General features: G+C 35.8%; 1 protein-coding gene across 1 annotated transcript; it reads left to right on the top strand.

The window, feature by feature from the left end:
- The first annotated feature begins 20619 nt into the window (after positions 1-20619).
- LOC150076838 (diacylglycerol lipase-beta-like) lies at positions 20620-65546 on the top strand. The gene is given in 11 exon segments (XM_090385698.1): positions 20620-20714; positions 34590-34755; positions 39620-39769; positions 44037-44233; positions 46530-46620; positions 53821-53853; positions 53855-53930; positions 55747-55927; positions 61371-62016; positions 64871-65035; positions 65538-65546. Coding segments are annotated over 11 exon segments (1809 nt in total).
- The last annotated feature ends 6543 nt before the right edge of the window (positions 65547-72089 follow it).

Here is a 72089-nt window from a genome sequence, read left to right as displayed (position 1 = left end):
TCTACTTTTTTTCTTCAAAATGTGCCATGATCTAGCTTCTCAAGAATTTTATTGCACATGATTAAAAAAAGTTAATCAACACATTGAAAAATGTTGTTTATAAATTTTTAAATTAAATACAATTCAGAATTCTTATTTTAAATTCATACGTATTTAAATTTTTAATTTATGTGAAGTTTGTGTCTTCATATCATCTGCCAAGCTTTCAAAATCGGGGATATACTGTGATAAGGCCAACCGTAAAGCATCTTCTGTATGCAAGTCCGTAAGAGTAGAGCAATTCTTCGTCTTTGTTTGTTTTAAATACAAAAAGGCCAATTCACATAGATATGTGGAACCAACCAGGAATTTAAAGGTTCACTGTATTTTTTTATATTTGGGTACTTTACTCGGCAAACATATTTCCAAAAGGCTTTTTTTTGATGATCTGGCTTTTGGGAAATATCGCTTTGCAATGCAATAATTTCATTTTCAAGTAATATTTTCTCCATGTGAAAAATCTCAGCAATTTTTTTCTGTAATATGTTTCGTATCTAAGTCAACATTAAATGTATAAGAAATATATTGAACAATGTCTTCAGTTGTTTTAAAATCACTGAATAATCTGGTTTCAAAATCATCCGCAACTTTCTCAATTTCAGAAACATATTTCTCACTATTAAATTCAAAAACAGGATATTTTTGCAAATGACCTTGCATATTTGCAAAATAATTGGATTTATTTTTCTTTGAAATCTGCAGCCATTGCCAAAAATTGATCTTTATATGCAGAAATACTACTAATCATGTTACCCACATTTTTATTTTTTCAATTCCTACTATTAGTTCACACTCTCCCTATATATATTTATATATCTTGTTCAAATTTTAAATCGTTAATAAAATACTTTTTATTCATCCACTCAAGTTCAAATAAATTTTTTTAAACTTGTAGTGGATGACACTTGATGTTAATACAGTTTTTTTCAAATATTAATTCATTAATTAAATTTAATTAATTAATTTTAATTTTATATGGGAGAAAAAAATTTCTCTTATATAAATTTAGGAATAAAATTGAAATCAACAGGCAGTAGCTCAATCGGTAAAATGCAAGGATTTCAGTATTTTTCACGTGAAGGTGAAGAATGCGAGTTCAATTCTTGCGAAAATCAATTTTTTGATAAATTTTTGTTATTCATCCACTCAAGTTCAAATACATTTTTTTAAACTTTTAGTGGATGACACTTGATGTTAATACAGTTTTTTCAAATATTAATTCATTAATTAAATTTAATTAATTAATTTTAGTTTTATATGGGAGAAAAAAATTTCTGTTATATAAGATATTTAGCAAGATATAAATTTAGGAATAAATACCGTCAGTGGCGAAGCGTGTAGATCGCTGGAAAAAAATTTCTTTTTCAGATTCTTTTTTCATTCTGGGTTCTAGTCTGAGTCAAGGAGGAAACAAAATGGAAAATGAAACATGTGAATAAAAATAATAGTCCAACACCATATATAGAAAGGAAAATGGAAAATTGCAAGGAAATTCACTTTCTATTTTGCCACTTAATATTGTGATTCTGTCATATGTATATACATATTTATATTAATTGTAATTATTTAATAAAAAGTAACTAAAATAAAATTTTTCTTTGTTCACCTAAGTAGGAATTGACTTTAAAAAATTTTTTTTTATATTACTTGTTCCTTGTAATACTCCAAATTCAGATCTCTTAATTTACTGGTAAAATCTGCCAAAAAAGCCAGATCACACAACCACTCTGTATCTTGTAACTACTGATAATCATCTCCCCTTTGATCAACAATTTTTTTAATTTCATTCAGCAAATTTCGAAATCTCTGTAGAAACTTACTCCGACTCAGCCACTTCACATCTGTGTGTAATATCAGATCTGGTTCATTTTCATCTAGTTGCGTTTTGAAAGCTATGTCCATAACACTTAGTATTTAATCTTTTGCTGGCTAACACTTGTTGGTGGATGTAGGAAATAATTTCAACATTGTTTATTTGGATTTTAGCAAACTATTTGACTTGATCTTTCATGAGGGATTACTGTATAAGCTAGAACATTTTAGAATGATGAGTAAGATTCTAAGATAGATTACAGGGTGTCAATGGGGTAGAAGGTACAGGGTTGTGATTAATGGTTACACATTAGAATAGTCTTTTTTTTTTTTTTTTTTTTTTTTTATGAGAACCCCAAACACGAGAGGTATGAGAACCTATAGTACTTAGTACCGTGCTTGGGTTGGAGGTTGAGAAGACGAAAGAAGATATTTGTTGATATTGGACTTGAACTTCTGTAGATTGTAATTTTCAGGAAATACGTATGAAGGAAGGTTGTTCCAGAAAACGGCAGTTGAATGAATAAATGAGGAAGATGAAAAGTTTGTTCTGTGGGTTTGAAGTTGGACAGTAAATGGATGTTGGCTGGTGGCGGCACGTGTTCGGACTGTTTTGAAAGAGAGAGCGGGAATTATAGAAGCCAATTCAGAAGAACAGTGCCCATGGAAGTATCTGTAGAAGAGGCATGCAGCAGAAACAGTGCGTCTATGAGAAAGCGAGTGGAGAGACTCTGTTAGAGATGAATCATTAATTAACATAACTGCCCTCTTCTGAATGGAATCAAGCCTGAGAGAGGTTTTGGGGGCACCACTCCAGATGTGGGAACAATATTCCATGGTAGGGTGGATTTGCGATTTATACAGAGTGAGCAGCTGTTTGGAAGAAAAGTAACGCCGAGAGCGAAAGAGAAAACCAAGTTTTTTTGATGCAGAGGAAGCAATATTTGTAATGTGCTTGTGCCAAGAGAGATTAGAAGTCAGGGTAATCCCCAAAAGAGATATATCATTTTGCCTAGAAATCGGAGTGTCACTAAAGATAAGCATAGGAGCAGAAGAATCCTTTTTGCGAGATATAAGACAAGATTGAGTTTTAGAAGGGTTGAAATCAACTAAGTTGTCTTTGCCCCACTGGAGAATTACGTGAAGATTGGCATTTAAGGAATTAGCAGCAGATTTTCGAGAACTTGAAGCTGATTGAGCTGGACAAGGTTTCTCAAAATGGAAAGTTGAATGCAATGTGCTATCATCGGCAAAACTATGGATAGGATTTCCAGTCAATGGAAGAAGGTCATTGATATACAAGAGAAAAAGAGTGGGGGAAAGAACTGAACCTTGGGGGACACCGGCATTAGTGGAGAAGTTAGACAGAGAGCCATCTACCATCACCCTCAGTGAGCGATCAGAGAGAAAACTGGATAACCAATTACTAAAAACAGTTGGCAAACCATAAGATGGAAGCTTGTTTAGAAGACCTTTATGCCAAACACGATCAAAAGCCTTTGAGATGTCAAGAGCAACTACTTCTGTTTCAACGAACCTTTCCATTGAATTAGTCCATAAATGGGTAACATAAGCCAGAATATCACCAGTGGATCGACACTGACGGAATCCATACTGGCGATCGTTTATCAGACGGAAGATTTCTAGGTAGTTTAAGAGTTGGCGGTTAATTGATTTCTCCATTACTTTAGAAAGAGTAGAAGTAATTGCAATGGGATGATAATTGGATGGGAGGGATTTGTCACCCTTTTTAGGAACTGGCTGGATATGAGCAAATTTCCAAGCAGAAGGAAAAACACCTTTGGAATAAGAAAGTGAAAAAAGGCGGCAAAGAATAGGAGTAAGTTCAGGAGCACAGGTTTTGAGAACAAGTGGAGAAATACCATCAGGACCTGGAGCGTTCTTAGCATCAAGATTCATCAAAATCCTTCTGATATCCTTTTGACGGAAGACCACAGGAGGCATTGAATGGAGCGTGTTAGGAATGGTGGGAGGTGTTTTACCAAGATCATTAATACATGAGCTCGAAGAAAAATGGGATGCTAGCAGGTCAGCTTTATCCTTGGCTGAAATGACAACAGAACCATCTGGTTTGGACAGAGGTGGGAGCAGAGATGGGCAAAAGTTGCGGCCAATAGCTTTGGCAAGAGACCAGAATGCTCGGCTACCATTAGGGCAAGAAGCAAGTTTTCTACTCTTAGCCTGTTCAAACTCTAGTTTGGACTGATTAATAACTGCTTTACAATTGTTGCGAGCTTTGGTGTAGGCAGAAAATGAAACTGAAGAATTAGAAACAAGCCAGTTACGATATGCAACATTCTTCTCTTGGACAGCCTTAGCACATTTATCACATTTATTGGAAAACCAAGGTTTAGATAAAGGACGAGATTTTAAAGTGGAGTGTGGGATAAAGGATTCCATTCCTGCAAGAATAATTTCACTGACACGATCTGAGCAAACGTTGACATCAGAAGTTTTGAAACAGTAATCAGACCAAGGAAAAGAGGAAAAGAAGTCTCGCAGGTCATCCCATTTTGCATTCTTGTAATGCCAAACAATACGAGTTTGGGAATAGCCATGAGATAAAGGTTCCATTGGAGAAGAGACAATCACCAAGTTGTGATCTGAAGTGCCTAAAGGACCTCTCACTTCAACCTTGTACTTAGAAGGGTTGTTTGTGAGAAAAAGATCAAGCATATTGGCTGTATGATTAGGATTCTCCGGTATTCTTGTAGGTAAATGAACAATCTGTGCTAGGTCATTAGTAATTGCAAAAGCCTCAGTATCTCGACCTGCTGGGTCGGTGTGACTAGAAAACGGAAGCCAGCTGGAGTTGTGAATGTTAAAATCACCAAGGAAAATTACCTCACTGTTAGGAAAGCTGGACTGGAGAAAGTCAAAGAGCTCCAAGTGATTAGTGGAGTTGGGAGAACGGTAGAGACAACAGATGAATTTTACACAATGAGGTAGAGAGATTTTAAGCCAGAGAAGATCATAGAGAGGAGATTCCAAATTGCCAAGTCTCTGACAGGGAATATCAGAATGGACATATGCACAAGTACCACCTTTGAGGCGAAAGGAATCATGCAGCAAATAATTTGTACATCTGAGATGAGCAGTAGTTGAATCAACTGATAACTGAGATTCAGTCAGAAAAAGTACATGGGGTTTGGAAGACTGCAAGTGGAAATGGACATTGTTGAGATTGGAATTGAGACCACGTATATTTGTGAAATGAATTAGGAAGTCCTTGGGAGGTTTAGATCTTTTCGCAGATAAGCTTGCTCTATTATTTTGACAATTCATGGTGTATTCAATAGTAAGAAAAAGTGGGTGGGACATGCTGTATGAAGTAATGAAATTTTTGGATATGGTGTACATGTGGTAAGAATATATCCAGATCCTTGACATAACGTGGCCTCGACAATGCTCCCTGCATACACACACTACTCGGACTCCCTCCAGTCACTATCTGGCAGAGTAGAGGTAGCAAGATTATACACTAGCTGATCCGGAAGCCTCCTAGAGAGTTACCAATGGGTTTGGTCCGGTGTACTATCTAGCGGCCGGCCTGCGAACACCGTTTTAGAGCTGTACCCTCGAAATGTAAGGAATATTGGATCTCGCCACGACATTCATCATAACCTCAAAAATCATCAATCATACTGCATGATGGAAGAGATAGGGAAGGGTTGGCCGGAACTTAGCTCTAGAGACTAAACATGGGTTCCACCACTTCAAGCCTCCAATAAGCAAAGTGGTGATATTTCACCGGTTGATGAGAGTCATCTACCACCTAGTGCTGCCTGGTAACATAGAGGGGTGGCGTTCCTCCGTGTGGTGTGGGCGCCACACCTCGACCCCTGCTTACGTTGGTTCACACCTGGGTGGTCACCCACCATGTACTTGTGCATGAAGGTTATACCCAGGATTACTAACAGTCCCACCGTCGTGAAGGTGCAAGCAGAGGATTTGCTGTCATAGACCGTCTAGACTTCGCCGAAATTGGGTCCACTTGACTTGAGTGTCACCCGAATATCAGTTCCATCAGCGTTTTAGACTCCCGGGTAGCAAGAACAGCTTGTCTGGCATATCTGAGAGAATGTCTGTGACAACCTCAAGGACCAAATTTTCTACGCATCAGAAATAGTGGCACCTACCCAAAATGTATCAAAAACAGGAGTGGGTCATTTTCTGATAGGTGACCAAACTTTCTTTTTAATTTCCGGAAAACATTTTGGGTTTTTGCATTCTGCTTGGAGAATACCAATATTTCTTTATCTTAATGGATTGCAATACTTATTTTATGTAACTTTTTTCTTAAAAAGTTGCATAACATTAGAAGTGGGATCCTCCCCCCAAGGATAGATTCTGGGACCACTGTTGTTTCTGATTTTCATAAATGACATCAACAAAGGGTTAGAGGATGTGATATCAAAATTTGTAGATGGTATAAAAATTAGGAGGTTAAGTAATGATCAGTTCTCCTTCAGAACACCTTTATAAGCTTCAAAGATAGAAAAGTGGCAATTATGTTTTAATCTAGCAAAATTCAAGATTTTATAGTCAGGAAATAGGAATTGCAAAATAATTTATAGGTAAGGTTTGGGTTAAATTAAAAATGTTAATGGAAGAAAGGGATTTAGAAGTTATGACATGGATAGATGTAAAGTACTGTTCTCTGTGCAGTGTAGACATATGGCAAGGAAGGTCCATGATGTCCTATCAATGATCTATTGAACATTTGCATGTGAAGATAGGGAGATTGTAATCCTGGTGTATAAAGCATTTGAAAGAACACACTTGGAATAATGTATCCAAGCGAGAAAACACCTAAATAAATACATTAAGCTTCTTGAAAGGACCCAAAGACCAGCAACCCACATGGTGAGATCTGCAAAAGGGTGCCCAAATGAGGAAAGACTTTGAATATGTAAGCTATAGTTCTGTGTAGGTCCATTGAATTAAACACACACACACACACACCCAACCTGACAGTAACTGAAACCACACCTGAACTCAACTTGCGTTGTTTGTACCTGCAACCTTACCTACAACCTCCAAAAAAGGAGGAGGGGAGGGGAAATGGAATGACATATTAAGAAAACTTGTATTAAATTTTCTACGCATCAGAAATAGTGGCACCTACCCAAAATGTATCAAAAACAGGAGTGGGTCATTTTCTGATAGGTGACCAAACTTTCTTTTTAATTTCTGGAAAACATTTTGGGTTTTTGCATTCTGCTTGGAGAATACCAATATTTCTTTATCTTAATGGATTGCAATACTTATTTTATGTAACTTTTTTCTTAAAAAGTTGCATAACATTAAGATTAAGTAATTGAATTATTACTTAATCTTATCAACTAATTAAATAAGATTAAGATTAAGTTAAAAAATAAAATTAATTATATAAAAAATGCTGTTTTTCATGACATTTATTTTCAAAAAAATTAAATCAATTCTGATAAAAAAAACTTTAAAAAACATTTCAGACATAAAATATAAACATGAATCAACTAAGGTAAAGAAAGCCAACACAAGAACCATGGGAAACTTTTAGCGGTCAAAAGCGTTTCCCAGTACCGCAGCTTCTCCCTGCATTCTCGGTAAACAGTTATATTTAGTGTGTGTTATCGGTAGTGGCAGTAGAAGTCAATAACGATGTATTGATTAGTGTTTTCTTATTATTAAAAGCAGATTATTGGAGTTCATGAGTAGGCTGAAATTTACTTATGGGTACACCCTCCAGACTGACTCAGTCTTAGGGTGTTTATCCAGAGCTGGAACTAGGCAGTCCTGGGGCAAAAGTGTTTGAGTATGCCCTCATTATATGCAGGTAGCCAATCTTTATGAATTTATAAAAATTACTATTTCAACGGTCTACGATTTGCATATATTTATTAATAAAATAATACAATGAATATAGCAAAACGAAAATATCAAATAAGGAAACTTACAAATATTCGTTTTTGTCTACAGAGAATATATTTCTATATAAACTATGAAGAAAGTGCATATAACTGCAAAAAAATTAAATACCAGATAGTTTATGTTTATATATCTAGTATAAAATCATAGAAACAAAATATTGCAAAATATAGTACTGTAAATATAGTATAGTACTGTACTTTTAACATTATAACATAAACTAAAAATATGCAAAGAAGTTGTATTATTTTAATTGAACTTTTCTTGCTCTGAAGGACTTTTCACAAGAAGTTACATGCAGGATAAGAAAAATTCATAACGCTATTTTTATTTTCAGATAAGATTCTATTAGACAATACTCACAAATGAATTGGAGAAGTTGTAAAGGGGGCACAGATTTTATATCCTGCAGAATTGATAAAACATGATTTTTCAAATATCTTTTGAAATATCTGACCGCATTTAAATTTTTGCTGTATTTTAATGCAAGGTCGGAAGCAGCCTTCTGCAAGTCATTTATTAATTAATGCAAGTGAAGTTCCAAATATAAAATCAAAATCTAAAGAAATAGTATTCAGTTTTTCAAATCTAGTGTTTAAGCTATTCATAAACAAAAACATTTAATTTCAGTACAAAATTGTTGTTTGGCAGATAAATTGAAATCGTCTGAAGATTTATAAAGTGTCTTTTTTTTTTTTTCTTTCTTCTTCTTTCATCTGGAAATGTAGCTGGTATATCCATTTTTTCTGCTGTGGTAGCAGCATATCTGAAAATATCTTTAAATTCACTTTTGTGTATTTCTTGGAGATTTTTGATCAATCTGCTTATTAATTGGGAAGAGTTGCTTTATTTACATAGCCAATATTATGAAGAATTTTATTCCATACAGCCAATCTTCATAAAAATGGATAGTCTATTTGTCAAAGCAGACTTTGAGCAATACTGATAGTTCTGCATTTGCAGATGTATCTTCAGTATTTATTAAGACTTCATGAAGTTTTATTATTTATAAGAACAAAGATTTTATAGCTCTTTCTTTAGATGATCATCTTGTGTCTGTATGTCTTTTAAATGAAATCTTCAAAGTATTCATTAAAATTTTTCAGTGATTGGTGGAACCAGAAAAAAAAGTAAATATTTTTTGAACAAACCCAAAAAAAATTATCATCCCAGATGTTATTGATGCTGCATGTACACCAGCTAAATTAAGACTGTGTGCTGAACATGTACAAACGCGGTAAATTCTTCTTTATTTTTTTAATTATTGCCTGTATACGCCCTTATATTTTCCCACCATATTGGCCTAATTATTGTAGCCCTGCCCCCTTACATTTTTAATGTGAAGCCCATCCTTTTCTAATTTGGTAAGAATTTCTGGCACCAATCTAATGGCAGCCTTTTCTTTACTTTCTATAAAATCAATGAAATTCTCTTCTGTTGATATTTTTCCTTCAATAATTTGCATATATCTAATTATTTGTGACATTTGTTCTGATATGATAAATCGGATGTGCAATAAATTAACAAGGAGAAGTACAGTACTTAGCTTTTTAAATTTTTGAAATAATACTGGCACTAATTTTATTTCCAATTAAGCATATTCGTCTTGAATTTTATGCAATAAATAATTAATTCACAGTTCCTTTTCAGTGATTTGAAATTTGTTCTGCTAGTTCTTTATTATAATGACTTATAAGTTCAATGATAATCCAGCTTTTGGATTCCCTACTATCTCATTTGAACAATACAAGACTGTTTTTTTTACAAAATAATTTTGCATCCAGAATAATTTTTAAAATTTGTCTCCATTTTGATTTCTCTGTTAAAATTACTTTTCGTGGAGCATCATCAATAAGTGCAGAATTTGTTTGACTCTTTTCCATTGTAGAAATTATTCACAATGTTTGAACAAATTTTCGTGATTTGGAATACATCGATATACGCCGATGAGCCAAAACATTATGACCACTTACCTAATATGATGTTGGTCCTCCATGTGCAGCCAAAACAGCTCGTACCTGGCAAGGCATGGATGCTACAAGATTTCTAAATGTGTCTTGTGGTATCTGGTACCAACACGTAACCAGCAGATTCTTTAACTCCTGTAAAGTCCGTGGTTGAGATGCCGCAGATTGGAGTTGCTGTTCCAACACAAACCATAGATGCTCAATGAGATTGATGTCTGGGGAATTTGGAGGCCAGGGCAATACCTGGAAGCCTTCCTCATGTTCCGCGAACTAGTCTCTAACAATCCGGGTGGTATGGCATGGCGCATTATCCTGCTGAAAGACGGCACTACCAGAGGGGAAGACCATTGCCACGAAAGAGTGTACCTGGTGAGCAATGATGTTTAGGTAGGTGGTTGACATCAGAGTGTCTGGCACATGGATGACTGGACCCAGGGTATCCCAGCAGAACATTAACCAAAGCAATACCGCTGCCACCGGCTTGTTTTCTTCCCACAGTACATCCAGGTGCCATCGCTTCCCCAGGTAAACGACGCACGCGTACCCGGCCATGATTCATTGCACCAGATGAACTTCTTCCAATCACTCAAGGTCCAGTTTCAATGCTTGCATTCCCATTGTAGGCACTGTCGCCAGTGAACTGTGGTTAGCATGGGCATTCGGAGCAGCCTGCAGCTACGCAGCCCCATTTTCAGCATGGTTCAATGTACTGTGTGTTGTGACACATTACTCCCATCACCAGAATTCCAATTACTGGAGAGTTGTGTCACAGTCGCCCTTCTGTTGTCACACATCATCCAGGAGATCCTTCACTCACTTTGAACAGCGATGAGCCATGGTCATCCAACACCTCGCCGGCGGTTTGTGGTTCCCCCCTCTTCGGACCACTTTCTGTAGGTACTAACCACGGCTGACCATGAGCATCCCACCAGCCATGCTGTTTCGGATATGCTCTGACCCAGTTGTCTGGCCATTACAATTTGGCCTTTGTCAAGCTCACTTAAGTGTACTGCCATTTCCCATCTGAAGAACAAGCGTAACACTGATTAATGGAGCTCAGTATCAGGTGTTTTTCATACCGTGTCCCGACCTGTACACGCACCTAGTTCACCTGCAATTGCTTCAATTTGCATAATGACTCACTGGTCATAATGTTTTGGCTCATTGGTGTAAGTGTGCCTATAAGAGGAAAAGCCCTTCTTTGAATTGACTCGTGAAGGCACATTGCCAATATTTTTATTAATTTCAAATAAAATGCATGGAAAGCAAAACAAAGATTTAGTGTTTTTGGCTTAAATCAGCCAATTTCTGTCTAAAATTCAGCATTAGCAAGTTTTTTTTTTTCTTTTCAAACCACTCAGTAGAAAATCGACACCCACTCTCGGATAAAGAATAACGAAAATCCTCATTTTTTCCTTGACTCGTTCCATTTTCTGTTAAAAAAGCATCTTGTTTTGTCAGAAATATTCGATGGCCAAGATGTGAGATTATTTAAGTTCAGCATGTTATGATTATTATTATTTTTATTTTTTACAACCTGAGGGGACTCATACTCTGACTCAGTTTTCTGGTCGTTTTTAGAATTATTATTATGTTGTTACCTCTGTTTCGCTACAATTTTCTTCAGCTTCAAGAATGACTGCATTGCAGCTAACAAGGTTTTCTTTATTGTGGTCAGTGATCTCCACTGGCGCAAACCAATTTTGAAAATTATTTCACAATTTCTTTGCTTCTTCCTCCCTCAGCTTCTTTGGAAATTTTGCTCCACTTGGTTGTCTTGACATCTTATTCTTTACAATAAACGTTGTTTATTGTAAAAAACAGCATAAAAAATGCTTTTTTAAAAAAATTGTTTCATTCTAGTTCCACATTAACAGCATTTTTAACAATTTTTAAAGAACAGCATTTTAAAAAATTGTTTCATTTAGGCATATGTACAAATTGAAATAAAAAAAAAAAAGAGAAACTCGATAATACATTATTTTAAATAGGAGTTTGCTTACAATCTGCATTTTTGTAGTATAAAATTTTAACAAGGAGAGCTATCCCCTCCCAATTTGATTACTGTGTCTGAAACTCATTTTGAAAATGAGACAAAAATCTAATTCTAAAACATATATTTTAAATAACTAATAATTACATATAATGTAATTAAATAATTAAATTAATTAATTAAATATATAGGTAATTAAATAATTAATTACCTACAAATAAATAATTACCTATAAAAATAAAATATATGGTTACAGTTGAACTAAAGGGAACTAAAATACATAAAAGAAAGGTTTGTTTATAACAATTTATTAAAACTTACTTTTTTAATGTGGAGACGAAACAACCGAATAACAAAATTTGAATTACACTTTTGTTTCTTTTAACCTCCAACTACTCACACTTGAGCACTTGTGCGATTCAAGCAAAATAGAGCTGCCAACTGGCTAGCACTGGAGGACAAACCAAAAGGCTCAGCGGTGTGACATCACAAAACGGGCCATACTTTATAGAAATTTGTAATTGGAGTTTCTTTGTTATTTTTGAAATTTGTAAAACACTTCCTCCCTGATATTTTTTTTCCATAAGAATTATAAATCCTGAATTTATAATTTTTTTTCACTCTCACAAAATCACAAAAATTTCCGGAATCATAAGTAGCACATACAAAGATAATGCAGTATTTCTTTTAATAAAATTTTTATTTTAAACAAAGAACACAAGTTGACCAAAAGCTATTATCTGTGTTGGGAATACGCCTTAATCTTTTGACTGGCTACAGAAAGCAGTTGACAAGCGTAACTTCTCGGGATGTGGGATAGGTGGCTGCATAGGTTTTATGTTTCACTTACATTGTGGAACGGTAATCCCTTTAACCCTTAATTTGCACTTTCTAATTACTTAAATTGCCTAAAGGCCAGAGGTGGGAACAAAGCATACAAAGGTCTCTCGTAATTCGTTCATTATATGGAAATTTTCTCTGTTCTACAGAACCTATTTTAAATGTAATTACCAAAAGGAATTCAAAAAATTCGCTATAACTAAGTTCGTTAAACACAGGTCTGACTGTAATTAAATCAAAAATGAAGCAATTTTAAAATATATAACTGGTAAAATGTGTCGTTAAAATGTTGCACCTGGGGCTGATGCCCCCCTTGCCACACCCTAGTTCCGGCTATGTATTTATCCCCCCCTTCCCACTGTTTTAACCTGATACGGAAATGACTTCTATAGATGGTGTGTGTTATTGGTAGTTGCAGTAAATGTCATTTTCCTATTGGGTTAAAAGAGCGGGAAGGGGAAAAAAACACCCTAAGACTGAGGCAGTCTGTAGGGTGTACCCATTAGTAAATTTCATCCATGAAGGCATTACGCTCATGAACTCCAATAATCTGCTTTTAATAATGAGAAAAAACTAATCAATACATCATTATCTACTTTTACTGCAATTACCAATAACATGCACCATCTGTTTACCAAGAATGCAGGGCGAAGCTTTGGTACCGTGAAACGTGTTTGACCTCTAAAAGTTTCCTGAAGTGTCCCGTGGTTCTCGTATTGGCTTTCTTTACCTTCGCCCATGAATCTAGCCGACCGGGCTAGCCGAGTGGGTAAAGTACCTGCCCGGCAACCAAAAGGTCGCGGGTTCGATTCCCGCCTCGGGCTTGGATCAAAGTACTGCAAAAACCTTGGGAGGTGCAATATGGCCACAGAAGCCGATGCGCCAACAACTACCAAATCAAAAACCCATGAATCTATAAACTCTTCTATTTTCCACTTTAAACGACTGTTAAGCTCTTAAAATTTTAAACATACATATGTGTACATATTTCTACTTATTGTGTGCACAAATACTTTTTTTAGATTAAATTTTATATATATTAGATACTATTATTCACTCTCATTTTAAATTTTTTTCAAAATTTATTTCAAATTTGGTGCACTTTATAGTATTAAAAATTTGAAACAATGTATTTTGCTTCCCCTCAGTGTAGTAACTATCTGGAGAGAATATCAGGTTTCATGATTTTTGTACATAATTTACACAAATCACTCTAAGAAATTTCAGTCATTATTCACAACAGCATTGAAACTGGGTGGGGGGACTGCATCCACCTGAATTCCCCATCCCACATCTTCAATTCCGGTCCTGATTTCATGATTAAAGAGGCCTGTGTGTTCTGGATTCATTATTATTGTGGATTATTATTTTTTTTCCCCCAATTTTTCTAATTTTTTTTTTTTTCCCAATAAATGGCGAGCGCATTCTTTATTGTACCTGTTGTCCAAATTTCTCTTCAGTACGAGCCTTATAACTTGCTCCAGAGCCCTCTACATAGGGATACTTTAATTTTAACAACCCTGTAGAATACACACCTAATAATTTAGCAAATAATGTTACTTATTTAAAAAAAAAAAAAAGTTAATTTATAAGTTAAATTTAATATTATAGTAGAGCGTCAAAAATCCGAATGTCAGTAATTCGAAACATCAGTAATCCGAACGAGCCAACGTTTATTTTTTTTTATGCTGGTGCCATAAAATAATTATAGTTAGTGCTGGTTATTGTGATCACATTTGAGAATTGAATTTTTATTCTATTAGACGGCATTTCTAATAAGCGAAAATCGGAGGAATATTATCCACAAGCTATAAAAATGAAGATATAAAGCGCTAATCTACACTTTTTTTATCCTTAATCCAATTAACAAAATTAAATGATACATAGAAATCGAAAGAATATTAGCCACAGGTTAGCAAAAAAAAAATTAAATTTATGCTTATGTACATAGCTTAATTAATATACAAACAGTACTAACTAAACTCCCTCTACATGAATTGTTCAAGAGGCTTTCATCCTACAGTGGATTGATAATGGCTGCAGTTTACCTTTTTTTACAAACTAAAAATAACACTTTGTAATCTGATATTTCTGTTCACTGCCATTTTTTTTGGGGGGGTTGTAAAATCTAAAACAGTAAAAATAAAATTTGTCAATCAATAACAAAGAACACAGCATGCAGGAATTGCAACTAACACGATACACACAAGTGAGATATGGAGTAAAAAGATTCTGAACAGAGTTTTTACAGAATTTTATTTTACTGTACTGTAGTTTTCTTCGTCTTTTAAAAGGAAGCAGAAATTTTTAACAGTTGAATCCAAGATTGAGATTTTAAACAGACTTTCAAAGGGAGAAAACGGTTCTTCTTTAGCAAAATTTTATGAGGTTGGAAAGTCAACCAATACAGACATTAAAAACAACAAGGAAAACATTTTAAATTTTGCATTGAAACTAAGTTCAGACGGAACAAAAAAAAAAAAAAACTATGAGAACAGCTAATAATCCATCCCTCAAAGAAGGCATTTATTTGTGGTTCACACAGGGACAAAGTTTAGATGAAACCATATCTGGATCTTTGTGAAAAGATGCTGAATTTTAACAAAAAAATTAGGCGGTCTCTCAGATTTTAATGCCACTGTTTTTATTTCTAAATTGACTAAACATTTTTTGTCTCCAGAACAGTATTTTTGATAAGTTTGAAAATCCGAACTACCTCCGTTCCCAATTAGTTCGGATTATTGACGCTCTACTGTATTATATTAAATTATTTATATTCAAAGTAATTCTTAATTGGGTGCCCAACTGAATGCAGAACTCTAATATGAGCTATAGGGCCTTGCCAACTAGCCAACTTACAGGGGACCAGATTAAGGTCTGTGAGACTCTGGGGGGGGGATAGTAAAATGAGTGAATGTAAAATTTTCACTGATATAAATGATTCCAGAATTGTTATCAACCATGAATTCAAATTACAGGGAAAGTGGTTTAGACTGGATTGTAGAAAGTTTCTTTTGGTCACTGAGTTTTCAATTACTGGAATGGGTTACTGCTATTGATTTCTGAGGCTCTCAGCTTGGAAAAATTCAAAGATTAGCTGGATATTACCTACATGAGGAGAAAAACACATACACACAATATTTTCTTTTATATTTTTATATATTTTTTTTTGACTGATGCAGAAGAAGCTTGTGGCTTCCTTTGCACTATATGGGTAATACCAATACAAATTGAGTCATCGTTCGTGCATCTTTCAGTTTATCTGCAAAAATTTAACCCATTCATCACCACTTCAGATTTCACATGTTAAAGTTTCCTTTTAACATTTGTTCTTTTATCACATCTTTACTCTGTCACTTTCTGGATTTTTTTTATCCTGGAAATAACATATCCTAAGAAATTATATGGGATGTTACAGTCATGGAAAAGGGAGACCCTCATGTATTTACTTAGTGATGGTATGGGTGTATTTAATAAGTTTTATCAACTTGAGGAACTAATTAAGTTAATAAATTATAACCAATTCAGTCTTTATAACAATTTTGAATGCCTTCTGTTTTTTTATGTATATATTTGATTTATGCAGAAACAGATTTCCTAAATGAGAATTTAATGTTATAGCACTGAACTTCTTTCAGAATGATTTCACAGTCACTTTGTAAAAGAAGTAAAATCATTTAAGAAGAAAAATTAAGTGAAAATAAAAGCATTAAGGCATTTTTACTGATAGATAATGCAGTCTTGATGAAATTTTTCATGCAAAATGACTTGTCAAATGGCTTTTCTTACCACAGTCCCACAGCCTTCATAGAACATATGGATCTAGGAGTCATATTCATTTATAAACACATGTATCAAAGGAAACAGTTGAAGTTTTTTTTGTTGTTGTTTTTTTTTATATAACTCCAGTAAAACAGACACAAGGAGAGAAAAGACAGTGGCCAGTATTTAAAATCGTAACTTTTTGTAGAAGAATAAGAAATTTACCTCAATATGATACATAGAACACTTCCTTGTGCTACTCTCCAGAAATTGAAATGAATATAATGTTAATGCAAAATGATTACAGTAAAAAATAAATTGAAAGCAAATTTTTGAAAACAATTGTTTGAGGAAATCGAAAACGAGTTTCTAATTGTTTTCAATTTATTTTTTACTGTGATCATTTTGCATTAATGTTATATTCGTTTTAATTTCTGGAGATAGGCTTATAACATACAGAAGTGTTCTACGTATCATATTGAGGTAAATTTCTCTTATTGTTCTACAAATATTGAAATCAACATAGAACGTATTGAGCATCACAGCTCTGGTTTATACAATTAAAATCATAACATAAAAAGTGCTATTTGCAGTGTGACTGGCAGTTAGAATGAAGCTGAGCAGAGTGTAGTGTGCTCTGCTCAGATTTACAGCATAAAAGGAAAGGAAATGAAGTTGGAAGATTTTAACACATAGCTAAAAGAAGGTGAAGATCAGACTGGATATCATATGGTGATGAAAGATGAAATAACCACAGCATTTCAATGCAAAAAATCTGTAGGTAAAGAAGAAGAAGAAGATAAAGAAGAAGCTGTCTTGATACTCATTAAATTTTCTAATTCTGACTAGGAATTTGAAACATTTTTACACCCAAATAGAAATGAAACTGCAATATGAAAGAAGACCTTGGCCCAACAAAATATTTCCAGCTTCATTTAAAAAAAAGACAGTATGGTTTCAGGGACCATGCACATCTGATTAAATTTATAGTTATTAATGTTTGACACATTAATTAAAGTTTTTTATTCAAAAAATTGTATTATTTGTGTATAATATATGATTTGAACTCAAATTTTTGTTTTGAACATAAATATTTCCATGAAATTTTCTTTTCATCATATTTTTGTCCTAATACCATCTAAATATAACATGTTTGCCTAAATATAACATGTTTGTGGATTATAAATAAATTTCACTTGTTTTTATGAACCACAATATGAAGATATTTATATATACAATAGAACCCAGATAAGAAATTCTTGCATAAGAAGTTTTTCCCTATACTAGGTTTGGTTTCTTAATTCCCAATTTCAATTCTATATATGTATTATTTATTATGTATTATGTAATAATACATAATAAATAATACATAATATGTATAAAGAAGTTTCCTGGGTAAAAAACTTTCTCTACATAAAAAGTATGTGATAAAGAATACACAGTGTATTATTATAAAAATGTTTTTCCACTTAATACACTTTATATATATATATTTTTTATTTATTTTTTATTTTTTTTGGCTGATGCTGTATAAGCTTGCTTTCTTACATAATCTGCTATTATTAATACTAATATTAATTATATACAAGAAAGACAGACAGACGTAAAGTTAATGATGTAGAGCAGCTATCATCATTTAAGGACACAAAAGGTGATGTTGTTAAGCATGATGGTACAAATAATATTAATGGTAGGGGGATCTAAAGATTTACTTAACAAGTACAAGGCAATGTTGAGAAAAAGTCATGAGTTAAATTGAATTTGCAAGTGTCTGTAATGCTACCTAGATGAGAAAGGATGGAATATATGATGAGAGCTTGCCAATTAGTTTAACTGGGAGATACTGTGCAAAGCTCAGTCTCTCCAGGGTCTTGCATATAGAATTTTTCTCAGCATGCCATGTGCTTTTGAACAGGAGAGACTGTTTTTACTAGGATGGGATACACTCAAATAGAAGGGTGTGCAAGAATATTGAGGCAGTGTTGACATTAGAACTGGAAAAATAAGAAAGGGGTGTGTTTTAGGCTAATGACTGTGATGAGTATAATGAACAACTATACAGACTGTCTTATAATAGAGGATTTTAACTTTCCAGATATTGACTGAAAGTTGTGGGTTGGTAACTCATTCAGTAGCAAGACTTTTCTGGATTTAGTGGGTGACTGTTTTTAACACGAGTATGTTAGAGAGACAATGAGAGAATGCAGAACTACTGATTTGATTATCAACAGTGAGACTGCATGCATTACAAATCTGATGATGGAAGAACCAATAGGCAACAGGGATTAACTTAAAGATGCAGCTTCTATCAAGGGTAAAGGGAAGCTTTCATAAAGTGACTACAGTGGTCTCAGACAGTTTTTAAATTTTATACTGTGGGACCAACTAATGATGATACTAACAGCAAATTCTAAATGGGAAGCATTCAGGGAAGTAATTGTAGAAGCTGCTGTTCAAGGCTTAGACCTAACTGTATGTCAGATAAACTGATAAGACTTGCATCAGAGAAAAAATATGCATGGGAGGGAGTATACAGGGTGTCTCAAAAATATTGGTACAAACGTTTAGGGGAGGTAGGTAACATCTAAAGGAATGTGAATCGCATAGCAACCCATAACCGGAAACATCACGGGAAAGTAGTAGCAGAGGCACAAGAAGCAGAAATGACACAAGACAGTAATTAGTGGTAAATATTTATTTGACATAATATTAACAATGGAGTACGAGATGGATGCATTTCATGATGTTACAACAGATGCTCGAAGGTTCCACCATGAGACGCTATGCATGCGTGACACCGACACAGCATGGATTGGCAGACACGGTGTCGAACATACCTGGAGTTTCTTTGACAGTAGCAGCAGCGCAGATGAGTCTCGCCACGAGATCCATTTCCATCTCCACAGGCAATTCATACACGATAGATTTGAGGGTCCCTTCACAGAAAGAAATCAAGGCTCGATAAATCAGGTGAGCATGGGGGCCAGGCAACGGGTCCACCACAGCCAATCCATCGACACCCAAAACGCCTGTTAAAATGGTCACGAACACACCTTCCATAATGGGCAGGTGCCCCGTCATGTTGAAACCAAATGTTGCGTCTCACATTTGCTGGAACATCGTCAAGTAACCCTGGTAGAACTTGTTCAAGAAAGATCCGATATTTAGCGGAGTTCATGCGGGATGGTAACAGGTATGGGCTGACTAAGCAGTCACTGACCATACCTGCCCACACATTTATTGCGAAGCGATGTTGTGCCGCATGGGGGGCGCACACCATGTGGGTTGTCGTGAGCCCACACATGAGCATTGTGCTGATTGAATAAGCCTTCCCAAGTGAAATAAGCCTCATCTGTGAACAAAACATAGGCTGGAAAATTCAATCTTGAACTTTCTTGGAGAAACCACTGCGCAAAAGCCACACGTTCAGGATGATCTTGGGGGAGCAGTAACTGAATCCTTTGGAGATGAAAGGGGTGTAAGGAATCGTCGTGCCAGACACGCTGTACACTGCAACGAGACACTCCTAAGGCAGAGGCAACGGCATCTGTGCTGGTAGTAGGATTATTCTGGACGGCATTCAACACACTTTCTTCCATGGTGGGAGTTCGCATCGAACGTGGTCTGCCCGCACTACTGTTACCTCTAAATGACCCATAATCGCACAAATTTTGATGCACATGCGCAAACAAACGTTGATCCGGTAAATGTCTGTCTGGGAAGCGTTCTCCATAAATTCGTTGAGTGGCTCATCCATTGCCCTCTGCTAATCCATACACTAGGTGCATGTCTGCCAGCTCACAGTTCGTATATCGATGCATGCTCTTCGTGCGGCGACTACCGCGCCATCTACTGACTTACAGTGACGTTTCCGGTTATGGGTTCCTATGTGATTCACATTCCTTTAGATGTTACCTACCTCCCCCTAAATGTTTGTACCAATATTTTTGAGACACCCTGTATATTTACAACTGTTGTAACAGGCCTGTTTTTTAATTTGTCCCTATACAACCTATGTATTTGACCCTAACTTTCACTGCACTCTTCTACACTATTATGGAAGTACTGCTGATACAAATTAAATTAGTAAGATTTTTATTGTTATTATTAAGTATAAATTAAATAATAGTGACATTTCTATAAGTTTGGCCATGATGCTTTATTAGAATGAAACTAAAGTTGCTTATAAACATAGTTTAGAGCAACTATAGTTTAATAAATTATACATCTTTTAATACTGCCTTCCTCTTAATAGGTTTTTAAATTTCTGGAATTATGCCTGGACTAGTAGCGTTTAATCGTAGGTGGAGAGTCGGAAGTGATGATTTGGTATTTCCTGCCTTGCTTGAATTAGGAATCCATTTTATTTGGTTAGTTCTCTTTTGAACATTTTCCTTGAGTAAGTTTTTTGTAAGAAAATGTTATCTTACAGTATTACTTAAGAGAAAGTAATACTGTGTGATAATATTTGTAATAATTAATGAATAATGAGTTTCTTAGGAAACATTTAAATGTGTCAACATTTCATGTTCAGCCCTGAATTAGAGCGAAGATACTTCTTTGGACTGGTTTGGAAGAAACAGATGGAATTGTAGATGCTAATCCAAAAGAATATGGAAAAGGAATGTAGCAAAAATTGAATAACCATAGAGTAATTTTGTTGGTGAAGAATCATTAATTTTGAAATTCTTCACTTACAAGATAATTTTGTAAGTGAAGAATCATTAATTAACCTGACAATGCTATTTTCCCTTAGGTATTTCTACCCTCTTTTAGCTACTCTAGAAGTTTGAGAGGTTTTCAGAGCAACACCCTGATATATGGGAATAATATTCAATGACGGGCAGATTTTTACTGAATCATTACCTGTTTCAAAGTAAAGTGACACGCATACAGAGAGAGAACCTAGTTGTTGTTTTTTTTGTTTATTTTTTGTGCAGAGGCAGCAATATTTATGATATTCTTATTTAACCTAAGAAACATTAGAATTATTCAGTTAGAACTATTTCTGAGTAGACAAGAGTAACGAGTAATTGTGTATCACAAACTTCTTTTACATAACTAAAGCATTATTGCACAAATAGGATACATGATAGAAACCTGAAACCACTTCCAGGTGATAGAGGATATCTTCAAGTTTTTATTCACCAGTAGGAAAATGTGCATGCTGCAGTAAATTGCAGCATGCACATTTGGAAATATTGTAGCTAAGTGATGAGCAATGAAGTGTGTTTAGGTCTCATGGCACCAGAGGTTCCCCCCATCTCCACATAATTTTCATTGTGAGTGTGAGACAGTACTCAGTCAAGGCCAGAGGTTTAAAAGTCTGAGGGCTGTGTATATGTGTAGTGTTGTTCTTCTGGCCATTTATCCGTTGGACCACTATTGAGACCCACCGTTTTCACACTTTGCCTCGTGGAGGCAGGTCAGGTACCCAGTAGCTTTATGGCCCTGCCACCTAGTTTTCTGAGATTTCAGTGGCTAGGGCTACTGAAATCTCAGGAAACTGAAAAAGTTACATTGAAAGCTCAATGTAATTCTGCACTTACAATGTAGAAGTATTAGTAGTAGTAGTGGCAAATGATGCAAAAAAGCAAGCTTATACAGCATCAGCAAAAAAAAAAACCACTTCACACCTATCCATATCCTCCAAGAATTTGTCTAGTTCTTCCTTGAATTTATTCAAATCATCCACTTCCACAAGAACAGATGGAAGCCTGTTCCAACCTGCTAGCTGAAGGCAGATTTCTGCATATCTATCCTGCAACCATCCTTCCTAAACTTAAATTTATGCCCCCTCATCTGTGTAATCTCAGCAAGAGGAAGAATGCGATCAAATTTCAGCTTACCGAATCCATTCAATATCTTAAACACCTCAATCAGATCACCTCACAGGTGCCTAGTCTCGAGATCTGTAATTTGCAGAACTAAAGCCTTTCTAGGTAAGACCACCCTTTTATTCCCTTCATACCCTTCCTAAACTGAGGCCTCCAGACCTGTATACAATACTCTAGATGTGGCCTAACCATGGCTTATACAAAGGGATAATCTCCTCCGTATCCCTATTAGCAAAGTTTCTATGTATCATTGACAAAGCTCTGTGAGCTGTCCTGGCAGTGTGTCTGCACTTCTCAGAAAATTTCATGTGACTGTACAATTGCTCCCAGTCTTTTTCATTTTCTGCTACCCTGAGTGTAGTTCCACAGTTGATAAATTGCTCTGAGATTACTGCTATCCGTACGCAGTACTTTGCATTTGTCAATGTTAAATTTCATCTGCCATTTCTCAGCCCATCAACTTAATTTTTTTGAATCTTGTTGCAGTAGCATACTGTCATTATATCATTAATAAATATTGAAAACAACAATGGGCCCAGCACTGAACCTGGAAAACTCAGCTTGTAATATTAGTCCACAAAGAGTAGTGCCCACTGATAACCACTCTCTGTTTTCCTCCACTTAACCGTCCCTTTATCCATAGCGGTAACTTGTCTTTAATGCCACATTGCCTTAGTTTATACAACTGTCTTTAATATGCAGCAGTATCAAAAGCCTTCCTGAAATCCAAGTATATGATATCAAAATTATTTTTGCCATCCAGTTCTTTTGTCACTGCACCATAGTAAACTACCAGATTGGTTAGGTAGGACCACCCCTTAACAAATCCATGCTGTGACTGCAGTATAATGCATTCCTGTTCAGCTGGTCCTGCATTACTTCTTTAACCAGTGACTACATTATTTTCCCTGGAACAGATGTTAAGCTGACATGTCTGTAATTACTCATATCACCTTTTGATCCCCCTTTATGAATTGGGGATATATTCACAAATCTCCAGTCCATAGGAACCTCCACTGAATCCAAGGATGCTTTCATCATTATGGGGTATATTTGCTCATCTCCTTTGCTGCCCCCCCTTAATATAATTGAATAGATCCCATCTACCCCAGGTTCCTTTTTCATGTTCATCTTCAACAATTTTTCGTCCATTTTCCTTTCAGTTATCACAAAGTCATTTACCTCCCTGCTGGAGTTTGATAAACTTCTAACTCTCCCTCCCATAGAGAAATTCTCAAGTGTGAATGTAGATGTGAAATATCTATTCAATTTTTTAGAAAATTGAGCAATGTTATCAACAGTTAACTGATTGACATTGTGGCCCAATATGATTCAATCCCTTCCTTCTACTGTAAATATACGCAAAGACGTCTTTGCTGCTGTTCTTTGCATTTTTTGCCAGTGATTTCTCATAATCTGCCTTAGCTTGTCTAATCTCCTTTGTGACCTAATTACAAACTAATTTATATACAGGGTGTCTCAAAAATATTGGTACAAACATTTAGGGGAGGTAGGTAACATCTAAAGGAATGTGAATCGCATAGGAACCCATAACCAGAAACATCACCATAAGACTGTACACGGTGCTGTTCATCAGTTCGCGAGAGGGGAAATTTCTGGTTTACTCATTCAAGCAGTAGTCACCGCACGAAGAGCATGCATCGATATACGAACTGTGAGCTGGCATACATGCACCTAGTGTATGGATTAGCAGAGGGCCCACATGGTGTGCGCCCCCATGTGGCACAACATCGCTTCGCAATAAATGTGTGGGCAGGTATGGTCAGTGACTGCTTAGTTGGCCCATACCTGTTACCATCCCGCATGAACTCCGCTAAATATTGGATCTTTCTTGAACAAGTTCTACCAGGGTTACTTGACGATGTTCCAGCAATTGTGAGACGCAACATTTGGTTTCAACATGACGGGGCACCTGCCCATTATGGAAGGTGTGTTCGTGACCATTTGAACAGGCGTTTTGGGCGTCGATGGATTGGCCATGGTGGACCCGTTGCCTGGCCCTCACGCTCACCTGATTTATCGAGCCTTGATTTCTTTCTGTGGGGGGGGTCCTCAAATCTATCGTGTATGAAATCACCTGTGGAGATGGAAATGGATCTCGTGGCGAGACTCGTCTGCGCTGCTGCTACTGTCAAAGAAAATCCGGGTGTGTTCGATGTCCTCCAATCCATGCTGCGTCGGTGTCACGCATGCATCGCATCTCATGGTGGAACCTTCGAGCATCTGTTGTAACATCATGAAATGCATCCATCTCGTACTCCATTGTTAATATTATGTCAAATAAATGTTTGCCACTAATTACTGTCTTGTGTCATTTCTGCTTCTTGTGTCTCTGCTACTACTTTCTCTTGACGTTTCCGGTTATGGGTTCCTATACGATTCACATTCCTTTAGATGTTACCTACCTCCTTTAAACGTTTGTACCAATATTTTTGAGACACCCTGTATACCATAGGCCTCTCTATATTTTCTTCATTGGTATGAAAAGCCTAGTAGCATCTTTGATTACTTCCTTGAATGCTTCCCATTTAGAATTTGCTGTTGGTAACATCATCAGTTGATCCCACTGCATCGAATTTAAAATTTGTCTGTGACAACTGTAGTCACCCTTATGAAAGCAAAAGCCTTTCCATTTACTCTTGATGGTAGTTATGTCTTTAATTAAATTCCACATTAGTACAGTGTGATTGCTGCGACTCAGTGAGGCCGTTTCCTGCAGATATTTGTAATGCGTGTAGAATCACTGCTGATAACCAAATCAGGAGTATGCTTCCTCTTGTTGCCTCTCTGATATGCTGCTGTAGAAAACAGTCATCCAAAAAATTTACAAAAGTTTACATGCTAATGGGTGAGTGACCAACCCAGTAATTCCAGTCAACAACTGGAAATTTAAAATCCTCCATTATGAGACATTCTGATTTACTGGGCCATTCTATATCTCCATATAGCTGTTTGGTGTACATGTTTTCCCAGTGCTTATATCACACCAGACTGACTCAATGTTGTGCTGGTCACTTGTGTTGATTGGATGCACTGCCTTAGATTTAATATGCTGCTTAACTTAAAACCAGATGGTTCTGTTGTCACTTCAGTCAAGGATAAAGCTGACCTGCTAGCATCCCATTTTTCTTCCAACTCATGTATTAATGATCTTGGTAAAACATCTCCCACCATTCCCAACATGCTCCATTCAGTGCCTCCTGTGGTCTTCCATCAACAGGATGTCAGAGGATTTTGACAAATCTTGATGCTAAGAAAGCTCCAGGTCCTGATGGTATTTCTCCACTTGTTCTCAAACCTGTGCTCCTGAACTTACTCCTGTTCTTTGTTGCCTTTTTTCACTTTCTTATTCCAAAGGTGTTTTTCCTTCTGCTTGGAAATTTGCTCATATCCAGCCAGTTTCAAAAAAAGGCGACAAATTCCTCCCATCTAATTATCATTCCATTGCAATTACCGTATTTCCCCATGTATAAGATGCACTCTTTTTCGAAAAATTTGGGGTCTAAAAACTGGGTGCGTCTTATACAGTGGTTGTAGATTTTTTTACTTGCATTTCGTGCTTGGTGTCTTTGCGCTCATTGTTTCGCACTTGTTACCGGTATATTAGGTTACGTTTTTCCACGTTCTGCCCAGAAATAGCTCAGAAAAGATTTTCATACAGTGCTGAATTCAAGTTAAAAGTGATCCAGTTTGCAAAAGTGAATGGAAATCGTGTTGCTGAACGTAAGTTTGGTCCTCTTCCAACTGAGAAAACAATCCGAGACTGGCTACAGGAAGAAGAAACCCTACTGAAAATGCCACGGCAGAAGAAGGCCATGAGAGGCAAGTCAGCAAAATGGCCTGATTTAGAGAGGGAATTGAAGATATGGATTTAAGAGCAAAGGGCAATTGGAATTCCTGTGTTCAGCATGAGGCAAGAAGAATTGCTGATGAAAAAGACGTTACTAATATCAAAGGAGGACACAATTGGTGCTTCAGGTTCATGAAACGGAATGGATTAAGCATGCATACACGCACCAGACTCCCAAAAAATGCCTGAAAGCTATGAGCAGAAGATCCTTGAATTTCATCGTTTTGTCATTCAATGTCAGAAGACACATCAGTTTGAGTTGGGACAGATTGCAAATATGGAAGAAGTCCCCCTTCAATTTGCTGTCCCAAGTAACAGAACTATTGTTAAGAAGGGGTGAAAACTGTAACTGTGAAGACAAGTGGACATGAAAAGAGCCATTATACAGTTGTTCTAGCTTGTTGTGCCAACTGAACCAAGCTGCCTCCTATGCTGATTTTCAAACGCAAAAAAATGCCAAAAGAAGACATTCCTCGAGGAGTGATTGTCCACGTTTATGACAAGGGTCGGATGGATCAGGATGGGATGAAGATCTGGTTTGAGAAATTTCGGAGCTGGAGACCAGGTGGGCTCTTACGCAAACCTGCCCTATTGGTGCTTGATCAGTTCAGGGCACACGTAACAAAAAAACACAAAGAAGATTGCTGTAGAGCAAAAAACAAAACTTGCCATCATACTTGGAGGCTTGACATCCCAGCTCCAACCACTTGATGTCATCATTAACAAACCCTTCAAAGCTGTCATGAGAGACGAATGGAACCAATGAATGAAGTCTTCTGGGGACAATTTGACACCAGCAGGAAGAGTGAAGAAACCAACTATAGGAGAAGTTTGTACCTGGGTGAAAAGATCCCGGGATAATATCAAGATTGAGATCATTGTCAAGTCATTTAAGAAGTGTGGCATTTGAAATGCCATAGATGGAACTGAGGATGAGGCGATATATGAAGACAGTGATTCGTCATCAGACACAGATGAGGACAAGCTAATGGATGGGAGTTTTGACAGTGATAAGGAGTTGTATGAATTTTATGATGAATAAAACTTGAGTTCAATAACTTTATGTAATACATTTTTTTTAAAATTTCGGCCCCAAAATTAAGGTGCGTCTTATACATGGGGAAATACGGTACTTCTGCTCTTTCTAAAGTAATGGAGAAATCAATTAACCACCAACTCAAACTACCTAGAAACCTTCCATCTGGTCAATAATCCCCAGAATGGATTCCATCAATGTCGATCCACTGGTGATATTCTGGCTTATGTTACAAATTTATGGACAAATTCAATGGAAAAGTTCGGTGAAACATAAGCAGTTGCTATTGACATCTCAAAGAATTTCGATCATGTTTGGCATAAAGGTCTTCTAAGCAAGCTTTCATCTTATGGTTTGCCAACTGTTTTTGGTTATCCAGTTTTCTCTCTGATCGCTTACTGAGGGTGATGGCTCTGTCTTCTAACTTCCCCACTAATGCTGGTGTCCCCCCCAAGGTTCAGTTCTTTCTCCCACTCTTTTCCTCTAGTATATTAATGACCTTCTTCCATTGACTGGAAATCCTATCCATAGTTTTGCCGATGATAGCACATTGCATTCCACTTTCCATTTTGAGAAACCTTGTCCTGCTCAATCAGCTTCAAATTCTCGAAAATCTGCCACCAATTCCTTAAATGCTGATCTCCAGGTAATTCTGCAGTGGGACAAAGACAACTTAGTTGATTTCAATCCTTCTAAAACTCAGTCTTGTCTTATATCTCGCAAAAGAGATTTTTCTGCTCCTGTGCTTATCTTTGGTAACACTCCAATTTCTAGGCAAAATGGTATACCTCTTTTGGGGATTACCCCGACTTCTAATCTCTCTTGGCACAAGCACATTACAAATATTGCTTCCTCTGCATCTAAAAAACTTGGTTTTCTCTTTCGCTCTTGGCATTACTTTTCTTCCAAACAGCTGTTCACTCTTTACAAATCGCAAATCTGCCCTACCATGGAATCTTGTTCCCAATCTGGGGGCGGTGCCCCCAAAACCTCTCTCAGGCTTCTAGATTCTATTCAGAAGAGGGCAGTTAGGTTAATTAATGACTCTTCTCTAACAGAGTCTCTCCGCTCGCTGTCTCTAGACATTGTTCCTGCTGCATGCCTTTTCTACAGATACTTCCACGGGTACTGTTCTTCTGAATTGGCTTCTATAATTCCCACTCTCTCTTTCAAAACAGTTTGAACGCGTGCCGCCACCAGCCAACATCCATTTACTGTTCAACTTCAAACTCACAGAACCAACTTTTCACCTTCCTCGTTTATTCATACAACTGCCGTTTTCTGGAACAACCTTCCTTCATACGTATATTCCTGAAAATTACAGTCTACAGGTTAATTTTTATAATTGATTTTGTTTGCACTGCATCACTTGTTTTGCTTTTCATGGTATGTAATACCATAATATGATAATTTCAACATTGGCATTTTTGCCATAATGAATTTGTTTTCCTCAATTGGGAAACAATTTGAATTCACAATTGGTGGAAGGAGCCTCTCACCCTCCTTCCTCATCCAAAAGCTGAAAATTTTCATCTAATATGCAGAATTTGGTCCTTGAAGTTGTCACAGACTCTCTCAGATATGTCAGACAAGCTGTACTTGCTACCTCGGAGTCTAAAACGCTGATGGAACTGATATTCGGATGACACTCAAGTCAAGTGGACCCAATTTCGGCGAAGTCCGGACAGTCTGTAACAGCCAAATCCTCTGCTTGCACCTTCACGATGGTGGCACTGTTAGTAATCCTGGGTATAATCTCTATGCACAAGCACACGGTGGGTGATACCCAGGTGTGAACCAACATAAGCAGGTGTTGAGATGTGGCACCCACACCACATGGAGGAATGCCGCCCCTCTGTGTTACCAGGCAGTACTAGGTGATAGATGACTCTCATAAACTGGTGAAATACCACCACTTTGCATATTGGAGGTTTGAAGAGTTGGAACCCATGTTTAGTCTCCAGAGCTAACTTCCAGTTGACCCTTCCCCATCCCTTCCATCATGCATTATGATTGATGACTTTTGAGGTTATGATGAACATTGTGGCGAGATCCAATCTTCCTTACATTTCGAGGGTACAGCTCTAAAACGGTGTTCGCAGGCTGGCAGCTAGTTAGTACACCAGACCAAACCTATTGGTAACTCTCTAGGAGGCTTTCGGATCAGCTAGTGTATAATCTTGCTACCTCTACTCTGCCAGATAGTGACTGGAGGGAGTCCGAGTAGTGTATATGCGGGGGGGGGGGGCATTGTCGAGGCTACATTATGTCAAGAATCTGGGTATATTCTTACCATGTGTATGCCAAATCCAAAAATTTCATTACTTCATACAGCATGTCCTTTTTCTTACTATTGAATACACCATGATATGTCAAACAAATAGAGTAAGCTTATCTGCAAAAAGATCTAAACCTCAAAAAAAACACTTCCTAATCCATTTCACAAATATACGTGTTCTCAATTTTAATCTCAATGATGTCCATTTCCACTTGCAGTCTGCCAAACCCCACGTACTTTTTCTGACAGAATCTCAGTTATCTGTTGAACTACTGCTCATCTCAGTTGCCCAAATTATTCACTGTATGATTCCTTTCACCTCAAAGGTTGTACTTGTTCATATGTCCGCTCCAATATTCCCTGTCAGAGACTTGGTAATTTGGAATCTCCATTTTTCAATATTCTTTGGCTTAAAATCTCTCTACCTCATTGTGTCAAATTCATCTGTTGTCTCTACCATTGTTCCAACTCCACTAATCATTTGGAGCTCTTTGACTTCCTCTCTTTGAAACTTGACTTTCTCCAGTCCAACTTTCCTAACAGTGAGGTAATTTTTGTGGGTGATTTTAATGTTCACAACTCCAGCTGATTTCATTTTCTAGTCACACCGACCCAGCTGGTCGAGATGCTGAGGCTTTTGTAATTGGTAATGGCCTTGCAGAAATTGTTCATTTACCTACAAGAATACCAGACAATCCTAACCATACAGCCAACACGCTTGATCTTTTTCTCACAAACAACCCTTCTAAGTACACGGTCGAAGTGAGTAGTCCTTTAGGCACCTCAGATCACAACTTAGTGATTGTCTCTTCTCCGATGGAACCTTTATCTCATGGCTATTCCCAACCTCGTGTTGTTTGGCATTACAAGAATGCAAAATGGGATGATTTGCGAGATTTCTTTTCCTTGGTCGGATTACTGTTTCAAAACTTCTGATGTCACTGTTTGCTCAGATCGTGTCAGTGAAATTATTCTTGTGGGAATGGAATCCTTTATCCCACACTCCACTTTAAAATCTTGTCCTTAATCTAAATCTTGGTTTTCCAATAAATGTGCTAAGGCTGTTCAAGAGAAGAACATTGCATATTGTAATTGGCTTGTTTCTAATTCTTCAGTTTCATTTTCTGCCTACACCAAAGTTCGCAACAATTGAAAAGTAGTTATTAGTAGTTAAACTTGGACATTAAACTTGATATCCCATCATCAATATCATTCATAAACACCGAAAACAACAACGGACCCAACACTGAAAACACTGAACCCTGAGGAACTCCACTAATAACATTAGTCCACGTTGAGCAGTGTCCATTGATTACCACTCTCTGTCTTCTGCCACTCAACCATCCCCTTATCCATAGCAGCAATTTGCCTCCAATGCCAGAGCAGTGTGACATTGGAGGCAAATTGCTGCTATGGATAAGGGGATGGTTGAGTGGCAGAAGAATCAATGGACACTGCTCAACGTGGACTAATGTTATTAGTGGAGTTCCTCAGGGTTCAGTGTTGGATCCGTTGTTGTTTTCGGTGTTTATGAATGATATTGATGATGGGATATCAAGTTTAATGTCCAAGTTTGCAGATGATACAAAAGTTGGCAGGGTTGTTAAGGACATTACTGATGCTATGCTGCTGCAACAGGATCTGGAAAGGTTGAACAGATGGGCTGAGAGGTGGCAAATGAAGTTTAACATTGACAAATGTAAAGTACTACATATGGGAAACAGTAACCCCAGAGCAAATATCAACTCTGCGGTACTACACTGACAGTGGTGGAGAATGATAAGGACCTGGGGGTAATTGTGCAGACAGATATGAAGTTCTCTGAGCAGTGCAGACGAGCTGCAAGAGTAGCTCATGGTGTCTTGTCAATGATATACAGGAATTTTTATAGCAGGGATAAGGAGGTGATTATTCCCTTGTATAAGGCAATGGTTAGGCCACATCTTGAGTACTGTATACAGGTCTGGAGGCCTCATTTCAAGAAGGATGTAGAGCTGCTGGAACGGGTACAGAGAAGGGCAACAAGATTAGTGAATGGAACAAAGGGTTGCTCTTACAAAGAAAGAGCTTAAGTTTTGCAAATTACAGTGTCTAGAGACTAGGCACCTGCGAGGTGATCTGATAGAGGTGTATAAGGCTTTGAATGGTTTGAGCATGCTCAATGCCAATGGGATTCTTCATCTTGCTCAAAATAATCACCTCAGAGGGCATAAATTCAAATTGAGGAAGGACGGATGTCGGATAGATGTGCGGAAATTTGCCTTTGGCCAGCGGGTGGTTGGTTGGTGGAACCGACTTCCGTCACTTGTTGTTGAAGTTGATAGCCTAAACAAATTTAAGGCTCAACTGGACAGGTATTTCGAACGAACGGAGGGGTGAAATGGGAGTGGTGTGTTTTATTTTTTTTTTTTTTTTTTTGGCCGATGCTGAATAAGCTTGCTTTCTTGCATTATATGCCTCTACTAATGCTAATGCTAATTAATCAGTCCAAACTAGAGTTTGAACAGGCTAAGAGTAGAAAACTTGCTTCTTGCCCTAATCCTAGCCGAGTCTTCTGGTCTCTTGCCAAAGCTATTGGCCACAACTTTTGCCCCTCTCTGCTCCCACCTCTGTCCAAACCAGATGGTTCTGTTGTCACTTCAGCTAAGGATAAAGCTGACCTGCTAGTATTCCATTTTTCTTCCAACTCATATTAATGATCTTGGTAAAACACCTCCAACCCTTCCCAACACGCTCCATTCAATGCCTCCTGTGGTCTTCCGTCAAAAGAAGGATTATGGCGAATCTTGATGCTAAGAAAGCTCCTGGTCCTGATGGTATTTCTCCACTTGTTCTCAAAACCTGTGCTCCTGAACTTATTCCTGTTCTTTGCTGCCTTTTTTCACTTTCTTATTACAAAGGTGTTTTTCCTTCTGCTTGAAAATTTGCTCATATCCAGCCAGTTTCAAAAAAGGGTGACAAGTCCTTCCCATCCAATTATCATCCCATTGCGATTACTTCTACTCTTTCCAAAGTAATAGAAAAATCAATTAACTGCCCACTCTTAAACTACCTAGAAACCTTCCGTCTGATCAACGATCGCCAGTATGGATTCCATCAGTGTCGATCCACTGGTGATATTCTGGCTTATGTTACCCATTTATGGATTAATTCAATGGAAAAGTTCAGTGAAACACAGGCTGTTGCTCTTCGCATCTCAAAGGCTTTCAATCGTGTTTGGCATAAAGGGTCTTCTAAACAAGCTTCCATCTTATGGTTTGCCAACTGTTTTTAGTAATTAGTTATCCAGTTTTCTCTCTGATCGCTCACTGAAGGTGATGACTCTGTCTTCTAACTTTTCCACTAATGCCGGTGTCCCCCAAGGTTCAGTTCTTTCTCCCACTCTTTTCCTCTTGTATATTAATGACCTTCTTCCATTGACTGGAAATCCCATCCATAGTTTTGCCGATGATAGCACATTGCATTCCACTTTCCATTTTCTGAAACCTTGTCCTGCTCAATCAGCTTCAACTTCTCGAAAATCTGCTACCAATTCCTTAAATGCCGATCTCCAGGTAATTCTCCAGTGGTGGAAAGACAACTTAGCTGATTTCAATCCTTCTAAAACTCAGTCTTGCCTTATATCTCGCAAAAAGGATTCTTCTGCTCCTATGCTTATCTTTGGTGACACTCCGATTTCTAGGAAAAATGATATATCTCTTTTGGGAATTACCCTGACTTCTAATCTCTCTTGCACAAGCACATTACAAATATTGCTTCCTCTGCATCTAAAAAACTTGGTTTTCTCTTTCACTTTCAGTGTTACTTTTCTTCCAAACAGCTGTTCACTCTTTACAAATCGCAAATCCGCCCTACCATGGAATATTGTTCCCACATCTGGGGTGGTGCCCCCAAAACCTCTCTCAGGCTTCTTGATTCCGTTCAGAAGAGGGCAGTTAGATTAATTAATGATTCATCTCTAACAGAGTCTCTCCACTCGCTTTCTCATAGACGTACTGTTTCTGCTGCATACCTCTTCTACAGATATTTCCATGGGCACTGTTCTTCTGAATTGGCTTCTATAATTCCTGCTCTCTCTTTCAAAACAGTCCGAACATGTGCCGCCACCAGCTAACAACCATTTACTGTCCAACTTCAAACTCACAGAACCAACTTTTTGTCTTCCTCATTTATTCTTTCAACTGTCGTTTTCTGGAACAAGCTTCCTTCGTACTTATTTCTTGAAAATTACAGTCTACAGAAGTTCAAGTTCATTGTCAACAAATATCTGTTTTCGTCTTCTCAACTTCCAACCCAAGCATGGTACTAAGTACTGTAGTACTTCTCGTGTTTGGAGTTTATAAAAAAAAGAAAAAAATGAAAAGAAATCTCTTGATCTGCACATAAGAAAGCTCTTAAACATAACCCATCCCCCCATTGTTCTCTAATAAAAATTAAATGAGAATTAAATTTTAAACTGTGAAGTTTATCCATAATCACGATGTTATTGAGTGCAAAAAATGCGGCACCTCCGTAGCCAGGTGGGCAGGAACAGCAGTGCGTAGCACACGCTTCTTGATTAGACCGGGGTTCGAGCCCATGACCACCAAATACGGAGGATGCGGAAAGTCGGGGAATGACCACCGCTTATCCCCGGAGCAATATGGCCTTAGTTGCTAATGCTCCTAAAAACCAAATAACAACAAAAAATGCAAAAAAAAAAAAATTGCCAAAAAAGGAGAAATGAATCAATACATGGAATCAAGGATGTTAATGAGTATTGAACTGTCACTGGTAAAATATCAGGATGCCATGGAACATTTTTTAAAGACTAACAGCAAATAATTAATATGATTGATACCATTATTCAGTCTGAGAACTTCTTTATTATCAGAATGCAATGACTATTTAATAGATTATGGTAGGTTTCTTGCATGGCCTTAAAATCAACCCAATTATTCAATTTATCATTACAGATCTCTGATAATCTAAAAAAATGCTAATAGAGTTAATTAACATTTCTGATAAAGTGTGTTACTTGGCTGAACAGCATTTTTTCAGTATTGCTAGTGAAATGATCATCATTACTTGTCCTTTTAAATTCTGTAACTACTTTAACCATCAACCATACAGACACCATTCCAGAAATATGTAATCATTCCTGTAGGCAATTATGTCCTTGACATGATTTTTTATTTATATTTAAACTTTTAATTTACATTTGATTTTTTTCCTTCCTTCTAGGTCAGTTGTTGTTTTAGTTCTCTTTTTAAAAAATAGAAGTAATCTTGGCTGCCCTGGTGAGAATCTGCTTCATACCTATTTGATAGGATTACAGATAGCACAAGCAGTTTTTATGGTCTTGGACTGCCTGGTAGTCTGGATTAGTACAAGAGGAACAATTACTCAGGTATGTAGTTGATTAGGTCATTTAATTATCTGGCCTTCTGTATAGTAGCATACAGTTCTATTATACTGTGTTGTTTTTCACATTTCATTTGATATATACAATAAAAATTTTGAAAGCAGTTTTAGTATTTTCTCAAATTAAATACTATGTATGAATAATGATCAGAAATAAAATATTCTTTTGTTTATTTTTCCCCCTTCATTAATGAATTGAGATGCGATATGATTTTGTAGTTACATGAACCTTGGCCATTACTGTATGCATATTCAGTACATACAAAAACTCAATAAAATATTCTAGTTAAGTGTGTTTTAGTTTTTTAATTAGATACGCAGATATATTTAGGGATTTTATATATTTACTCCAAAATATCAAGTTTGTTTAACCTGCATTTAAATTGAATATAACTGTAAGAAGAATGAATGAAGAATGCTCAAAATTCCATGGATAGATAAGGTCACCACTGAGTGGGTCCTTAAGAGGGCAAAGACCACAAGAACACTACTAACTACAATTGCAAGGAGGAAGACTGCCTACCTCTGGCATATTATAAGAGACCCTCAATATGACCTGCAGGTACTAATCTTGTAATGCATGATTAATAAGGGCCAAAAGAGCAAAAGGAAGACAAAAGAAAAAAGTGGCTTGATAACATCAAAGAATGGACAGGAGCCTTTCAACACAAGAACTATTTCACAAAGCAAGAGAGAGAGTTGGCTGGAAAATGTTGGTCTCCAACTTTCAAATTGAACACAGAACCTGAAGAAGAAGATAACTGTAAGCTGTTTTTGATTGATGATATATTGGAGCATATCCTTAGAAATTTTATATATCATTTTATTCATTTGGTGCTTGAGGTTGTCACAGACATTCTCTCAGTCCGGACAGTCTGTGACAGCCAAATCCTATGCTTACACCTTCACTATGGTGGTACTGATAGTAATCCTGGGTAATTTCAAATTGAACACAGAACCTGAGAAGAAGAAGATAACTGTAAGCTTTCTTGAGTGATGATATATTGTACATATTGGAGAATATCCTTAGAAATTTTATATATAATTTTATTCACTTGGTCCTTGAGGTTGTCACAGACATTCTCTCAGATAGGCCAGACAAGCTGTACTTGTTACCTGAGAGTCTAAAATGCTGATGGAACTGATATTCGGATGACACTCAATTCAAGTCAACCCAATTTCAGCAAAGGTCCGGACAATCTATGACAGGCAAATCCTCTGCTTGCGCCTTCACGATGGTGGGACTGTTAGTAACCCTGGGTATAACCTCCATGCACATGCACACTGTTGGTGACCACCCAGGTGTGAACCAACGTAAGCAGGGGTTGAGGTGTGGTGCCCACACCACATGGAGGAATGCCATCCCTCTGTGTTACCCGGCAATGATAAGTGGTAGATGACTCTCATAAACTGGTGAAATACAACCACTTTGCATATTGGAGGCTTGAAGTGGTGGAACCCATGTTTAGTCTCCAGAGCTAATTTCTGGTCAACCCTTCCCCATCTCTTCCATCGTGCAGTATGACTGATGACTTTTGAAGTTATGATGAACATCGTGGTGACATCCAATCTTCCTTACATTTCAAGGGTACAGCTCTAAAACGGTATTTTCAGGCCAGCCGCTAGTTAGTACACTGGACCGAACATATTGGTAACTCTTTAGGAGGCTTCCGGATCTACTCTGCCAGATAGTGACTGGAGGAAGTCCAAGTAGTGTGTATGCGGGGGGCATTGTGGAGGCCACTTTATGTCAAGAATCTGGGTATATTCTTACCATGTGTACGCCATATCCAAAAATTTCATTACTTCATACAGCATGTCCCGCCCACTTTTTCTTACTATTGAATACACCATGAATTGTCAAACTAATAGAGTAAGCTTATCGGCAAAAGGATCTAAACCTTCCAAACACTTCCTAGTTCATTTCACAAATATACGTGGTCTCAATTCTAATCTTAACAATGTCCATTTCCACTTGCAGTCTGCTAAACCCCACATACTTTTTCTGACAGAATATCAGTTATCTGTTGATTCAACTACTGCTCATCTCAGTTGCCCAAATTATTCGCTGTATGATTCCTTTCGCCTCAAAGGTGGTACTTGTGCATATGTCCATTCCGATATTACATGTCAGAGACTTGGTAATTTGGAATCTCCTCTTTTCAATCTTCTCTGGCTTAAAATCTCTCTCCCTCATTCTGTCAAATTCATCTGTTGTCTCTACCGTTCTCCCAACTCCACTAATCACTTGGAGCTCTTTGACTTTCTCCAGTCCAACTTTCCTAACAGTGAGGTAATTTTCCTTAGTGATTTTAATGTTCACAACTCCAGCTGGCTTCCGTTTTCTAGTCAGACCGACCCGGCTGGTCGAGATGCTGAGGCTTTTGCAATTACTAATGACCTTGCAGAGATTATTCATTTACCTACAAGAATACCAGACAATCCTAACTATGCAGCCGACACATTTGATCTTTTTCTCACAAACAACCCTTCTAAGTACACGGTCGAAGTGAGAGGTCGTTTAGGTACTTCAGATCACAACTTGGCAATTGTTTCTTCTCCAATGGAGCCTTTATCTCATGGCTATTCCCAACCTCGTGTTGTTTGGCATTACAAGAATGCAAAATGGGATGACCTGCGAGATTTCTTTTCTTCTTTTCCTTGGTCGGACTACTGTTTCAAAACTTCTAATGTCAACGTTTGCTCAGATCGTGTCAGTGGAATTATTCTTGTAGGAATGGAATCCTTTATTCCACACTGCAATTTAAAATCTCATCGTTTATCTAAACCTTGGTTTTAGAATAAATGTGCTAAGGCCATTCAGGAAAAGAATGTTGCATATTATAATTGGCTTGTTTCCAATTGTTCAGTTTCATTTTCTGCCTACAACAAAGTTCACAACAATTGTAAAACAATTATTAATCAGTCCAAACTAGATTTTGAACAGGCTACAAGTAGAAAACTTGCTTCTTGCCCTAATCGTAGCCAAGCATTCTGGGCTCTTGCCAAAGCTATTGGCTGCAACTTTTGTTCATCTCTGCTCCCACCCCTGTCAAAACCAGATGGTTCTGTTGTCACTTCAGCCAAGGATAAAGCTGATCTGCTAGCATCCCATTTTTCTTCCAACTCATGTATTAATCATCTTGGTAAAACACCTCCCACCATTCCCAACATGCTCCATTCAATGCCTCCTGTGGTCTTCCGTCAAGAGGATGTCAGAGGATTTTGACAAATCTTGATGCTAAGAAAGCTCCAGGTCCTGATGGTATTTCTCCACTTGTTCTCAAACCTGTGCTCTTGAACTTACTCCTGTTCTTTGTTGCCTTTTTTCACTTTCTTATTCCAAAGGTGTTTTTCCTTCTGCTTGGAAATTTGCTCATATCCAGCCAGTCCCAAAAAAAGGTGACAAATCCCTCTCATCCAATTATCATCCCATTGCAATTACTTCTACTCTTTCTAAAGTAATGGTGAAATCATTTAACCGCCAACTCTTAAACTACCTAGAAATCTTCCATCTGGTCAATGATCGCCAGTATGGATTCCATCAGTGTCGATCCACTGGTGATATTCTGGCTTATGTTACCCATTTATGGACAAATTGAATGGAAAAGTTTGGTGAAACATAAGCAGTTGCTCTGGACATCTCAAAGGCTTTCGATCATGTTTGGCATAAAGGTCTTCTAAGCAAGCTTCTATCTTATGGTTTGCCAACTGTTTTTGGTTATCCAGTTTTCTCTGATCGCTCACTGAGGGTTAAGGTTCTCTGCCTTCTAACTTCTCCACTAATGCTGGTATCCCCCAAGGTTCAGTTCTTTCCTCCACTCTTTTCCTCTTGTATATTAATGACCTTCTTCCATTGACTGGAAAACCTATCCATAGTTTTGCCAATGATAGCACATTGCATTCCACTTTCCATTTTGAGAAACCTTGCCCTGCTCAATCACCTTCAACTTCTCGAATATCTGCTACCAATTCCTTAAATGCTGATCTTCAGGTAATTCTCCAGTGGGGCATTCTTTTGCTCTTATGCTTATCTTTGGTGACACCCTAATTTCTAGGCAAGTTGATATATCTCTTTTGGGGATTACTTCTAATCTCTCTTGGCACAAGCTCATTACTAATATTGCTTCCTCTTTAACGAAAAAAGTGAGTTTTCTTTTTTGCTTTCAGCATTACTTTTCTTCTAAACAACAGTTCAGTGTTCAAATGGCAAAACCGCCCTACCATGGAATATTGTTTCCTACATCTGGGGCGGTGCCCCCAAAACCTCTCTCAGGCTTCTAGATTCCATTCTTAAAAGGGGCAGTTAGGTTAATTAATGACTCATCTCGAACTGAGTCTCTCCACTCACTGTCTCATAGATGTACTGTTTCTGCTGCATGCCTTTTCTACAGATATTTCCATGGGCACTGTTCTTCTGAATTGGCTTCTATAATTCCCGCTCTGTCTTTCAAAACAGTCCGAACACATGCCGCTACCAGCCAACATCCATTTACTGTCCAACTTAAAACTCACAGAACCAACTTTTCATCTTCCTCGTTTATTCATTCAACTGCTGTTTTCTGGAACAACCTTCCTTCCTATGTCTTTCCTGAAAATTACAGTCTACAGAAGTTCAGGTCTAATGTCAACAAATATCTTCTCTCGTCTTCTCAACCTCCAACCCAAGCAAGGTACTAAATACTATAAGTTCTAATACCTCTCGTGTTTGGAGTTTTCATAAAAAAAATAATAAAAAACAAACCCTTACATTTTTGTAATATTTTTATCCATAATCTCTAAAATATAAAATAAAAAAATGTAAAGTAATCAATTATGTATATAAACTGGAATGTGATTTTCTGTTTCAGACCCAACCTAGAAGACATTTGGCTAAACTGTTATATATTAGATTACTGCTAATAATTCCAGAAATTGCATGGAATGGTCTAGGTACCAAGTGGGCTTTTACTCCGGGGGACCATAGTTGTGAACCTTTTGAAGTTTTCTTTATAGTTCAGGTAAGAAATTTGGAATCCACTATAGTTGTGAAACTTTAGAATTTGTCTTTATAATTCAAATAATAAGAATGGAATGTATTATGCTCCTTTTTGTAGAAATTCAGATATATCATGGAGAAAATGACAAAGAAATTATCTTTAAACTGCAGATATTTTCTTTATGCAGATATATCTTATGTGATGAATTGAGTAGCACAAATACTAAGAGGGGACATTGAGAGTGAGGATAATGGATTGTTCTCAGTATAATTCATTGTGTTACATTTCTGTATTTGTATAATACAGAAATTTATTCTTTCTATAAAATGTAATACAGTGTAATGCATTGTAATACCATTATAAATAGCCACTGAAAGGTTAAGAGTATATATTAAAAGAATAGCATTAGTTTATCCAGGATAGCAGTTGAAAGATTATAACAAACACATTAACTAACCCAACCATATGGTAAGGAACCTAGTGTGATTTTGAGTATACATCCCTATGCATTGTACCAAAACAGGCCCTAAGTGACAGCTGACTTGTTCATATATTTTATTCATATTCTACACTGCATTTAATGAGGTTTTGTACATTTTAAAACAAAGTTATGTGATAGAATGTTGTTTGAAGCTCAGAAAAAGCAGTCACCAGACATTAGAGATGTTATAGAAAGCATATTGCACAGAAGCAATGAACAGAACAAACAGTATTTAGGAGGTGGAAGCATTTTGAAAGCAGGTAAAATAATGTGGTTTATGACGATTGAGGTGGGGGACCAGGCATCATTACAGGTGTGACTGTTGATTGATTGTCAGAGGGGAAGAAGATTATCGTTACAGAATTTGTTTGCTAGTTTACAGAATTTGTTTGCTAGTTTCTGTCATTAGAAAGTATTCAATTCATTGTGGCAAAATTAATTCAAATTATTATTTTAATGGCACCAGAGCTTGTCATTCTTATCCATATATTTTTATTTTGTCTGTGGAAGTGTATGTTCATTGCTGTCTCTGATTTGCATGTTGTGTGGACTGAAACACCTGGAATAACCCTATGCCCTCAACTTAAGATTGACTTACTGCAACCTTGATTGAGTATTAGGCCAAATGATAAAAGGAAGCAAACCCAGCCAAAAGTAAATAAAACTAATAATAATAATTATTATAAAAATTCAAATAAAACATAATGTTCATATTACAAGAGGCATTCAAAAAGTTTGTAGTCAAAATATGAAGGGTTTATTTGAGGAGTCTGGTAAAATGTTTCTTTTCAACATAGTCCCCTTTGGAGTCAATATGCTTTTGCTACTGATGCTGCAATGCATTGATTACAGTTGTGAAGGAAGTTTTCTTTTGGATCACCAGGAATGCATCCACTGCAGTAGTGATGTTACTGTTTGTGGGAAAATGAATACCAGCGCCAGGTATTTTTTCAATTTTGGAAATCAAGGTGAAAGTCCGATGGAGCTAGATCTGACGAATATTGAGGGATTGTTCAAGGTTTCAAAACTGCACTCAGCAGTGCAGCCATGGTAGTGACAGACTTGTGAGCAGGTATGTTGTCCTGGTGGAACAAAACTCCTTTGCTGAGTTTTTCTTGGCATTTTACTCTGTACACAAACACCTCAAGGTCTACATAATATGGCCCTGTGACTGTCTGGACTTTCTGAAGGTAATCCACTAGCAACACTCATCAGCATCTCAGAAAACTGATACCATCACCTTGCCAGCAAAAGGAATTGACTTGGCTTTCTTTGGAGTTGAGAAGAACTGTGTTTCCACTGTTTGGACTGCTTCTTTTTCTTTAGCTGAAAGTTATATACCCACATGTCATTCATACCCAATTTCATAACTACATCGAATTTCAATGTAGTTAGGAAATTATGCAATAAATTTTAAAAAATATTTACATGCCAATGACCTCAATTAATTTTTGACTTGATAATTTGGCAACATGCATAGAATTTATACTGATCACTTCCTTAGGTCTCATTCTGCACCAGATCGACCACATGTAACCAACCTCTCTTCGTTCAATTTGACTCAAAACCAAATTTCACATTTATCCAAGGGATTAAATTACAGTTTACCACCATGTATTTTGCCCAAGAAACAGTTAATCGTAGATTTCAAATTCAGTCTTGCAACATACCACAAAAAGACAATCATTCAGCAGATAAACCAGGTTATAAATAACACCAAAATTCCTAAGCCTAGCAAGAACAAACTTTCAGTGTTATATGATCTCAAAAGAAATAATGATATCATTATACAGCGTGCTGACAAAGGAGACACTGCTGTAATATTAAATAAAAAAAAGACTACATAAAGAAATTAAAATAACACTTACACTTAAATAACACTCTGACACTTACCAAGAAATTAATGCAGACTTATTTTCAAACCTGATAAATCAATATAACAAATCTTTGATTTTATACTGAAAGAATGATTAGATCTCCACTCAACTAAAGGATTTAAAAGCTAGGACATATAATATTCCCATACTCTTTGGTCAAATTAAACTTCATAAGGAAGGCAACCCCATCCAACCAATTGTGTTATATAAACACTCAGCCTTCTTATGCTTAGCCACCCATCTATAAAGTAAAACCCTTTAGACTATTAAGTACACATTAGATATCATATGGGAAATGTTGAGTAATAAGTCCTTCCCAATAAACCATACAAAACTTCCTGTTACAATAAATTTTGACTTGATCAAACAGATATTTGGATTGCCCATGGGTCTGAATCTAAGTGGCCTCATGTTGGAAATCTGTTTGTCCAAAATTGAACAGTTATATTTATCACCTTTTCTTCGTAGGATCAGATATTATGGTAGATATCTAGATGATGTCTCTGTATCACAGACTCAACCACCATACAGGAAATTTTATATACCTTTAATGATATTCACTGTAGACTATGGTTTACCTTAGAAACTGAGAATGTGGACAAGAGATTGTTAAATTTTTTAAATTTTGCTCTTGTCCATAATAATAATGACATTTTTTTTTTTTAAATATATAGAAAACCCACCAAAACTGGCATGTTTTTACATGATAACAGCTAACATCCCTTCATGTACAAAAGATCGATAATTTTAAAGCAATTCCTTAACAGCTACCATCCCTTTGTGTACAAAAGATCGACCATTTTAAATCAATTCCTTAATGCATTTAAATATTTTTCATCTGAATCTGCTTTAAATACAAAAATAAAAATATTGACAGATGTCGAAACAAAGATTATCCACTATCAGTAATAACCATATCAAGGAACAAGTGGATACTTGCCTGAAACAAACTTCTCTGAATAACAGTTGTGATAGGGAAAAAAATATATTTTATTTCTTTACCCATACACTGAGCAATGGCATAAACAGCTTAACCAACTTTTCAGAGACACGGACTGTGCTAAATAATCACTGTATTTAATCTTCATTCACGTTTCAAACAAATGATTTGGGTTATATTCTAAGCAAAAAATGCAACTCATCCTATCAGGATCTACATGTGTACTTTGGACACGAGAGTGAAACAGCACAAGGCTTCAGTCCTTGCTTTATGTCCTTCAGCCTCTGAATTAGTTTTCCACGCTATCTGTGAAGGCCATACATTCTTGTTTAATGACACCAAAATTATTAATATCCAACACAGTTATACGAAATTATTAATAGCTGAAACACTCGAAATTAAATTACATTGAAATTCGATTAATGTGCAGTGCCCCTATCCAATTTCAGATTTCTGGTTTTTTACACGCATGCTCCAGGCTAACGATTGATCTCTCATCTATAAATTCTGCCGTTCATTTCATGTTTTTACTATCCTGATCATGACCAAGTCAAAAAGTCCTGTCCACTTCAGGAAAGTAAAAAAATTTTAGAATATATTTGTATTCATTTTAATTATAGACACAATGTCTTCTTTTGCTCATTGACACTTGTTGGTGGTCCGAAGTATTTTTGTGTTGGGTTGAGAGCTCTTGAACCACAGATTCCGGGTATGTTTGATTGCTAATGTTTTCTCTCTGAGTGTAGAGAATTCATTTAGTTATTTTAAATTCTTTTATTTAAGGAGATTATTAGGAAAGAAGCATTCTGTGTGCTATATCAAGGTAATTCCTCTCATTAGTTTATAAAAAAAAAAAATAAATAATGTTAAAACCTCATTTGTATAGGATATTAATGAAGGAGAACCTCCTTCATTAATCTCCTAATATTGAACAATTGGTGAAAGATTTATATGGCAGTAATAATTTTAATTTTACAATTTTTGTTTCAGGTTGTAGCAATATGTGAATGGCTGCTTATTGGGTCCATCATGTTTGGAATTTTTCTTGTCTTTGATCCTGTTGGTTCTACTAGCCGTTATCGTTCAGGGCACAGGGTTGGAGATGTAGAAAGAGGGGAGCCACAGCCTTTATATATTAATCTTAGTACCTCAGAAGTTGCTAAAACCAAAGAGATTTGGGAGTTCAGGTAAGGTTTTTTTTTTTTTTTTTATTTATTGAGTTGAGTGATAAAGCTCATCCGTTGAAGCTGCACATCAGATTTTACCAGAAAAAAAAAAACTGAAATGCATGAGTTAACTTTCTTCCATCACTTCCACATACATAAATTTCATAAATCCAGTATTCAAAAATCGAATACTTTTTTGAAAATTTTACACTTAAAAAAAAATGTTTCATTTAGTGTTCTTGCACTGGACATTGTAAAGTATATGCAACCGTGTTAACTTAGCCATGTTTTCCCAAAACAGGTATTTTCAGTACTGATATGATTGGACAGTTTGTTGATAATGAAACAAAATATAGAATGTAATAGCAGGAATTGTTTCAGTGACTTTTTTGTGATATGTTATCTTCATTCAAACTTCACAATTATACCTTTTTTTCCCATGATTTTTTTTTATGTTAGAAATGTGGCTCACAAGTTTTGCATGATACCAGTGAATGATAAACATCATTTGAGTTGTGACATTGCACATCACTTATTGACTCTGAAACAAAGGAGAGAGAGAGAGAGAGAGAGAGAAAGAAATTCTGTGGAACAGTTAGTCATGATACATATTGTCTGAAAATCAAATTTGTGTTTGGAAACTGCTTCAAGAACAATTTAGAGTGAAATTATTGACTAAAATCAAATAAAAATTTAAAAGATTCTTATATGTGAAATTCTTAAAAAAAATTTGTCATTACTTCTGCATCTGTTTATGTATCATCTCATTCAATTTCATCAACTGGTTCTGCATTCTGACTGTTTTAAGTCAAAATTAAACAACAGTGCTGAAAAATGCAGTCACCTCCTTCGTTTCAAATTCTGCTGTCTATTATAAAAATTACTTGGAAACACAGGGATGGCAGCACTTATTGGAAAATATCAAGATATTTTGTATATAAATATACACATTATTTGAAATTGAAATTATTTAATCATTATTTGAAATTAGACTTAATGTGATCACTTTGGGACTCAGCTAAACTGATAACAATAACCAAAGAAATAAGAATGTAGCAGTTCAGCATTATTAATTCGGAGCGGAATAGTATACATATAAAAGTTTAAGTGGACAAAAAAAACATTAAAATCAAGTAATATAAAGCACTATAATTTGGCTGTCCACTGTTTCTTCATTAAAGTTATCAATTAAAAAGAAACTCAGCATTTCTATAAATCCATACAAACCATTAAAAAAAAAAATTTTTAAATCAAGAATTATAAAAGAGTTAATGCAGTAATATAAAACAGTCAAATTGATAGGAGTACAGATACAGTACTCTCTTTCATGGAGTAGTGACACCAGGAAATCATACAAACAGAAATAACTGGGCACTCAATATGTCAGTATTCAAGAACAAATCAGGATGTTACATTATCACTTCCACTGCACATGTGAAAACAATAAAGGGGAGAAAAAGTGATAACAACATAAACTGAAGCTCTGATTACAATTAAACATTTTTTTTTTTTTTCTATGTATTAGTATATGTCTGATCAGGACTTCATAAAAGTGATAGCATTACATAAATGATAACATTATTGATAATTGCAATAAGCATCATGCTCTGTGTATACATACATACTCCTCAGGGCCTAACTTTCATTAAGAGTATAATATAACTCCTGTTACTGGACTGCTTTGGCCCATTACAACATTGCTGCCTGGAAATCATATTGTTCCTCTAGTGACAGTGACAGAGCTTGGGCTTAAGCTCTTTAGAAATGACTACTTTTATCCACAGCTCAATCTAAAATAACTATAATTTTAATTGAATAACATCATCGACAGCACAAATCCATTATTCATTAAAAACTCGAAGGCACTATTGTGCCCAGTTGCAGAACTATAATATGGTTCCATCATGGGACAATGTAGGCTTAACTAGTGACCTTATGCCGAGTAATAAATAAATATATTAAGTTTTCGTTGCGAAGTTTTCTTTAGTATATCAAATCTAATTGAGCACCACCTGGTTGCTCATATAGATTTATTTTTCAATTTAGATGTTTTTCAATTAAAAATGGTATTAGTAATTTTAAGCTGACTCATTGATAAACATAATCATTTCTAAACAGCTTAAGCCCAAGCTCTCTATACTGTCATAGGAGAGACAGTATAGTTTCCAAGCAGTAAAGACAAAAAGCATAGTTATTTCAATACTTTGTAATGAAATAATATCCCATTCTATACTGAAATTTTAGTTTTATTAGTGTTGCATTCATGAAAATTTGTGAAATAATGCATTAAGATGTCATTTATAAATATATTTTTCAGAATGAAGCTCCTTTGTTGTTGTGTGTCATCTGATGAGCATACTAAAAGTGCATATTCTGAAATAGCAAAATTATTTACAAATTATTTTGAGGTAAGTATTAGTTTAACAGTGCTTTGCATTTGGTGAATCAGGTGAAGCATGAATACATAAGATATTTAACTTGTATATAAAAGCAACTGGAGTATCTATGATTTGTTTAGTTGAAACTCTACTTAATAAGAAATAAGACATTGTTTATGTTAAAATTAAAATATGTTAAAACGGATAAAAAGATTAGCAAAATATTTTTATAAAATTGCTGTGCACCTGTATTCCTGAAAACACCTTACATTGTTATTAGTATTTAGTAGCAGTGGCATTTATATTCAGTGTAGCTCTTGCAAGGTCTGAATGTGCCTGAAGTGGCATTTTGCTCTCTGGTGATTCCAGTTATGCATAATAGTGTTAACTACAGCAGAAAGTGTATTTGTAGTTAAAAATGTTATTTATGAATGTAATCAATATGCTGATGTGGTGCAATAGAAATTTGATTGGGCTTTTCGATTTCTGCTGTTCCTAACGGCAGTACTGATTGAGGATTGAATTATGAATTTCATGAAGTTGTAACAGGAAATGACTTAACAGAAGCAGAAAGCCAATGATTTTAACAGGAGGATGAGTTGTATATTTCAGATTTTATGCTCTCAAGAAATCTTGTTTATCGCAGCAAACTAGTATTCTCTTCAATTTATGAAAACATCTTAAATGGTAACTATACAGAATTTTTGCAGTGCATGACTTGAAACTGGTTGTTGAAACCAGACGAATTCATTGGATATGTTAAAATTAACAATTTACAATACTAAATAACATTAACATTAATTATATTAAATAAGTTTTTTGGTTACATTAAGACACACACACACACAACAGTTTGTCATCCCTGGAGAATCTTCATGAAGTTCACAAAACATCTGGACATTCACAAGAAACTGAATATTGTGTGTGTGATGTCATGTAAGTGCATTGTTGGCCAATTTTTTTCAGATATACCATGAACAACAAATAGTAGTAGTAGTGGCATGTGATGCAAGAAAGCAAGTGTATGAGCTTATGCAGCATCAACCAAAAAAAAAAAAAAAACACACCATTCCCTCCAAATGCCTGTCCAGTTCCTCCTTAAATTTATTCAACCTATCAACTTCCACAACGACAGATAGAAGTTTGTTCCAGCAATTAACCACCCGCTGGCTAAAGGCAAATTTCCGCACATCTATTCTACATCTGTCTTTTCTTAATTTGAATTTATGCCCCCTTAGGTTCATAATCTGAACAAGTGGAAGGATCCCATCAGAATTCAGTGTGCTCAACCCATTCAAGGCCTTATATACCTCAATCAGATCACCGCGCAGGTGCCTAGTCTCCAGCCACTGCAATTTGCAGAACTTAAGCCTCTCTTGGTAAGAGGATCCCTTCATTCCCCTCACCAATCTTGTTGCCCTTCTCTGTACACCTTCAAATAAATCTACATCCTTCCTAAAATGAGGGCTCCAGACCTGTACGCAGTACTCAAGACGTGGCCTGACCATTGCCTTATACAGAGGGACAATCACCTCCTTTTTCCTGCTAGCAAAATTCCTATATATCATTGACAAGATCCCATGACCTGCCCTGGCAGCCTGTCTGCATTGCTCAGAAAACTTCATATCTGCCTGCACAATTACTCCCAGGTCTTTTTCATTTTCTACCACCTTAAGTGTAGTACCACACAGTTGGTACGTTTCTCTGATGTTACTTCTACCCATATGCAGTACTTTGCATTTGTCAAGGTTAAACTTCAGTTGCCACTTCTTAGCCCATCTGCCCAAATTATCTAGATCCTGTTGTAGTAGCACACTGCCATTACTGTCATTAACAACCCTGCCAACCTTTGTATCATCTGCAAACTTCGACATTAAGCCTGATATACCTTCATCAATATCATTGATAAATATACAAAACAACAGTGGACCCAACACCGAATCCTGTGAGACTCCACTAATAACATTAGTCCACGAAGAGCAGCACCCATTGATTACCACCCTCTGTCTTCTCCCACTCAACCATCCTTTTATCCATTGTAGCAACTTACCCTTAATACCATTCTGCTCCAATTTGTACAATAGTCTTTCATGCGCAACAGTGTCAAAAGCTTTCCTGAAATCTAAATAGATTTTTCGCATCCAGTTCCTTTGTAACCCCATCATAATATCCTATCAAATTTGTCAAACAAGACTTTCCCTTAACAAACCCATGCTGTGTCTGAATTATTGCTGCAGTCTTATCTAGATGATCCTGCAATGCATCTTTAACCAGTGACTCCATTATTTTACCCGGAACAGAAATTAAACTAACTGGTCTGTAATTACTCGTGTCACCCTTCAATCCCCCTTTGTGAATTGGGAATACATTTGCACATCTCCAGTCCGTGGGAACCTCCCCCGAGTCCAAGGATGCTCTCATAATTATGGCTAAGGGTTTGCTTAGTTGCTTTGCCGCCTCCTTTAATATAACTGGATAGATCCCATCCACCCCAGGTGCCTTTCTTATGGTTCAACAATTTCTCCTCTACTTTGCTCTCAGTTATTACAAAATCATTAAGCACCCTGCTACAATTTGATAACCTTCTGCCATTTTCAAACCTTAATAACTCCTCATGTGTGAATGTAGATGCAAAATACTCATTCATTTTATCAGCTACTTGAGCATGATCATCAGTAGTCAACCGATCTATGTTAACTGGTCCAATCTGATTCATCCCTTTCCTTCTAGAGTTTACATAAAGAACTCTTTGCTGTTTTTCTTTGCATCCTTTGCTGATGATTTCTCGTAATCTGCCTTCGCCTGCCTAACCTCCTTTGTGACCTGATTACAGACTAGCTTATATCTGCCATAGGCTTCTGAGTCGCTTGATAATTTATATACATCCCATGCATTTTTCTTCTCTGTCACTAGTCTCATTAGTTCATTTGATAACCATAACCTTGAACAATATTTCTTAATAGGTATGAAACTTTTAGTAGCATCCACGATTAATTCTTGAATGCTTCCCACTTAGAATTTACTGTTGATAACATCATCAGTTGATCCCACTGTACAGAATTTAAAAACTGTCTGAGACCACTGTACTTACCTTTACGGAAGCAAAAACCCTTTCCTTTACCCCTGATGGTAATTATATCTTTATGTAAATCCCACATCAGTACACTGTGATCACTGCCACCTAGTGGTTCCTTTATCTGCAAATTCTTAATACACGAATGATCACTGCTGAAAACTTGATCAAGAGTATTACCCTCTCTGGTTGCCTCTCGAACATGCTGCTGCAGAAAACAATCATCCAATAAATCCACAAAAGTCTTACTAGTGTGTGAGTGACCAAACGACAAGTTCCAGTCAATATCTGGGAAGTTAAAATCCCCCATTATAAGACATTCTGATTTACTAGCCCACTCTATTTCTCTGTACAATTGTTCATTGTACTCATTCAAGTCATTAGGCCTATAACACACTCCTACTCTTATTTTTGCTTTCGCAGTGCTTATGTCACACCAAACCTTTATCTGCAAATTCTTAATACACGAATGATCACTGCTGAAAACTTGCTGAAAACAAGACATCAAAGGCGGATATTGTTGGGATAGCAGAGACGTGGTGTCACAAAGATATAAGGAATGCAGAACTGGAATTTGGGGAGTACAATGTGTACAGAAAGGATAGACAGGACAGAAAGGGAGGAGGTATTATGCTGTTAATTAAGAAAAACATAAAATCAAAAGAAGTGCATCCAGTTGATATAGATGGACAGTGCACTGTTGAGTCAGTTTGGTGTGACATAAGCACTGCAAAAGCAAAAATAAGAGTAGGAGTGTGTTATAGGCCTAATGACTCGAATGAGTACAATGAACAGTTGTACAGAGAAATAGAGTGGGCCAGTAAATCAGAATGTCTTATAATGGGGGATTTTAACTTCCCAGATATTGACTGGAACTTGTGGGTTGGTCACTCACACACTAGTCAGACTTTTGTGGATTTATTGGATGATTGTTTTCTGCAGCAGCATGTTCGAGAGGCAACCAGAGAAAGTAATACTCTTGATCTGGTTATCAGCAGTGATCATTCGTGTATTAAGAATTTGCAGATAAAGGAACCACTAGGTGGCAGTGATCACAGTGTGCTGAAGTGGGATTTACTCAAAGAGGTAACTACCGTCAGGGGTAAAGGAAAGGGTTTTTGCTTCCGTAAAGGGGAGTACAGTGGTCTCAGACAGTTTTTAAATTCTGTACAGTGGGATCGACTGACGATGTTACAAACAGTAAATTCTAAGTGGGAAGCATTCAAGGAATTAATCGTGGAAGCTACTAGACTTTTCATACCGATGAAGAAATATTGTTCAAGGTTTAGGCCTAAATGGTTATCAAATGAACTAATGAGACTCGTGACAGAGAAGAAAAATGCATGGGATGCATATAAATTATCAGGCGACGCAGAAGCCTGTAGCAGATATAAGCTAGTCTGTAATCAGGTCACAAAGGAGGTTCGGCAGGCAAAGGCGGATTACGAGAAATCTTTGGCAAAAGATGCTAAGAAAAACAGCAAGGATTTCTTTACTTATATAAACTCTAAAAGGAAGGGGCTGAATATGATTGGTCCACTTGACATCGATGGTTCGACTGTTGATGATCCTGCTCAGATAGCAAACAAACTGAATGAGTATTTTGCATCTACATTCACACGTGAGGAATCATTACAGTTTGAAAATGGAAGAAGGTTATCAAATTGTAGCAGTGTGCTTAATGATTTTGTAATAACTGAGAGCAAAGTGGAGGAGAAATTGTTGAAGTTAAACATAAGAAAGGCACCTGGGGCGGATGGGATCTATCCAGTTATATTAAAGGAGGCGGCAAAGCAACTAAGCAAACCCTTAGCCATAATTATGAGAGCATCCTTGGATTCAGGGGAGGTTCCCACGGACTGGAGATGTGCAAATGTATCCCCAATTCACAAAGGAGGTTCGAAGGGTGCCACGAATAATTACAGACCAGTTAGTTTAACTTCTGTTCCGGGTAAAATAATGGAGTCACTGGTTAAAGATGCATTGCAGGATCATCTAGACAAGACTGCAGCAATAATTCAGACACAGCATGGGTTTGTTAAGGGAAAGTCTTGTCTGACAAATTTGATTGGTTATTATGATGTGGTCACAAAGGAACTGGATGCAAAAAATAATTTTGATATCATATACTTGGATTTCAGGAAAGCTTTTGACACTGTTGCGCATGGAAGACTACTGTACAAATTGGAGCAGAATGGTATTAAGGGTAAGTTGCTACAATGGATAAAAGGATGGTTAAGTGGGAGAAGACAGAGGGTGGTAATCAATGGGTGCTGCTCTTCGTGGACTAATGTTATTAGTGGAGTCCCACAGGGTTCGGTGTTGGGTCCACTGTTGTTTTGTATATTTATCAATGATATTGATGAAGGTATATCAGGCTTAATGTCGAAGTTTGCAGATGACACGAAGGTTGGCAGGGTTGTTAATGACAGTAATGGCAGTGTGCTACTGCAACAGGATCTAGATAATTTGGGCAGATGGGCTAAGAAGTGGCAACTGAAGTTTAACCTTGACAAATGCAAAGTACTGCATATGGGTAGAAGTAACCCCAGAGAAACGTACCAACTGTGTGGTACTACACTTAAGGTGGTAGAAAATGAAAAAGACCTGGGAGTAATTGTGCAGTCAGATATGAAGTTTTCTGAGCAATGTAGACAGGCTGCTAGGGCAGGTCATGGGGTTTTGTCAATGATATATAGGAATTTTGCTAGCAGGGAAAAGGAGGTGATTGTCCCTCTGTATAAGGCAATGGTCAGGCCACGCCTTGAGTACTGCATACAGGTCTGGAGGCCTCATTTTAGGAAGGATGTAGATTTGCTTGAGCGTGTACAGAGAAGAGCAACACGATTGGTGAGGGGAATGAAGGGATCCTCTTACCAAGAGAGGCTTAAGTTCTTGCAAATTGCAGTGGCTGGAGACTAGGCACCTGCGCGGTGATCTGATTGAGGTCTATAAGGCCTTGAATGGGTTGAGCACGCTGAATTCTGATGGGATCCTCCCACTTGTTCAGAATACGAACCTACGGGGACATAAGTTCAAATTAAGAAAGGATAGATGTAGAATAGATGTGCGGAAATTTGCCTTTAGCCAGTGGGTGGTTAATTGCTGGAACAAACTTCCATCTGTCGTTGTGGAAGTTGATAGGTTAAATAAATTTAAGGAGGAACTGGACAGGCAATTGGAGGGTATGGTGTGATTTTTTTTTTTTTTTTTTTTTTTTTTGGCTGATGCTGCATAAGCTCCTACATTTGCTTTCTTGCATCAAGTGCTACTACTACTACTACTACTGACTCAACAGTGCACTGTTCATCTATATCAACTGGATGCACTTCTTTTGATTTTATGTTTTTCTTAATTAACAGCTTAACACCTCCTCCCTTCCAATCCTCTCTATCCTTTCTGTACACATTGTACTCCCCAAATTCCAGTTCTGCATTCCTTATATCTGTGTGACACCAGCTCTTTGCTATCCCAACAATATCCGCCTTTGATGTCTTGACCAACACTTCAAATTCATCAAATTTATTTACTATACTTCTAGCATTGGTATCATGCAAGTATACACGTACCTTCCTTATTATTAGTTCCCTAACATCCATATACCCACCTGTTATATACCCAAATGTTATCACAATGAGATTCTATGTTACTTCTTAGCAGAACTCAATGAAACTGAATTTTTTCTGCATACTTTGAACAGATGTTGCAATGGCATGCAGTAGTGGAAACTCAAAAAAACTATTGTGGGAGGCTTTGGAGACAAGTTTCATTTTAAAAATCTGATCATATGTTAAAAAATCTGATTACATCTTCTCACACATGAGAAAATCCATGTATGAGAAGTATTAACAGCACACTTTCAAGAACATGCACATATACTATACACATTGATGATTACTTAAATACAAATGGTTATCATTTCCAACATTTATCATGACAGTCCTTATGAGTAAAGATGCTCAGTTATCTGTGAATTGTGACTTATTTTAAAATTATTTTAAGCATGGATTCACAGCAGTTTATACACACATAATTTGTATACTAATTAATCATATACATTTGTCACTATTTAGGACACAAACTAAGTTTGCTGTTTACATTTTGAATATGACTTCATATTTGTACCTACTCTCAAACAGGAATTTTTTCCATTATAGGATGTGGACTTAGTTCCATCTGACATAGCAAGCTGGACTAATACTTCTTCATCAGAAGCAATCAGCTGAAAGTGCAGCTAGAGATCCACATCACATCATTCTGAAACTATGTCTGCACAGTCTCCAGATTCACTGACCAGTACAGGTAATAAGTTTAACTTGAATTTTTAAAAACTTTATTCCTTAATCAGCTGCTCAGAATTTTAGATTTTTTAATTGATTGATGTTGGTAATAAAGTAAAAAAGTAAAGTGCAGCCATTATCAACCCACTGCAGGATGGAAGCCTCCTCAACAATTCATGCTGAGGGAAACGGACCATAATCTGCCCCGCTGGTCCAGTGCGGGTTGGCAGATTGACCGTATACAGTCAGGGGCTTGACCCTGGTCTGCTCAAAGAGCGTGTGCTACTGCACTCCCGCTCTTGACCACTCGGCTACAGAGGCCTGATGTTGGTATTAAAGCTGTTCAAATTTGAAAGGACTAATTAAGTTTGCTAGTAGTAACGAAACAGCACCATATGCAGTTATTTAGTACATAAACTCATGCTAGGAAGATAAGAACTGTCAATATGTTTAAAACAGAAACTTACTTTTTTGTTAGTGATTTGATTCCTTTCTACATATCCAATGGAAGAAACATATACAATAAAACCTGGCTATTAATTAGCTTTATACCTAATTAGCCAATTGTCATACTAAGCTGAATACACAGTTCTTGTCTAGTCATCACCAATGTTTAAGCAAAGTTAAGCTTGGTCAGTACTGAGGAGGGTGACCACCTGGGAATACTGGGTATAGTTAGCTTTCTTTTCTGTATTGAATTAGTATTGTTCTTCAGGAAACCATTAACAGTTTATTATTTAATTTGATTTATTTGGAAATGGTAGGGACACTTTAGCCAGTGGAAAGCTACGTGTAGCAGTAGTGAAGGGCATAATCAAATAATTAATAATCATTTATTTCAATAAACAAAATAGTTGATTACAAAATCGACAGCAGTAGGGACTGAACAGAACTATATACACTTGAGTGATCACTGATTTATGACCACCTATCTAATTCCAACAGTACGAAATAGTTGGGACAGTATTCTGACTTGGGAATGTATACAACCTACTGCGGATTTTCCATTTTGCTCTGGGACTGACACAGTAATGGGGAATACTGGTGCAAAGAGTGCTTAAACTAACATCCAACTGGAAAATTTCTGGAGAAAACACATCCCAGATAGTTTCTAACATAAAAAGACAGACTCACGTGTTTGAATACTAATGCTAGGACCACATTTAATAAATTTAATTCAAGATGCCTGGAAGATGCTTGGAAAGTATTATATTTCTGTAAACTAGGGGGTTTTAACCTTTTTTTTTTATACAGTTACTTCCCTTTCAATTTTCTCTGCTGCCTCATCTCCCTTATGCTTTCAGAATTTGTAAATAAAATATATGGTGAGAAAATTCAATTTTGGGAGGCCTTCTTACCTCCCCTAGATGGCAAGCCCTCTGGTTAAGAACTCCATCTATAGGAGGACAGTACATATTGCACAAGCCTGTTATAATATTGTTGAACTGAAAATTAAATAAATCTCACAAATTTAATATATATTTTTGGGTTCTCAGTGCATAGTACATTAATGGACTACATGTAGTGTTTTTTTTTTTTTTTTTTTTGTTAGTTCACATTGGCTTTTGTGGCCATAATGCACCTCCCAAAGTTTTTGCATTTTACTCTGATCCAAGCCCGAGGCAGGCTAGCCCAGTCAGCCATGGTGTGTGTGTGTGTGTGTGTGTGTGTGTGTGTGTGTGTGTGTGTGTGTGTGTGTGTGTGTGTGTGTGTGTGTGTGTGTGTGTGTGTGTGTGTGTGTGTGTGTGCACAGATACATGATAACTGTGGTAGTAGCATTATTGTTGTAACCTATTCTTATAGGTGGAATCCAGGGGAGTGTAATCTCCAGTCCAGGTGTGTTTACCCCTCCTGCTCATCAATTTTGGATGACTGCAGAGATGTCATGCCATTTTATGAAGTTTGCACGAGGCAGTTACGGGTGGCCTATGTTCCTCTATTCTAACTGTCCAACAGGATTATGCCAGCTATGGAGCAAAGTAAAGTAAGCTAAATTTATGTATCAGTTTTAATAACCACTTAACAAGCAGTGTTACTTTGGCAAGTATTCTTCTAAGAAATCTCATTATTTTCTTGCTGTCATTCCATTTTTCTTTTTTTTAATTTTTTTTTTTAGGAAATATCAAAAAATGCTTTAGAAATTGATATGAAAATATCCAGGTAATCAACCATTAGCATACATTCAATCACAGGACAAAATTAAGGTGACAATAATTTTCATTAATATCAAACTAGAAAGTGAAAAATTTTAATATGGTTAATTGAAGACATTTCATAGAAAATTTAGACATTTTCTAAAAGAAATGAGAAAAGAAACTACTCATATTAAATTGTAGTTGACTGAATCCCTGCCTAGTACTTTCATCTTCTAAAACTTTGACTGTAATTTTCATCCTCTTTGGATGAAAATTACAGCCTTCTCCAGACCTGTAGGGGAGTTAAATAGAATTTCAGCCATCTTCATTTTGAATTTATCCTGCATTATAAATGTTGAATACTGCTCAAGGTTTACTCATCTTCCTTTCCCCCCACTGTCCTAAGGAAGAGTCCAAGAGGATTTTAAATGTAGCCTAAAAGTTTTTAGTTATGAGACTACCTGACAGAAGCTTATATACCTTCCAATTAGTTATCGGTAAATAACAATTTGTTTAGGTAAAATGTCTCCATTAGTTTTTCAAAAAACTAACAAATATATTGTCTTATGTAATTTTGAATGTTTTTAAGCATGCATATTAATGAAACCTATAAAAAGGCAGTAACTACCAGCTTGCATCATTTCCAAGTTTTTGCCTCACAAGGGTTCCAATTTTATGGTCTCACTTGCAAAGGCAACCCACCATCATTTTGATGGTTTCTTTTCCAGAAGACTATAGGAAGACTTGAAACAGAAGATGGTGTCACCTTTTGGAAGCAGTTAGGAATAGTGAGGTGCTCCTTGTCCTAGATGTACAGACTTGGGAAAGAAAATTTCAAGAAAAATGGCAAAAAGACTTCATGAGAGGGGTTTATTGCAGGTCTTTGTCACTCTTACCTCTGCCTGCTGAAGAATCTATCTCAATTAGCATTGCCAACACATGCCTGGGGTAGTGGGCAGCATACTCTTTTCAGTAAAGCCTTGATTTGTATAATGCCATTTTCATCCTAGTATCAATTTTAGAACCGATTATTTTATTTTATTTTTTCGTGTTTTTTCAATTCTGCCTAGATAGATTTATAGAAATATCATTTCTATATAGTGACATTTGCATGGTTTTACAGGTGAGGTCAAAAAAGTTCCAGGACTGAAATTGTTAAAAATATATAAACATCAAATAAGAAAAACCTTTTTGTTTTATTTTGTAGATCAGAATGTGTAAAATTTTTTACAGTATCTGGAGTTTTAATTGCATGTGCACAAAGGTTTATTAATATTTTATTTATATTTTATGATTATTTTATTATCTATTGTTGATGATAAATAATTTTTATTTTTAGTTTTGCTTTTTTTTTGAAAAAGTCAGCCTCAGAAACTCTAGAAGTGATTATTAAAGCATATAGTGAAAAAGCTTTATCAAGTGATAAAATATTGAATTGTACAAGTGCATTAAAGATGGATATGATGTCACTGAGGATGATACAAGGTGTAGGAAACCTTGTATGTCAATAAATGATGAACTTGTCTTCTATCTTAGTGTTATCTTCTATTTTAGTGTTATTTGGGCTGATCACCAAATAAGAATTGAAGACAACTTCTCAAATTGGAATATAATACGACAGTTGTCAATCCATCATATCTGATATTTTATATGTGAAAAGATTATACAACTTCTTTATCCCCCAAATTTGCATAATAAAGAAGTTGCACAATTTTTTAAATTTTTTGTTATTTTATTTTGCAACAGCTGATCAGCTAGAAACAAGAGTTGAACTTTTAAAAGAACTGTTTGAAATTTGGGATCATGACAGGAGATGAAATGTGAAGTTATCTCTGTGACTTGCAAAATGTAAGTCCTTTAAATGGAAATCATCTGTATCTCCCAGAAAAAATAATATTTAGATTGGCAGATCTAAAGGTAAAGTAATGCTAGAATTATTTTTTGGCTAGGCATAATTCATGACCCAGGAGGTCATACTTTTATTAAGACTTCGTACTTAGAAATCATTAAAGGCATGGAAAAGTTGAAAATTGCTCCATGATACTGTTTTTCTCAAGTTGTAACAATGAAATTTTGAAAATCTTTGAAAAAAATTCTGTAGCTGTCTAACATTCTCATTATTAACCTGATTTTGCAATGTGTAATGTAGAAGTTCTGCTTTTATTGCCAGCTGTAACAAACACTTGTGGAACTATCAAAAAAGAACTTTGAAGGTGTTTCTTTTTTTTTTTTTTTTTCCCCTCAATTATGTATTACAAAAAAAGTGTGATGAAAACTATGTAAAAAAAAATGTGAAGTGTAATTATCTGTAAATATTATATTTATTTAAATAAATATTCTGTCTTGGAACTTTTTCACCCTACCTACCCTGTATTCAGTACAGGCATTGAAATAGCATAAAAGTGAACTGTATGCATCTGTGTTTTCAGTTTCAACTTTGAAAATGCTTTTATCACTTCATTATTGGCAGTCAAAAGTCTACTGGCAGATATGTGCCTATGCTCATATTAGCAATGATACCATACCATTATCCATGGGTTGACTAAGTTACTAATATCATTTTAAGAAAATAGAATTACCAAAAGATGAATTCATCATTTGTTGTAAAACTAAGGAGATCAATATTTCAAAGCTACTGATCATTCGTCAGACATTAGATAAGTCTTTGCTAATAGATAGTCTCTATTAGCAAATATATCTGAGCAGCCAAATGGTGTGGTGAAGAAAAACTTCCAGTTAAGCATATGACAAAAGTTATATATATCCCTACTCCTAATAATGAATTTGCCCCACTCAGCAGAACCAACTTGAAATAACTTGAAATTGTATACATATCTGAGTTCAGTTACCATCTTTGATGATACTTTGTTTTCTACCTGGCTGAAATAAAAATAAATAAGGGTACAAAAAAATTCTATTTTTTCGATAATTACTACTCAAGTTAAAAAAAAAAAAAAAAAAAAAAGTTACGGTCACTGAATTGGAATGTTATAAATTTAAGTTGTTCTTTTAGTTGCATGGGTGCAAATAAATCAAATGGACGAATAGTAAAAATCTAAGTACAGGGATCCCCACTTAATGATATTAATCTGTTCCAGAGACACTGTTCTATAGCCTGTGGATAATATCGTATCATGAAAATATTGTAATATGAACCCAATAACACATAGTTTTTTGGTAATTCATTCCAAGACCTCGGAAGTTGAATTTTTTGCTATATAACTAAGCTATTTATCTCTCTAAAAGGTGATTTTTATAATGGAAATTGTACATACTGATTAAAAAATTTTGATATTGATTAAAGCACAACACAAAAAATACCTTCAACTAAAGAATGCAAAAAGAAAACACACATTTACAAACTCTGTTATTGGCTGAGAGGATGGACCATGTGGTCCCGTCGGAGACAGTCATAAGCCCATCATAAAGTGAAATTAGTATGTGCCAGTTAACATGATCACTGGTTAGTAGAATCAGCTGCTCTATAAAATCAAATTTCAAAAAACCAATTCAAATCATTAAATGCACTACACTTTCATCATTATCATATGTTTGATTATAAGAATCAATTTTGAATGCCTTTTGTAATATTTTTCTAAAGCACATTCTGGAGGTTACTACCATAAAACATTAAAAACAATTTGCAGTTTCCGATTTATTGGGCTTTTCTGTTAGTGCAATCTATTATAAATGGGTAGGAAACTCGATCTTATTGCATTTGTGATAATGCCGATAGCTGGAATTCTGTGGGTTTTTACTTTATTATAGTGAAATGTGTTTCCCTTTCTATGAAATCTTCAATCATATAAAAAACATAAATTAATTTCCAGAATTTTTTCTTCATTCCTATTTTTTAAGCTTCATAAACTTGTTACTCTGTATCTCACTTGCACATATCGTGTTAGTTGAAATTTGTGCATGTGTGTTCTTTGTTATTGATTGCTTATCATTTTTACTATTTTAAATTTTACAACTAAAAAAAAAAGTCACTGAACAGAAATATCAATTAGTTAGTATGTACATATTACAGTATTAATTAAGCTATGTGTGTAAGTGTAAATTTATTTTTATTTTGCTAACCTATGGAAAATATTCTTCTGATTTTCATATATTTAATTTTGTTAATCGGATATTTAATTTTGTTAAAGTGTAAATTTGTGCATTATATCTTTACTTCTATAGCCTGTGGATAATATTCCTCCTATTTTTGCTTATTAGAATCACCGTGTAATAGAATTAAAATTCAATTCTCAAACGTGATCACAATGACCACTACTTACCGCATATCATATAGTGAATGGTATTTTATTATGGAGAGTCCATCATAAAATAATTTGATCATACAGTGAACCAATCGTAAAGTGGGAGTCCATTGTACTTTAACCTGCATAGAGTGTAATCTGTCTTTAGTTTCTTAAAGTAATATGGATAACTCTCAGTCATTTCATGATACTTCCTGTAGTAGTGTTATGTACCTGCTTTTAATCTTATATGGAAGTGTTGTGCAATAATCTGTAACTGCTTCCTTCTTTGCCGTATAAGATCCATCAACTCTTGTCATCCATTTTGGCATCTTCTTTGATTATAAATTACAGTAAAGGACTAGTTTTAAGTGTCCTAATCATTTAGCTTAACTTATATTTGTATGTATCTAAATGTTTAAATAGTTTTATGCATACAAACTTTCTTCCATAATTTTAATATTAATTTATTTTGTAAGTTGTAAGGTTTTGAGGGTTCCCTCTCCCCAAAATCTGATCTGTGAGAATTTCTTTTACATAGATACTAAGTATAGTATCCAGAATACAATTATTCTAAAAACTTCCTGAAGTGTATTTATTATAAATTTACTAAAACTAAACTTATGGAAAACATCATCAGTAAGAATGCAGTTATAAATGCAGTAATTCAAGGATTTTGTTCTGAAATAACTGTTTCTTGAATGCTTTTAATATACAGTAGCATAAATGGAGTAAATAAATGGATATTGTTCATTTCAAGTTTAATCTTTTATTATTTTAATTTTCATTTTTCTTAAGTGAGAGCAGTTTATTTCTGTTGATAATATAAAAAAATGAATGTGAAGTTTAGTTTTATGACTGAACCCTCTTTTAATATGCATAACTTGCAACAAATTAGAGCATAGAACTCACAATTAAATATTACTAATTATATGTTATATAATAATATAAATAGTAATATAATAAGCTAAATGTTATTTAACTGTCAATGGTATTTAAAATTGAAAGATTTGTTTTTTAATTTTATTTAAATTTTACATTTTCTTTACAGCTGTTGTATCTGTCTCAGAAAACAACCTAGTTATAATGTTGATGATAACTGTTGTCAGTGTCATACAGCTGCACTTAAACTTACAACTGGACTGACAGAAGAAGATTTAATATATGTTTCCTTCCATAATCGTGTATATGAAGTTCCATTTTATGTGGCAGTAGACCATCAGACCTGCTCTATTATTGTAGCCATACGGGGTACTCTCTCACTGCAGGATGCTTTGACTGATCTTACTGCCGAGTGTGACTTACTCTGCACAGAGGGATGTCCACAAGGTGCACAGTGCCACAGAGGGATGCTGCGGGCAGCAAACTTTGTTAAGAGACGGTTAGAAGAAAGTCATGCATTAAGTGATGCATTTGCTCTCCATCAAAGTTATTCACTTGTCATTACAGGACACAGTTTAGGTGCAGGGACAGCAACACTGTTGGCTTTTCTCTTAAGACCTATTTATTCAAACCTTAGATGTTTTGCTTTTGCCCCTCCTGGTGGACTTCTGAGTTTGGAATGTGTAAAGTATTCAGAAGACTTTGTTCTTTCAGTAGTTCTAGAGGATGATTTAGTACCAAGGTTGAGTGTACCAAATATGGAGGATATGAAAAGGAAACTTCTGAACTGCATCCTTGACTGTGATCAACCAAAGGTTAGTTGGTTGATCATTAATAAAAAATGTCATTAATCATTAATAAAAAATATATAAATTTTCAGGCATTTTTGTGATCAATATCATTTTTTTTTTATTATTTTTATTTTCATATGATAAACATTCTAAGGATTTGTTAAATTTGTATTGTGTATTGTAATGTAGTTGAAAATCTGAGCCTTTATTGCTTGTGTTTTTTTTTTAAAGCATAGTAACCCCTGCATGCTTTTTGATTACATTGATTATATGAACAGCAATTGTATCCTTTAAATAATCCTTTTAGTGGATTATTTAAAGGATATAATTATTGTTTTAAGGTATGACATTGTTTCTCAATGGAAACAAAATAAATGAACATCCTCGTGAGTGGAAAAATTTCAGAAACCTTAATCATACAGGGTAGAGTTGCAAAACTTGGGGATATTATTATTTATTTTAAATCAGTGATCACCATCCTTCATCCAAATGAATCTTGCTGAAATTAAAAAAAAAAAAAAAAAAAAAGCAAATATTAATAAACTTAGTTACTAACCTGATAGCCATACTAAACATAGCAACAGTAAAAATTTGGCATGAAAATCAGTTATCAAAAATAAAAGTAAATGAAAGTTAGGAAAGATAAAGAAAATTTACAGTGTAAACTAAAAAAAATCAAAAATTGGAATAAGTAATTTTTAAATAGGTGTGTACAAATCCAGTTAAACAAATGGATGAAATGAATGGAAGGCTGCTAATCCAGAAGGAATGATGGTCAGTAGTGATAAATACATGGTCCAGACAGTGCAAACTGGCAATTGCATTATTCATTGTGTGGAAAATGTTTCTGGTCCTCTGATTTTTTTTTTTTTAACATTCAGCTTTATTTTCTTTAAGTATAACTTTCAAGAAATGCATAAGAAGGAAGATTGTTCCAAAGAAATGTAAGTGGGGGGATGAAGAAGAAAAGTTGGTTTGTCAAGTTTGTAATAACTTATGCGCCTGTTCAGACCAGTATGGAAAAAACGGCTCAATTAGATTCTAAATTAGAATAGTATTCATGAAGATGGCTGTAGAAGAGATATACAGAAGAAAGTGAATGCCTGTATTATAGGAAGTGTAACTGTGTTCAAGTACTCCGTACTTGAACACAGGCACCTCCATAGCCAGGTGGGCAGGAGCGGCAGTGCGTAGCACATGCTTCTTGATTAGACTGGGGTTCGAGTCCATGACCACCAAATATGGAGGATGCGGAAAGGTCAGGGAATGACCACCGCATATTCTCGGAGCAATATGGCCTTAGTTGCTAATGCTCCTAAAAACCAAATAACAAACAAACAAACTTGAACACTATAGAGATAGGAGATCATAATTCCACCATATAAGACATTTGGAATACTGTGTTCAAGTGTGGAAACCTCATCCGAAAAAAGATATTGAGCTTCTTGAAAGGGTTCAAAGATGGGCAACTCAAATGGCGGGATCGGAAGAAGGACAACTCAAATGGCAGGATCGGAGGGACAACTGCATGAGGAAAGACTCCGATTATGTGGGCTACAGAGCTTGGGAACCAGGCACCTCAGAGATGACTTGATTAAAATGAATGAAGTTGGAATTCTCACTGTTATAAGGAATTTCAGAACTAGAGGCCATTAATTCAGTTTCAGGGGTTGAGGTTTAGATTGCATTGCAGGAAGTTTTCTTTTAGCCAGCAAGACATTGATTGTTGGAACAAGTTTCCCTCACAGGTAGTTGAAGCTGACAGTTTGAATAAATTCAAAGGTTCACTGGATAGTTACCTTTGTGAGGGGGAAGAAGCATATAATTTGCATTTTCTTATCTACTTGGTGTTGTGTTTTTTTTTTTTTTTGGCCAGTGCAGCAGAAACCTGTGGCTCCCTTGCACTATATGACAAATACTATTTACACTGTTGTTGTCTGGCCAGATGAGAATCACCTTAGACCTTTCCTACAGAAAGTCATTTCTTGCCACTTGTAAATCCATCCCTTTGACACTGATTTTTGACTCCCCTCTCTTCCATAAACATTTCTTAACTTTAAATCGGAATTTTTTCAGTTTAACTAGAATTTTAAGAATTACATAATAATAACTTTGAAGTCACTGAAAAAGTGGTAAGAAAATACCACCAAATGTTTCACTCCATTATGTACATATTTCCAAATTGTAAATAAACATCATTGGTGGGTTTGGGGGAGGGCAAAGAGCTTGCAGACATGCTAAATACAGAATAGACAACATCTTCATCATTTAACTACTATGCCTGCTGATTAATAATAACTACAGTTTTAGAAAAATGTACAAGGTAAGTTCTGACTAGCAATGTACTTAAGTTGCTGTCCAGTTAGAATAAATAATTGTCATGACATGTGACATATTTTTACTTTGTTGTACTTTGTTTTTGATGGTAAACATAAAGTAAAAATTTAATGTTTAATTTGATTTTAGCTCTTTTTTTTTTATTTATTTTGTTCTGTTAAAAAAAAAAAAAAACACACAAGTTGTAGAGTTTATCTTGTTTCATATCACATTTGTATTGTTTTGGATAGTCTCAGATTTTGGCAGCAAAATAGCATGAAACAGAAGACCTGCAAAACTGTGCTCAAATAGTCAAAAGAGAAATTATAATATTTATGCATTTAAATAAGCAAAACTATAGATTTATAAAAGCTAGTAATTTGTTTAGCTGGACAAGAAGTCTCTTGGGGATATTTTGACCATCCTTTTCTCACAGAATCTAGGTAAAAAGCTAGTGATCTAATATGTAATTACTATATCAGTTTATATCCTTCCAATACTAAAAGAAATTCAGTCCTAAATGGCATTTTAAAAGTGATTTTTTTATCTTGTTTCTTTTTAGTTTAAAATATTGTTACAAGGTATATGGCCCAGATTAGCTAGAACTCAGTCACCATCATCTACAGAATCTACAGAATCTTCAACAGGACAGATGTCACGTCCTCTCCTTGAACACCTTAGTGGTGGTAACAACTCAGGGAGTAATTATGTTACAAATAGCTCACAGGTAATAATCTTAGCATTTTTAAATTTTAATTGTTGTTTAAATGGAATATCATGTTCCATTATATTAATGTTATATTACAGTTTGAAAAATTGCACTTGTTTGATAGAAGGTAATAGTCATGAAGTTTCTATTACTGCCTCCATTATTTTAATGGGAACAGTATTGATAACAGTAACCAGTTCATAGTTATTTCAATTGCTAGCTTCAAAAGTCACCTTTTGGTGTTAATAAAGAATAAATGATATTTTCTCCACACTGAATTTACAATAAGGAGTTAGTTAAAATTCACACTAACGGGTTATTCTATCTTTTCAACCCATATGTGATACTATAATTTTTTAGGTTCCACTTCATATTTGGGGTTAACATTAATCACAAAAAAACCAGAAATTCAAGTGTTCAGAACACACTCAAAAAAATGCATTACCCATTTCTTGAAGAAGAAATATTTCTGTCTTCAAGATTTTTATGAAAACATTTAAATATTGATATGTTATTTCAGTTATCTTAATATTAATATCAGTTTTTACAGGAAAAGAACCGACACTATTTCAGTGTCGGTTCTTTTACTTTCCAGAATTTGATGCAAAATTTTGCTTTTTCCAATGTTTCAAGTCTGCATGCGATGAATGTACCCAGAGTCCACCTAGCTGGAACCTGGTCACTGGGTGCACTTCTACTTCAGGTATATTGTAGAATACTGTAATAATTTTATTACAATATTCTGCCCTTGTATTTTTGTGAAATACAAATAAAGGCAGATACAAATACTCTGCTTCTAAAAGTAGTTTATTTGGAGAAAAAATTGCAAAACTTGTGTAAGATTTATTTAAGAATGGCTCTTATCACAGCCTGAGATCAGCTTGCCTCAGTTAATAGTATATTGTGCATAAGAAGAAAAGTTGAAGTGATGTTAATTTTATTATTTAACTTGTATCATAATTTTTAGGTGAAATTGATTTTTTTCAAGCATCCTTGTTTTGGTCCATTTCAGGAAGGTTCTTCAGAAGGTAGCAGCAGCAGTAGCCAAATAGCATCCAGACAGCTTTCTCACATTCCCCTTTATCCTCCAGGTAGACTGTTGCACATTATTCAGTCTGACACTGGGTAAGCTTTTTTCTTTTAAATAAATCACTTGATTACTCAGTATTTCATTTGATGTTTCATGATATTTTAGATGTAAAAACTGCAATAGGGGTATCGTGAATTGTTTTGGCTTAACATAGTAGTCTCTGATTCTGAACTGTAGCCAGCAAATTCACTTAATCTATTTTTAATTTAATGTTTCAAATGCATTCAGTGCATTCAATGAAATGGTAAAAGAAACAGTTTGTGGATTGCTGTTTGTGTCAAGCATTACAATATTCATAACAAATTAGTATAAAAGAGGAATTCAGCAAGTTCCATAAAAGAAGAAAAGAATTCTTCTAATGATAGAAAAGAAAACAAGCATATGATAAAATTAGAACAGCGATGGGGGGGTAAAGGTAGGAACAGCTTAAATAATTAAGGAACACACTGATAAGTAGATGTAACGGTGATACCAGTGGAGAAGATCTTTTGGAAAAATGGAAAGATACAACAGGAGTTGTGTATAAAGAATAACATTTTTTATTCCTTATATCAGAAATATGAGACATTCTGATTTAAGAGATACAGAATTCGAATGTAGTATATATGTGTAAATAGCAGCAGTTCTAGTTTCATAAAAGTAGAACACTATATAATTTATTAAATTTACTGCAACTGACTGGAAGAACCTGGATAGTCAGCAACAAAGACTTGTATTCAAGAGTGGCTGTTCTGTATAATAGACTATATGCATGTTAAATAATTGAAAAGCCAATAAATTTAAATTGCTACTTCTTAATATTCATAAAATATAAGAAAACTTTTGATTTGGTGAGGCAGTCCTGAAAGCCTCACCAGGAACAAGAAATGCAGCTGACTTATATTTGAGTTTTGAAGTTTGGTTCTAAATTGAGAATCTATCTTAATCAAATAGTGAGCTCTGTCAATGATAAATTGAGAGTAATAAGAAAAAGTAATAGTTCAGGAGAGCTGACTTTCAAAAAAATTACGGTAGCTTCCTGAAAGTAACATACTGCTGTTTTTTTTTATACTTAAAATGTTGAACAGTTAAATAATGGGACAACATCCTTTATCTAGCATATACTTTGAAAATTGAGCTGGATGAAAAAGGGCATTAACAAAAATGGTGAAATGCTGAATCATCTAAGGTTTGCTGATGATATAGTTCCAGTTGGGTAGTAAACAAAAGAGAATAAAGATTTCAGGAATTGAATGTACTGGGCAAACAAAAAAGGTCCTGAAGGATCCCAGCAAAACTAAAATTATGTATAACAAATATGCTGATTGAAGAATGGTAGAAATTGAAAATGAAGTTTATTGAAGTGGAGCAGTACAGTTGTCTAAATTGATTCCCAAATGTTTATCACTTTTAAACTTGGAGTTAAAAGGATATATTTGCACACATAGAGAAGGATTGCCCTTGAACTCAGTAGATTCTTCCCTGATGTTAAGCACAGTACTTGAAGAAGGTCATGGCACAGTTTGGGAACCACTGGCCTAAAACGAATAATAAGCCTTGACAGTAATAAGCAGGAAAATATGTAAAAGGATTAGTTCAGAGATGATGGCCTCCTTCAAAAAGTATAGTAGCATCCTAAAAGTAATCTACTACTGTGTTTAATATGCAAAATAATGACTCAGCATTTTCTTTTTTTTTTCCTCGTCATATTGCATGTAATATTATGGAAACTTTAATTTTGCAGGAGGGAAACATGGGTTGTATTATGGACCAAATGACTGAAAAAGGCATGCAGATATTGAAGGAAGTGTCTTATTATGGGAACTTTAATTTCACAGAAATAGATTGGAACTCAGAGTGTGTAACTCATTAGTAAAAGTATATTTCTGGGTCAACTGAATGCCTGCTTCTTATATCAATACACTAGAGAAGCTAAAGAGGTGGCAAGGTGAATAGGAATGCAAAGAAGAGTAGTAGAGTTCTTAAGTTAAATTAACACTAAAAGGAAAGCATTGACCCCCCCACTTGATTGTTAGATATCAACAGTGTAACTATTGATGATCTTATTCTGGTCAGGGAATAAATATATTGCATCTACATTCAAGAAGTATTTTGGAATGGGCAAAGTATGCTAACTTACAACTTGGAACTAATGATTTTGTGATAAGTGAGAGGAAAGTGTAAGAGAAATTTTTGAGCTAAAAGTAAATAGGGCATATGGGGATGATGGAATGTATTTAATTACATTAAAAGAAGCAGCAAAAGAAGTAAGTAAACCTTGAGCCATAATTATGAACACATCATCCTTAAACAGAGCCGGAACTTGGGTGGGATGAGTGGCGTGCCAGCCCCAGGTGCAACATTTTAAGGGTGCATATAACAAACAGATTATGAGAGACTTAACTTTGTATACTTTGTTTCCACCACTGGCCTTTAGGCAATTTAAGCAATTAGAAAGTGAAAATTAAGTGTTAAAGGAATTACCATTCCACAATGTAAGTGGAACGTAAAACGTATGCAACCACCTATCCCACATATCGAGAAGTCATGCTAGTCACTGCTTTCTATAGCCAGTCAAAATATTAAGGTATATTCCCGACACTGATAACAGCTACTGGTCAACTTGTGTTCTTTGTTTAAAATAAAAATAAAAATTTTATTAAAAGAAATACTGCAATATCTTGGTACGTGCTACTTATGATTCCAGAAACTTTTGTGAGAGTGAAAAAAATTATAAATTCGGGATTTATAATCACTTAGGGAAAAAAATATCAGGGAGAAACAGTGTTTTACAAATTTCAAAAATAACAGAGAAACTCCAATTACAAACATCTATCACACCTCTGAGCTTTTTTGATTTGTCCTCCAGTGCTAACCACTGGAGGACAAACAAATTTTTTCAAATATCTGTTGATATTTCAACAGACATTTGAAAAATCAGAATATAAAATCTGTAACCCCTTTACAACTTCTCCAATTCGTTCATGAGTATTGTCTACTAGAATCTTATCAAAATATAGAAATAGCACTATGAATTTTTTTTACCCTGCCTGTAATAACAGTAGCTTCTTGTGAAAGGTCCTTCAAAGTGAGAAAAATTCAATTAACATAATACACCTTCATTGCATGATTTTAGTTTATGTTATTTTGTTAAAAGTACTATATTTCGCAATATTTTCTATGATTTTATACTAGATATATAAACGTAAACTATCTGGTTTTCTAATTTCTTTGTAGTTTATATATAATTAAATTCTCTGCAGATATAAACAAATATTTGTAAATATTTCATATTTTTGTTTTGTTATATTTGTTATATGAAAATCGTAGACTGTTGCAATAGTAATTTTTATAAATTCATAAAGATTGCAGAGGCATAGCAAGGGAGGTGCAGATGGGGTTGAATTTTCCCCCAGGTGCTGAGCTTAAGGGGCACATACTGAAGGGATTATCTATCACAATCAGGGGCTCCAGGAAGACATGTTGCCCCCGGGCATCAACGACCCTAGCTACGCTACTGAAAGATTGACTACTAGCATATAATGGGGGCATACTTATAACACTTTTGCCCCAAGCGTAGGATTGCCTAGTTCCAGCTGTGTCCTTAAATTTCAGGGGAGGTCTCTATGGATTGAAGATGTGCAAATGCCTCTTCTATTTTTAAAGGGAATTCAAAGGTGGAAGTAACTATACACCTGTAAACTTGATTTCTAAGGAAAATTAATTAAGTTAACTATATTAATAATTGAAAGAATGATACTGTAAATCTTGTGAAATGTTATGTATGGTTATTGGAATTGTATATAAGATAAGATAAAAAATTAATAACAATATAACCACCACAGTGCTGGTAGTAAACAACGAAGTGACATTTCATTACTCAACTGAGTAATGTCAACCAGCCTAAAGTTGGGGGGGGGGGAGTGATAACAGTTAAAATGAAAAATACTAAATTTACAAAAGATAAGTGACAGTATAACTTACAAATTAAAAATAAAATCGGTGATAACAAACAAAATTTAATTCTTCAAGTGCCAAAACAAAACAGTAAATATAATGAAATAAAATATAAACTAAAGACTAGGGTAAGGTATTGATGGAATACCACGAACATGGGCAGAGGATGATAGCCACATTCATTGATTTCTAGTCGAGAACCAATACAAGACCCAAAGTAATGAAATTTGGTGTAAAAACTAAGAAAACATCAATAAAGTGTGCGTGCATGCACTATGGATAGAATTTCCGGCAAAACTATGGATAGAATTTCCGGTCAATGGAAGAAGGTCGTTAATATACAAGAGGAAAAGAGTGGGGGGAAAGAACTAAACCTTGAAGGACACCAGCATTAGTGGAAAAGTTAAAAGACAGATCCATCACCATCACTGAGCAATCAGAGAGAAAACTGGATAACCAATTACAAAAATCAGTTGGCAAACCATAAGATGGAAGCTTGTTCAGGAGACCTTTATGCCAAACACAATTGAAAGCTTTTGAGCTGTCAAGAGCAACTGCTTGTGTTTCCACAAACTTTTCCATTGAATTTGTATATAAATGAGTAACATAAGCCAGAATATCACCAGTGGATCGACACTGATGGAATCCATACTGGCGATCATTGATCAGACGGAAGGTTTCTAGGTAGTTCAAGAGTTGGCGATTAATTGATTTCTCCATTACTTTAGAAAGAGTAGAAGTAATTGTAATGGGACAATAATTGGATGGGAGGGAATTGTCACCCTTTTTAAGAAGTGGCTAAATATGAACAAATTTCCAAGCAGTAGGAAAAACATCTTTGGAATAAGAAAATGGAAAAAGGCAGAAAAGAACAGGAGTAATTTCAGGAGCACAGGTTTTGAGAACAAGTGAAGAAATACCATTAGTACCTGGAGCTTTCTTAGCATCAAGATTTGTCAAAATCCTTTTGACATCCATTTGATGGAAGACCACAGGAGGCATTGAATGGAGCATGTTGGGAATGGTGGGAGGTGTTTTACCAAGATCATTAATACAGGAGTTGGAAGAAAAATAGGATGCTAGCATGTCAGCTTTATCCTTGGCTGAAGTGACAGCAGAACCAACTGGTTTTAACAGAGGTCGGAGGAGAGATGATCAAAAGTTGCAGCCAATTGCTTTGGCAAGAGACCAGAATGCTCAGCTACCATTAGGGCAAGAAGCAAGTTTTCTACTCTTAGCCTGTTCAAAATCTAGTTTGGACTGATTAATAACTGCTTTACAATTGTTGCAAGCTTTGGTCTAGCCAGAAAATGAAACTGAAGATTTGGAAACAAGCATAATTACAATATGCAACATTCTTCTCTTGAACAGCCTTAGCACATTTATTGGAAAACAAAGGTTTAGATAAAAGACAAGATTTTAAAGTGGAGTGCGGAATAAAGGATTCCATTCCCGCAAGAATAATTTCACTGACACGATCTGAGCAAACAGTGATATTAGAAGTTTTGAAACAGTAATCCGACCAAGGAAAAGAAGAAAAGAAATCTTGCAGATCATCCCATTTTGCATTCTTGTAATGTCAAACAATATGAGGTTGGGAATAGCCATGAGATAAAGGCTCCATTGGAGAAGAGACAATCACCAAGTTCTGATCTGAGGTGCCTAAAGGACCACTCACTTCGACTGTGTACTTAGAAGGGCTGTTTGTGAGAAAAAGATCAAGCGTGTTGGCTGCATGGTTAGGATTGTCCGGTATTCTTGTGGGTAAATGAACAATCTGTGCAAGGTCATTAGTAATTGCAAAAGCCTCAGCATCTCGACCAGCTGGATCGGTGTGACTAGAAAACGGAAGTCAGCTGGAGTTGTGAACATTAAAATCACCAAGGAAAATTACCTCACTGTTAGGAAAGTTGGACTGGAGAAAGTCAAGTTGCAAAGAGAGGAAGTCAAAGAGCTCCAAGTGATTAGTGGACTTGGAAGAATGGTAGAGAAACAGATGAATTTAACAGAATGAGGTAGAAAGATTTTAAGCCAGAGAAGATCGAA

Source organism: Mastigoproctus giganteus, chromosome 12 (genome assembly GCF_048544385.1).
Source record: "Mastigoproctus giganteus isolate SK-2022 chromosome 12, ASM4854438v1, whole genome shotgun sequence".
Classification (NCBI taxonomy): Eukaryota; Metazoa; Arthropoda; class Arachnida; order Uropygi; family Thelyphonidae; genus Mastigoproctus; species Mastigoproctus giganteus.
Note: the sequence above shows the minus strand (reverse complement) of the source record. Positions and strands in the feature narration are given on the sequence as shown.